The sequence below is a fragment of the Rhea pennata genome, chromosome 2 (assembly GCF_028389875.1).
Source record: "Rhea pennata isolate bPtePen1 chromosome 2, bPtePen1.pri, whole genome shotgun sequence".
Lineage (NCBI taxonomy): Eukaryota > Metazoa > Chordata > Aves > Rheiformes > Rheidae > Rhea > Rhea pennata.
In genome coordinates, this window is record NC_084664.1 from 122,440,852 (window position 1) to 122,512,940 (window position 72,089).

At 36.3% G+C, this 72,089-nt stretch overlaps 1 protein-coding gene across 1 annotated transcript; it reads right to left on the bottom strand.

The window, feature by feature from the left end:
- Positions 1-714: 714 nt before the first annotated feature.
- On the bottom strand, positions 715-36,842 carry CRISPLD1 (cysteine rich secretory protein LCCL domain containing 1). The gene is made up of 15 exons (XM_062568176.1): positions 36,787-36,842; positions 35,096-35,418; positions 15,905-16,023; positions 15,647-15,779; positions 14,482-14,597; positions 13,816-13,916; positions 12,491-12,670; positions 12,338-12,398; positions 12,138-12,204; positions 11,367-11,497; positions 10,411-10,454; positions 10,248-10,320; positions 8,045-8,120; positions 2,485-2,615; positions 715-834 (listed from the first exon to the last, which is right to left on the bottom strand). Exons 2-15 carry the CDS (start codon positions 35,351-35,353, stop codon positions 783-785), a joined length of 1,542 nt encoding a protein of 513 aa, XP_062424160.1. The 5' UTR covers positions 35,354-35,418; positions 36,787-36,842; the 3' UTR covers positions 715-782.
- Between the last annotated feature and the right edge of the window lie 35,247 nt (positions 36,843-72,089).

A 72,089-nucleotide genomic window follows, 5' to 3' on the forward strand; every position in this document is an offset into this window, starting at 1 on the left:
GAATACATGAAGAACTGGGCCTTAACGTATTGATTATATGAACTAAAAAGCTTAGCAGCATCCAATAAACATTTTATTTATTAATATATTGAAGAAATTAAAACATGAATGGCCCATTCTCTCAGAAATATTTCTGTAAAGAACACATGCTAATATGACCCAGGACTTCTCCACATTTTCCATTTTATTCAAAAATAGGTATGTGTACTTGTTATGATTAGCATGAAATTGAAAACAGTCTAACTCTTCATTTATGTTTGCATGGCTAATGCTACTTTAAATCATAAAAATTAATATATATATATTTTTACTTTAAGGCATGATTTATTATATTGAATTATTGGGATGGCTTCTTTTATGTACATTGGAAACAAAAACTCAGGCCTCCCTATGGTATAGTTTTAAGATTATTGTTAGTGGCATATATGAAGCACCATACAATAATATGTTCAGATGAAGAAAATAAAGAACATTTATGAGCTTCAAATTAATTATATAGGAGTAAATGCTAAGAAAATATAGCAATATTTAACACAGGATTCAAAATATTGTTATATACCATCATAGATTTTCAAATTACTTTTTCTCCCATGTTTACTTTTACAGATTTCTTCATTAAGATATATATGCAATTTAAACTTTTTGGTGGAAAGCAGTAGGTATCTTCTGTACAATAATGTTACACTTTTATACAAATTTTAGGAATTATAAGAAATGACCTTTATTATTCTCTTCTATGCACTCTGGTTTTGTTTGCCTGTTAAACATTTTACTTACTAGACTCAAACAACAGCGAACACTCTGAATGCCTTGCTTCCTGGAGGATTCTGTAAACTGAAACACAAAAACGTTCCTGGTGTTATTTTTAAGACCACAACACTCCAATGACAACTTTTCTGAACTGTTAAATACAACTCTAACAGTCCTGTGACTCTTGTGAGACTACACATAACTTTACCTAAGAAACTTCAAAAAGTTGTAACCAAAAGAAAAAACTATTAAAAATAAAAATTAAAAAGAAATCTTTAAAAAAGCTTTTAGGAAAAAAGGAAAACAAAAAACATACAACACATACATCTTACATTCATCATTTTAATAACTATATAGACATCTAACCTGCTGACCTAACAGATTGCTTGTGCATAGTTGTCTATATGCTGGACAAATTTCTAAAAGAGAAACAATATTTTATAAAAGCAAAGGGAATGCATTTAAAATATTGATAACTTTCTAAATTGATAAATAACTTCAAAACAAAGCAAACAGGAAAAGCAACTGTGATGAAGCATCTTGAAAAGAAGGGTGTCATGTCCTATAAACTGAACTAACATGTCACTTTTAATGGTCTCATGGTTTTCCCCCTTTCCCCTTCAGAAATCCTACATGAGGCATATCTGAGAAGGAAAGGGAAATGCAAGTGAGAGTTAGAAAGGATGCAACTTTCAATAGAGTAAGTTGGCAACTGTACTACAATGCATCACCTTCGGCTTCACACAAAACTTATGTAGGACTGCTCTCCAAACCACTGATCTTTTAAACCTCACCAAGACTGTAAAGTTTAAATATTCATTCAACACTTTTTCTGGCTACTTCCCTGCTCAGTGAGGAGATTTAGATGGAGAACAAAAGTAGCTGTAAGGAAGAATTCTTTCTGAGGGAAACTAAATCGTCATGGGGAAACTGGATGGTCATGGGGAAAAAAGCCAAAAATGTGTAAATGAAGTAATTAATGTTAGACAAATAAAAGCTGTATTTTACAAGTTTCCATTTTTTTTGTAAAGTTTGTGAGGAAAAAGGGCATCATCACACACTGTTATTAAAAATATGAAAAAAACCCTCGAACCCTCTATTCTTTTCTCACTAACAAGTTCTCTAAAGAACTGAGTATAATTTCAATGAACTTCCACAGCACCTCCATGTGTTTCAGAAAAAAGCACTGTTAAAACCAAACTATTTAAAAAACAAACAGAAGTGAAAAAAATGTGCCTAAATGTTTTGTGAACATCATGTATGAACCAGGCTCACAGGTTCAATACTATGTAAATCGATAATGAACAAACTGATGTACTTGGGACCAGTTACAAGCACTGGTCTGTTGTGGACCCTCCAACTCAGCAGAAAGAAATCACTGATGCTAGTTAAAGAAAAAAGAATCCCAAAGAAAGTAAAGGCAATTTTCTTATCAAATATTTTGTTAGTTGCAATAGAATCAGCAAAATAAACAAAGGGGTTATTTTATTTCATAAGCAGCTTTTTAGAGTAATGGTTTACAAGCTTAGAGGAGACAAGCTGCTCTGGTACCACCCTTCTCCCACGTGACTGCAGCTGTTACACAAGCTCTGTAAATCACCCATGCTGGCCTGTTTGGCCTATTTGGTTTCTAGTATTGCTCAGGTACAAACAGACACCATGTGAGACCTTTTAAAGATGGTGATCTTATTGACATGAAAAGTAAACAGTAATCTGTTAAAATGGGCTCTGTACCTTTCTGAAAATATCCCATTTTGAAAGGAAGCAATGTACACCTTTCGTTTGTCTACTGGCATAACGTCAACATAACCACCTTGGTTGCGGACTACACCAGCGTGTACTGCTGCCCGGCAGATACTGGACATCTAAGAAAGAATGAGGAGAGATTTAGTTTATATTCATCATTTTTTTTTCAAAACTGGCTAGAAGAAAACTAACAGAGATGTTTAACCCAGATTCTAGAAACTTTGTAAAATTAATCATACAATAAATATGTTATGCTTTGTAGTATTTACATCAGTTTCATAGGAATTAGGCCAGTGTATAGGAAATTCAGCCACTGTGTCTTCAGAGATCTTTTGCAGCCTGGATCAAAAATCATTTATTTCAGTTTATTTTAGTTTAAGAATCAAGAGAAAGTTCAAATTTTTGAATTTTTTTAAAACAAGAGGCTCTATCAGCTCTCAATTCTTCAGTGGCAGAAAGGCAGTGAAAGCCAAATCTAAATCCCATGAATCATTGTCCCACAGATCAGGAAATAGAGTTTATCCTCCACCGAGAGTCAAACAGTAGAGCAGTAAATGCACACTGCCATCGTACTTTTCTAGTAAGAGTCCTGCCCCAAAGGGATACCTTCTTGCAGAACAGACTGCAATAATTCCACAAAAACCCTCAAATAGCAGTGAAATGATCCATATTTGATGCAAACATCACAATTTCCTAGGTAGGCACAGGCAAATATTAAAAAGTAAGGAGGTTAAAGGTATAAACATGAGCATCAAACAGAAGAGGTCTAAAATCATTCCTTAGCTGTGACAGCTGATTAATGGCTTTAGCTCCTTAGCTCAGAGTGAGAGTTAAGAGAGTTAAGAGTCAGAGAAGGTGAAGATTCTCCAACTACTTCTAAAGAAGAACTTTTATATCAGGGCTACTTCTACAAACTTCAGATAGAACAAATTCTCCATGAGATTAACAGGAGTTTCATCTGAATAAAACCTACATTCTCCCAGCATTCATTTCTCATGAAACTATGTAGCATAAATAATATGAACAGAAGAATGGCTCAGTTACAATCTCAGTAATGTTGATTTAAATAACTGGTAGAAACTTGTGACCCTCTACCACTCTTTTAGCGTTATTAAAGCTTGCCAGAAGAATGAGACTGCTTAGATACTGCAGACTGTGGGTCCCAAACTGTTTCAGTACACAGCCCTGCAAAACGTAGCTCAGGCTACAGTGAATCTCCACTTATAACCAAGTTTTGTGGAAAAAAAAAGTCTTCACTGCAATAGGTTTCTCCTCGACCAACCTTAAAACGTAGCCAGTATAAATATCAATAGCTGGTCACACAGACCACTATTTAAACAGGAGTTGCATTTCATCCAGTTATAATTGGAACAATTTCTATCTGTAACTGTAGCTATTTTGTAATCTCAATGCTATATAAAATCAGGAATTTAAAATAGCAATTATTTTCCTACTCTTATTGCAACCACAGAAGTTGTCAGTTTCACTGTTACTGTTACATAGTCTGTATTTTAATATTACAGTATTTCTGAGAGTAAAAGTTTGAAAATATTTATGCAAAGACTTTTTAGCAAAGGCCCTTTTGAGTTTTTCCCTTCACCCTGCTGGCTACAGTTTTTGAACACGCCAGAAGGGATAAAGTTTATGCTCATCAGTACTTTTCTCCTCCTCCCCCCAAGGCTGCAAGACTTTTGCTATATTCTTAACACCAGCAGCCTCCTTATTTTTAGGGTTATAGTGACTTTTATGTATTCATATCATGGGCATACCTACAGACCAGACTGTGTGCAATTTTAAATACACAAGGAAAAAAGAGAAGGCCTCTGTAACACATGCTGTATAGTCTAAAGAAACAAAAGATAAGAGGTATAGATTATTTACAAGCAATTAACTACAGTGATGAATGAGAAGACCACTATTAATTACTATTATTATAATATAGTAGCAACTCAGTTTTTCACTAATACTGGAGAAACGAAAACAGATGCTAGAGTTACAGTTCAGGAGGAGAAGGATTATAGTTTGTCACCTCTGTAATTGTAGCCGATAGGCTACACCTACATTTTCTATAAGTCATTATAGAGACAGATACCTTCATAACTACAGCTGAGGGTAGCTAAGATATTGGTTGTTCCAATGTTATTAGGAAGCTTTTGGTTAAGTAAAAAAGAAAGCAGAAGGTTGGAGGATTTGACAGAAGAGACTGACTGCTTGTTAGAAACTTACTTCCAATAAAAGACAGACCATTTGGAAGGGTTGGTACCACAACTGGCTGTTAGACCTCCAAAGTATGATGGTGAAGCTATTGTGCAACATCTTAAAGCTAAATGCAAGAGGCTTTTATGGAATGAAATGGTAGAAGTCACAGAGGAATGGGGCTGCCAATGTCAACTCGCAGATTGTTTTCAGATGAAAAATAAACTGGCATTCTGATGCTGCTTTGTGGATAAGCATGTAGCATAAATGTGCATTCTGTTTAAATATGTGAAGAATTAAATATGAGTATAAAATAGTAAATATTAATTAACTTTTAGAAAATATTATCTGTTTTCAGTTTTCATAAACTTCTCTTAGCTTGGAGTTCTTTGTCTAAATGGAATCAGAATGCAGTAACATTGCCTGCTCCTAAGGATCTTAAAGCAGCTGCTCACAGTCCCTTGAACTAAAGTGTTATGGTGAAACTCCCATTAATTTAAGCAGAATCATAATTTCACACCTATGTCTATCTTCAATTTCAGCACAGTATTTGTAAGTTAAATTTATATTAGTAATCTTGTAATAGTCCTTGGAAGTCTTTGCCAGAGACTTGTGTTTGTTTCTTTAATTTTCATGAACACACTATGAAGGATACACAAAGCATTATTTTTTAAGTTAACATAAACATTTCATACAGCATTATATGACCCTGCTTTATTGCTGTGCTGTGAACCCTCTGAAATTTGTTACTATTTAACAGGTCATAGCATCTGAATACCAAGCTGCTTAATTATTTTCCTTCTTCAGCTACTCAGCAAAATACCAAATATCTACCATAGCATAGCATTATCTGCAAAGGCATTTTAACCACAAACCTCTCTCCCACAGTATGACTGGACCATAGAACTACTTAACAGTTCTGCTCCTATCACAATGTTTACAATTTACTACAGCAGAGAATTATGAATTAGGGAAATACCTCCATATATGGTTATTAAAACAAAGATTAGTATAGTCAAAATCCTCAGACAATACGAACTCCATCAAATTCTAGAGACAAAAGATGTAGGCTGACCTGTACGAGTCAAAAGGAGTAGTTCAATTTTTTAAAGAATTGCTCAATTAGTCCTCATAACTTAGATTCACTGTTTTTATAAGAGATTGTCTTTGTTAAAATGTCACCTACTGTGAAAACAACAAGATAAATAAAAAACTTAAACTCTCTCCAAATTTTTATAAGGTAACTGGAATGTGGTAACAAAATTCTTGTGCCATATGCACATCTAAGGTGTGTCCACTAAAATAAAACTTTTTTTTTATCAAATAATTCTATAAGTGGAAGAATTTTTAACTTATTTTTAACTTAACTTTAGCTATTCAAAAATACTCATTTTGTTATGTAAATATGTTTATTCTGGCATCTCCACAATCCAGGGACTAAGAGCAAAAACAATGAATAACATCCATATAGGCAGATTCTGCAAGATCATCTCCAAGGGAGCTCTGACAATCACATCAAATCTAATTTGATTCATTTCTCAACATTTTTTTTTACTTTATTTCAATAATGAGTTGATGCTAAAGAGTTTTAAAAATACAAATATTATTAAAATACTCATTGGCATGACATAATACTGAATTTCCAGAAATAAGATTCAGTAAGTTTTAGACAAATTGGATTAACCAAAGTTGAAAAGTGGTGCCAAATCCTCAGTACAGGAAAGCAGGAAATCTCTTTTTTTCCTTAGCCTCCCAATAGGACAAAGTATTGCCATGTGGAAACTATTAGCAGCCAGGCCAGCAGGGACACAAAGCACAGAGATGGCAATGTCTTTGGACCATAAGAAGAATGAGTAATTTGTACTTTTGTCTTCCGACAGTGACATTTACTACAGTTCTTATTTATATCATAATAATGTTATTCAAGAAAGGACCTCCTTGTACTACACACATAGAACAAGGCCATATTTTTGTTTTAAAGACCTTGCAATCTACCTCAAGTCAAGAGAAACAAAAGAGATCAACAAAAAAGACAATCTATGGGGGGAGGGGGAGGATGGGTGTTACATGAAAACTGCACACACAAACATTTATAGACACTGGCTATATGAACTACAGCTCTGATTTATCTGCCTCAGACAAAGAGACAATAGCTAAGAGACTGCAAGAACAGAGGATGAAATAACGGGGTTTTTGATTCAGTTGAGTTAGGAATACTTGCGGCAATCTCGAATAAAAAAGGAATGGGATAAAAAAAAGTAAAAATTGTGTGATGAATCAGAGGACACTGTTTTTCAGTAACATAGAGAAGACAAAAAGCAGTAAAGTATTAAATTATTTTAAGAATAAATGGCTGATCAGGCAAATAGCTAGGAAAGGAAATGTTTGACTAAAATCTCATGAATACTGCAAAAATGGTTTTGTTAACATATCTTTTTGTATCAGTTTTAAAATTTGTTAATGTTTATTTACTTTTTATGAATATTTGTGCAAGCAAATTCTTGTTCATAACATGAATGAATGTGGCCTAAACATTCGCGGAAGTAGTCATATACATATACATAATATATATCTACATACATACACATGTGTATTTAAGCCAAAAGAATTTGCAGGAAAATCACAAAAATTCTATCTGCTTTGTGGAATCATCCATTCAGGACATCAAAACAAAAGTGTCCTCTCAATAAGGAGATGACAAAAGAGAGGCATAAAAAAAAAGATCATTTAGTTATTTCCATCCACTACAGAACTAAAAATGATGTAGAAAGGACAGTAATGCAGGAAAAAAGTTGACTAAACAACAGAATGACAAAAAAGTTGGATCAGTCTGTTAAAGAAATAAGACAATGTCAGATAATTTAAACAAATATATCAAAATTCTTCTACAAATATATAACTATCTACATAGTTACTTCTACATAAGAAATAAGCATAATGAGACTACGGACGTTTATCTTCTGAGTAATTTTTTGGTTAGTTTAATCCTGAGATAAGTTATGGCTGCAACAGGGCAAGGTGAACCAAGGATTTAAGTATTGCCAATACTGAGCAACTCAGTGGGAATTTTGATCAAAAATTGAAAATATGGATCCTATTGAAGTCTACCTTGAGCTTCCAAATAAGTTTCCATATCTTCAGCAGTTGAGTATTACTAATTTAAATGAGATCCTCTAAAAATGAAGAATTTCTAAAAAGATTGTTAGTATATCTTGATTTTTGATTGATTTTTGGTTTAAAAAGTTAGTGTATGGAGAAAGATTACAGATTTATGTTACATCTTATTATCTTTATTTTATATCTTTTCATAGGATTTTGTATTTCATTATACAATGTAAATCACATTACTTACATCAGAATAAATTCGTGTTCCAATTACACGAGCATAATGTGGATTTGCCTGCATACAGTTGTGAGGACAATACACCCTGTGATATTGAAAATAAAGCACATATAGTTATGAAAAATGATTATTACAGTATTACTATATCATATTCAACACCAGCATTACTGAGTATAAATCTAATTGATGACACATACAGATGGTCCATACTGATCAGCCTTTGAGTCTTTGCTACCATGGGCAAAAAGCATTGCTGACATAAACTGAGGTTCAAGCAAGGTACATGAGAACACATCTCTGTGGGTCTGGTTGTCTTCTTTTCCTTGGAATACCAGGTGGTCTCCTTGTTCTATACATGTGAGGTCCAGTAGAAAAGTCAGTGGGAAGAGAGACTGGTCACATCGTTGTATTATCAGCTGTTTCTGCCTCATCCTATCTAACCTGTACAGATTAATACCTTTCTTAGGAAAAAAAAAATCTGGTTGAGGCCTGGCCTGTTATGATGCTGATGACCAAGCCAATGTTGATGAAGATGCTGATGCAAGCCAATTTAGTAATAATGAGGGTGAGTAGTTGATATTTGTGGCTAAAATGAAAACTTTAGGAACATCTCCTAGGTGATTCTAGGAATCTTAGCTCATTCTAGGACACCAAAGAGCTACCGAGAGGAAGACCATCTTTACTTAGGCCCTTTCTATTAACCTTCTGTGAGAAAAACTCTCTGTGGTTCATGCTGCCTCAGCTCTAAAATGCACTGCAACATCCGGAAGCTAACACTAGTATAGGTGACAAGCATCTTATTTGTTAATTATGGTACGGTACAACAAGGAAATGCCACTAAAGCACCAAATCTACTCTGAGAGTGTAAAAATGATCATGTCTTGATGGCTTTGGCACAATCCCACATGGACTGCCCTGGACAAGCATTCTTCCCTGGGACACAATTCCCCTTCTGGTTTGATATCTGGCACACCATAGCCCTCAGGCATGCTACAGTGTTATCAGATGGGCAATCAAAACAGGCTGGATGCAGCTGAGTGAGATTTTTGTCCAAAGGAAGTATGACGTCAGACAGGCCTTTGAAGAGCTGCTGATTTATGATTAGGACATGAGAAGCAAAAATGAGGTTGTACAATCAATGCCTTAACTGACTACTGCTTGTAACACTTGAGACTACACTTTCAGAATTGCAGGCAGAGCCTTGAATGGGTCACTACTGCCGTGAAGTTCTTTAATCTGATACATCAGAATTAATCAGTGTTTTTTAATGTATTTTTTCCAATTTTCTTAAAAACAGGTGCTATTTCTCTCTTAATGAAGCTAGTTCTAGTTTTTAATAATGAAATAGAAAATTAAAGGAGGCAGAAGCATGGAAATTTATCCATCCATTCCTGCATTCCACTCCTTCATTTATTTCTACACATCTTCCATCCAGAAAACCAGGAGTCATAGCCAAACACCAAACAAGTCCACGGACCCAAGTGCTACATGAAGGGATGTTTTCCTAGCAGTTCTGCTTTGTGCTTCCTTCCTGTATTGGCTGTAGGATTGCTATGAAAGTACTCCTGTGGATATCTCCAGCTTAACTTGCGGTAAATCATGCTACAGTGTATTTACCTTTGACTCATCTATGGCTTTAAGAACTGTTACTGATTTCCTTCCTCAAAATATTGAGGCACAGGCTTCTTTCGATGAGTGGAAATGTAGGCTTCAAAGAAACGGCACACACATTTAACTGAAAGCTACTAACTGACATGTAGATCACATCCTACTTTAACAATCTACTTTTATTTTTTTGGAAAAGCAAAACACCCAAACAATTTGGTTACTTCTATGACAAAAGTCTCTATCTATTCCTTTTATTACATGTGTTTTACAGATGGATAAACTGAAGTCAAGTGCATTGTACCAAAGATACATAGGTGTAGTAGTACACAATGAAACAGAAAAATGCATCTTTCTTTGCAGTCTTACTCTAACCAATGACTATTTCCCTATGATATGCCAAAGATCTTTATAGGTAGATCATCTTTATCTACTTGGCCTTCCGCTTAGATCAAAGACTTAAATGTCAGTAAAACATTTCTCGTTTAGTTTTTAAAGATCTGCGCAGGTACTAATCATCTTTGTCAACGACAGCTAGAGTTAACCAGTAACTCTGACAGAAAATATGGCAGCACTTCAAATTAATAGAATATTTAAAGAATTTTACCTTGGACAGTGTGAGGCTGGTTTTTGAAACGGGCACAATTGTTCCACTGTTGTTTCACACGTGATAGCTTGAACTGAAGACAGGAAAACAGAAACCAATAAATGTGAGCTATTTGGGAAAAAAATTCAAAGTAATACTAAAATTATAAGAAATAAACACTAACCTGTTACTTTAGAGACTGTGAAAGAATTAGCAGACTGGTATTTGCTGAGAAAAAATAAGAGAACTAGTTAATGGGCTAGAGCATAGTTTGTAGATAACAGTAATATATGAGATTTGTGAATGCTAATATTGATGTTGTCTTATCAATGGATAATTATGAATGGCAATAGTAGGTATTCTCCACTGTTATTCTTTTCTTGTTTTTCTTTTAGCCTATCAACAAGTATTTGCATCTGCTTTCATCAGCAACAGTTACAAGAGCACTTCAAGCAAGCACCTGAACACTATGATACGTCTCCAAATGAAGCTTCCAAAGTCTTTGATATTACTCCATCATCACTGGCAAATGCAGAAGTTGTGCAAAATACTTGAGTAAGACATCATACGTAAATCGTGTCTTCTAATCAAATTATCAAATGCTTATATGACCATGTGTATTTTATACTTTGTTCACATTGCTTGTATGGACAGTATGAGAGCACTTCTAAGAACATATTTGTAAGATCACTACTTTGTCATTTTATTGTCATAGATTAGTGTGTATATGGGCCAACCCTGAAAATATTATCAGCTTTGTCCAAAATAATTAAAACAACCTGATTTAATATCAGTATGCACTATTTTTATACATCTATGAATTTATAATTAACTGAATTAACGGAATTCTTAAAATACTGAGATTGTTTAACTATAAATACTAATTTACTGCCCAAGGGACTTAGCAAATTATTTCATCTCCTTTTCCTTGATTATTCTGTCACTTTTCTATATGCCATTAAACAGTGGCTAAACCTTCAAAATAGATACAATACCTGTATTTCAACATGTCTTTTCATAGTATTTTCACATTCTTTGTGATAAAAAGGGCAAAACATTCTTATTGTGATATATTTTTTGAGAAATAAAAAAGAAATGGGTGCAGAACTTTTCATATATTGTACTTTTAAAGAAACTTACCCAATTGATTGAATGCCATTTCTGTAAGATTTGATGAAGTAATTTTTCCTTCCTTGCCTAGTGACATCAACCCAACCACCTTCATTGTCCAGGATGCCGTAATGGATGGCAGCTTTACAAATACTGGATTGCTGAAAAGCAGAGGGGAAAACAATTCCATAGCAGGCAAAATACTATTTTCCATTGTAATTTAATGTGAAAAAAACAGTTTTTTACATACAGTGATAAGCTTCTGGCATTAAATCTAGTTTGATGTGGTCAGGATAGGTACTATCTCAACTGAAGAAAACATCATTCTGCCATACTCAGAGACAAAACAGACTCATTCACTGTAGCTGTTATATCTGATACTTTCTTTTAGTTCTGCATAGTGATACAACATAATATAGGTATAGAACTGTACATTTTCAGTAAGGCCTTAAGATCATACAAGCAGATCTGTCTTATTAAAGGATAAGATTAAAGGATATATGATAATATCCACAGATTGCTGTATTTCTCTTTTTACTTAAACTCTGGACATCTGGAAACACAAATTCTGTTTCTGCGCAACCATTAGAAGTATGATGTACAGCCAGATAGCATATGCAGAACAGAAGTAAACTTTGATAGTCTGATGCAACCTTAGACACTTGGTGTAAGATTTTGTTTTTGGTAAATGCTGGTTTCTTCAAAATACATTCTTAATATTATTTTAGCTAGTATTCCAATAAAAAAGATATCTCATTAAACATTCTACTGCTAAAAAAAAATGCAATTAAAAATGTTTACCATTTCATAATGTACACTTCCGATAACTTTGGCTTTGCTATCCAAACAGCCAGCAGGACATTCATACCTGGGAAAATAAAATACAACCTGGTCTTACAAAAATACAGCGCTGGATTATAAAAATGGAAAATATTTCAGCTCACATACTAATACAGCCTTTTAAAACAATCTCAAGATGACAACAGTAAAATTTACCATACCTATTGCAAGTTGTTCCTTTGCACTGATCTCTTAGCCTTACTTCACATGAAACAATCTGAGCTAAAATAAACAAAAAGCAATTTCACTGTAATGAATTTGATACTACATAATTCAAGATTTTTGACTACTTGCAAATCAGCTAAATTCCTTACACATTTGCTGTGTGCTTATTACTTCATTTTTCTCACTGTCATCAGTGCCTGTGGAGCCTGAAGGTGAATGAGCCCTCGGCCGGCTTTGTGCTGTTGCATCCTGGGCTTTGGATCGCTGCCGTTCAATCTCATTGGTCTCCTCTTCTGGTTCATGGGGAGAATAAAGCCTTTCTGAACCCTCTGTTTCAGAAAACAGGCAAAAGAATAACTTCTCAGGCAAAAGATATTTTAGTTTTGTGAAATGTAAATCCCTTGTTTTAGTATCACAGCTTTGTTCTCATAAAATAGTGGTTGAATATGCACAGGAAAGCAAGGAACTGCTTCATAAGAAGCTCTCAAACTTAATAATACATCTCATGTATCTTTCTAATGACGACCAAAGGTAGAATTTTTCTAGCACAGATAGCACCACTGAGGTACGAAAATGCTCCCAGCACTCCTGTTTTAGCATTTGCTTTACGCCATCAGAAAAATCCATAGATCAAAGCTGTTATTTCTATTAGCAGTTGAAAGAGATTTAAAAAGTTGCTAGTTAACTCATAATTAAAGGAGCCAATTTCCTAAAAACGTACATCTGAAATGAGGGTCTTTTATTCAAGCATCATGTAATTGATCTGGAAATACTCATCATTAAATCTACAGGAGATTAACCTTAAAGAAGCTACAAGGCCACAGAAGTGGGACTATTACAGTCCATATGAATAGATGAAGAAATATTAAAATAATAATCTGGTAAGTTACTTGTAAGAAAAATTAAACAATAAGAAATAGCAGCTTCATAATATGGTCCATTTCAATGCTACGAAGTAAGAAAGAATAAAACCATGAAAATTGTAGGGAATTAATAATCAGCTGATATTTTGTTTAATTAATGATGCCTTCTGGTCTTGTCTTGACTTTTATTATAGTAATGTATGTGGCTATGTCACTGAACTAACATGTTTCCCTATAAACAAATCACTGCATAGACTTCAACTATAATTTACAGAAAAGGATACAAATAGCATACCGCCAAAGTCTACACCTTTGTGTACTAAAAGCTTTCAATTACCACTAAAATCAGTAGGAGCTTAATATACTCCACTCCTTTCAGGTAGGCTCAGCCTCACGTATGACAGCACATAAATTCAGTAAATGAAGTGAAGTGCTTCATAGTAAAGCATAGTAAAGCAGTAAACTGCTTCTTAGTAAAGTAGGTTCCTACCAGTTCTTTGGGCACATAGATAATACATTCTATTCCACTCTCTTAAAGTATAATGAAGGAAGAATGCAAAAGGTTACACTTCTCTGACCACTTACAGCTGTACTGTTGAAATAGTACGTACCCCTGTAACAAAGGTTTTCTCTGCAACCTCCTCCGAAACTAGGGGGACAAGCAGAACAGGGGCGACCAGGTTTATAAGGAGCATGACCCCACCAGTTACCTCTAAAAAAAAATGCATTAGTAAACAATAAAGACATGAGTAATAAACAATATTCAATGTGAACAAATAAATGGTGCAAATGAGTGGATATTGTTTTGATAAATCAAATGCAAAAAGCTATTGAAAAGTCTTTGAAGAATAAACCTAAGTACTGCTGCTGTGAGATCTTTTTATACCAGCATTACACCACAAGACTAAATTCTTCAACTACATGAGCACAGGGCTTCACTCTCCTAAATGGAATATCCTATAGAATTTGATCTTAATTACAGGTTTCATTTTACACATTCCTTAAAATTACAATGAGGAGCTCCATTTACTATCTGGACAAACATCACACTACAATGAAGATCGCTGATGTTGAATGCTAATACAGAGTCAGGTAATAAAACAGAAGCTCTAGAAAATCACAAGAGTACTTGTGCAGCCAAAGTTGCCTTGGGAACAATACTTTACTTTATAACAGTACAAAACCCAGAAAACTCAGACCAATTCTCTTTTGGATTATTTCCTGGATTATAAAGCACTTTGTCCCCTCAAGATATTTTTGGGTGTCACCTTACTTACTTAGGAGAATAATTGCATACAAGATAGACTGCTTTTGGCCAAATCTGTCCCCAGATGTTCATGTTATGACACAAATTAATTGCACAACCTATTCTGCTACTCGTAGCCCAAACAACCTATGGAAAAGGAAAGAGAAAGACATGTGAAAACCAAAGCTGATCAACACAAAACGAAAACTGTCTAAAAACTTCAATTTATAAAACTGAGATCACAAAAGAGATGCTATATTCCCCTCTGTTATAAACATAACTGTGGTATAAGTAACATTATTTCAACTGACAACAGGCAATTAAGTTGGAAAGAAAAGAAAAGAAAAGAAAAGAAAAGAAAAGAAAAGAAAAGAAAAGAAAAGAAAAGAAAAGAAAAGAAAAGAAGAGAAAAGAAGAGAAAAGAAGAGAAAAGAAGAGAAAAGAAGAAAAATGGTAAATAAGAACATGGAATTGTTCTTAAAATTAAACGTCTTAATGAACTGTGCCTTAAAATTAGGTATAATGATAAAATACATTAGTAAAAAAAACCCAGAAAATTAAAAGGTGAAAAATAATAATTTTGAATTTTTCTAGTAATATACAAAAAGCATAGATTTTAGTATAATCTGAGAATTGTGTGCTTCCTATTTACTGAAAATATGATTGGTTGTCCTCTGAAAAAATCCAGACTACATACATCAGAGTTCAGGAGTACCAAATAAAGATGTTTTTACACAATTTCAAAATCTTCCTGAAGTTAAAGGAATATTTCGTAATTGTTGTTTGTTCTCATGAATTCACCTAAGAAAACCTTGTTTTTATGTGCTGTAATTTGTTCATCATATTCCAAAATGGAAGGTCACCTACCCACCAGCCAATATTGAAAGTAGATTGTGCAAAGGGCACTTAGTATTGGGTTCTGTGAACTTTTTCCTTAAACCTTGTTAAGGAAGTGATATTTATGAGGAAGAAATCTAAAGATTTCTATGACAACCATACTCATCGTCACCCATGTCCAATAACTGTAATTATGAAATGCAATAAACCACAAGTTCCTTTTGTGTTTTTTGCACTAAGGAATATACTATAAGATTAATGCTGTGATACTAATAAGTTCTGTGCGTCACTGAGTGACCTAACTGGAGATCTTGATTGCTCTTTCCCATAGCTAATAAAAACCAAATCCACCTACATACCTGTGTGTAATGTGTACAAACAGGACCAGAACATTTGTAAGGACAATATGGGTTGCATTCATGAGGATGTGGATAGGTGAAATCTTTCACTTCATCATACCACGCTTGGACGTGAAACGTTGGAGGCCTGTACCTACGAAAACCAGTAACAGTCTATTAGATCACTGAAAAGCTATACCTTCTATCATTTTTAAGTAATAAGCAAATTTTGTGAAATTTCAAAGAGCATATATATTATAAAACGCTATCTTAAGCTACCTTCCCCAGTGTGCCCCCAAATTTTGTCCAATTGATGGAAGGAGGTTGGCAGGCCCATGTTCCCACAGGCAGGTTTCAGCCCAAGACTCTGCAGATCTCTCCAGTTCTGTATCCCATGTCTGAAGTTTAAAAGAAAAGAAAGAGCATATCTTCTTAGAAATATTTGATTTGTATTTTTTGTATTAAAAAAACTCCACAACAACAACAACAACACACAAGATTGTCCATTTTTCAAGTTTCTGTAACTGGGGGAGGAAATAAAAAGACTTTACAATGGTATGCCCCATTTGTTTTACACAAGACATACAAATGTTTTTACTAAAGAAGAAAGTTTTAATACCCTCACAGCATTCCTTCTGGAAAACACATGCAGACATGCTGAAGTGAAAAAAGACAAATCTGAAACCGAAAGGCTTAGTTCAATTTTCCAAGCTAAATCAAGTGCATTTTCCACCCTGTAAGATTTCTTTTCAGTAACAGGCCCTTTTCTCAGCCAAAAGGGCATTATCCAACACACTTTCAATATAAGGCTTTATTTCCTCTAAATCAATAGTTTATTTGAAATGAAAGTGGTTTCCTCCCTCTTTTCTATAATCAGCTTTTGTTAGAATAACATACAGTACAAACAAAATATGTGAGGACTAGAATAAGGTTGTCTATCACTGGTTTTATGGCTAGGTTGGTAAAAAGGGAGGCACTGACCACATCATTAAAAGGAAGAGATTTCTGTTTATAAAGGCACACTTAGAACAAGTTGAACACACAAATTATGAATTATTGTTTATTGTGATATCCCTTAAGGAATATGGAAGAATAGGCAGGGCACAGGCAAATACAAGTTTCTCTCATCTTTCAAGAGCATACTTTTGCAGCATTCCTCCTATGAAATTATTATAGATGTATATATATCATTTTTACTGTTTCAAGCTAGAGTTTATTCGAAGTGGTCCTTTCTTAGGCCAAGCATCCTGCTGGTTACTTTTTAAAACTTCTAACTGAGAGTTGCAGAAATACTTCCCAGATATCTGACTGCTTTATACCAACACTCTGGTTAGGAAATTGAAATATTTCCAGGAGATAAACTAATTTTTTTGATAGAAGCACAATTATTCATCATATGTTCAGATTAAGAGCTTCTTAGAGTGAGAATGTGTTATCTAAATAAATCAGTATTTCCAAACCCAAATTCCCATGCAGACACTGGAGATTATGTCTACAAATTTCTGATACAGACTGAAGGAAAAAAACACTACTATAACCAAAGAATACAGAAATACATGAAATAATTTTCAGGTGCTTTGATTTATTTTTTGACATGCTGTTTTCATCTTTTTAATCAGATTACTCATTAACAGCCCCATATACCCTTGGTTATGCAAAATTATGAACATATAAAGACTTCAGTATCATGCAGTTTAATTCTAGAGTATCTATTTCCAGTACTACTCTTCCATTTTTTCCAATTATTATCAGTATTATCAGATAGTAAGATATTTAAAGCGTAAATTTCAACTTCAAAATTGCTATGTTTCTGTTTACAGAATTATTCTAGCAAGATAGTAATGACAAAACAAAACTTTTAATGGATCTACTTATGAATCTAAATCCCACTGACATTAGGAAACAGTAGTAATTTTCTATTCACCCCACTAGGCCAACAATCCAGTGTCATAAGCAAGAGGATTCCTTAATTTCTATAAGACAATATTCTAATCTTAAATCAGGAAGTTTTTTATCCACTTTTTGCCTACTCCACAGTAATTCCTGACAACAGACACAGAATTAGGATGTTACATGAGCCATGGTGGCAACTCTACTCTCCTTGAGAATCTGCGTATGTGCACGAGATTTTCTCAGACAGGCAACATGTAGAATTAATTAAGGATAAGAGGTCATAGCATAAAGCTCATTATGAGGCAATAACCCTGGTTTTTACTATGTTATAAAGATTAAATATGTCTCTGGTGGAAATAATCCCTAGCGCCTATTTTTATATAAGTTCCTGGTACCTCTAACCAAAAATATCCTAGGAAAATGAGCATATTGCTCAATATGGAAACAACTGTAGGACTAAGAAAACTCCAGAATCAAATTGAAATTTTGAAGTTTTCAAATAATATTTTTCAAGTTAGAATGTTTATTAGTGAAAGAAAAAGAGAATGAGCTAAATTTGAAGCCAAAAGTAAGTGTCCATGAACACAAGTCTTACAGTAACACCAGTGACCTCTAATTCACTTTAAAAATTGGTAACTTTTTAGAGTCATTTCACTTTGATGCTCAGTTCCTCTTTTTTCTCAAGGTTTTCACTTACTACTGCTTACAGAGAAGTAATCCTCATCATAATGCATTTTCCTTGGAGTCATTTCATTTATCGTTCTTCTCTGGAGTCATCTAAGAAAGTGATATCATCAGCTTTCCTTGGTCACTGCCCTTCCATGTCAATTACAATAAGTCTAAAGCCAGAAATTCCAGAGTCTTTGGTTCAGGTCAAGAGGGAAGGGTGAGAATGAAGTAATGGGAAAATGAGAACTGAGCTCATCACAATTTTGGGAGGGTATAGGAGCCTCAGGAAAATAAGATGCTCCATATAGGAAGAATTTTATGTTGATAGTACCTGCTTTCCTTAAACTGCCTGAACTTTGTATTATAAAATCAGTAATTAGAGGATTAAAAACAAGTTTTGTTTCAACTGAAAGGTTTCAAAATTCATAATTACAATGAAAAATTTAAATTAAAAGGATATTCTAACTAATCCTATCCACAGGCTTGGCAATTTTCATTTATTACTATATCAAAGAAATTTTTCAAAAGAACAAATGTTTAATTGTACAAAGAAACTCATTATTTAGCCTAATGAGTTGCACTGTTTTATTTAGCACAGTAAATTTTTAAATATAATTACTGAGTTTTGCATTATTTATTCAGTTATCAACTGTTTTTTCTAAACAGTTCTGACAATTTTATAACACTGTAGAAAGAATATGATCTTTAAAACTTCAGTAATTCATATTTTAACGTCTTTGTGAAATGTCTGAGATACTACTTCATGAGAACTGTCTCAGAAATAAAAATTTAAATAAAAATATAAATATGTGTATATATATATACATATATATATATATATATATTACCAGAAATATGCTATGGAATTTCATAGCACAGATTTCATACACTCAATTTTTATTCAGGTTGAATCACTAAAATTTTGATGAAAAGCAATCAATAAAACATTTTATGGAAAAAAAATCATCAGAATCTAACAGCAAATAGTTGCTGCTGCATAAGGATTGAATTCAGCAGAAAATGATGCCACATCTTATTTTTCTCTCCTATGCATGCATCACTCAGCAAAGTTACTTCAGAACAGTCAGCTGTTCAGGAAATTCTGTGTGTGTCATAGAAGAAAGAGCTCATTCATTTGTTTCTCAAAACTTTAACATCTAAATTTCTTACTTCCAAAGCCAGATATAAAAAATACCAGTCATGGTTATACTGCATATATAGCTAGCACAGTTTATGGTCAGAAAGGGCTGCCTATTAGATGAGAAGGAAGTCATAAAGAAATAGCCACCTACAATAGCATGATGAAACAGTGGTTCTTCTTCACCTAGACTGTGTTTGAGTTTAAATATGCTCAAATGTGCAATAATGACTACTGTTGTTACTGCATCCAGTAAAAAACCACTTCAAGTATCTTAGTGTCAAACCACAGCACATAGAATGTAGGTACATCAAGAAGATTAACGGGATATATTTTAATTACTTCTTCATTTTAATTATTTAAGTATTCAACTTTGGATGCTATGGAATAAGTCTTAGAACTATTGCACATTCATAAATAAAAAAAAAAACTGTCAGTGTAAGTTCCATGTAGGACACCAACTCTTTAATTGCAGTATTTATTGTTCATCTTTCTTATTTTTTCATCAAAGGTACTGCTTCCTGAAGTGTCTATAACAGAAGATAGAAGAGAAACCTCTTTTAAGTTACATCAGAATATAGGAAGTATTATGGAAGAAAAGAAAAAAGATCCCAGTTCCAAAGAACTTCCTAGTGATCCAAGTCACTTTCCCGATTGCTAAAGACTTTCCAAAAAAAAGGAGGGGGGGAAGGATAAAATGCTATTATTAAGGTTATATGAAGAGAAACTGAGAATATTAATTCTAAGAAATAAAAACACTAATAGTTTTAAAGGGTTTGTATTCCAATCTAGCTTGATTCGCTTTAAATGGAATTTTTTAACGGAATTTATATATACATATATATATACATTTTGTAACATTTCTTCTGTGCTAGCTCACATAGCAGACTGATAATAAACACAAATAAACTATATCAATATAGAAAACCTACCTCCTCCTTGGAATAGCAATTCTTGTATTCTTAAGAATACTTCCTTGTTTATTTACATGTCAAGCTTTTAGCTTCAAACAATGAAAGCATCTCCTTATGCAAAGAAAGATATACAAATATATTTTCAAGTTTCATTTCATTAAATTTAAAACACTTTTGTTCTCTTAGTGCTCCCTTCAACCTTAAAGCACAGGAAAAAAAAAAAAAAAAAAAAAAAAAAAAAAAAAGGGGAGGGAAAGCAAGTATGTATGGAAAGGTTTCCAAAAACACAAAAGAAGTCTATTCAGAGAAAGTTATACAATGAAAAACTTCAAACAAACATATACCTGATCAGTGAATGTTTACGTAACAAGAAACTTAGAATTCAAAAAAAAGCAAAGAATGGTGGAATAAAAACAGTCACAACAAAAAAAGTATTTTCCATCCTACTGGAAGCAGGCATTTCTCATGTTTTAGCTATAATATTACTAATATTAAATCTGGCCCCTGAAATATATAATGCACTAACATAGTTCTGATGTTTTAAAGTTCTTCGAAAAAGTTTTTCCACAACATTCTTCATATCAGCTGGTATTTTATAGATTTATACTATGGTCTCTTCTAAAACAACTTAATGCTTTGAAATAATTGGTATAGAAAAAGATTAAAAGAAACTTCCACATAGCTATAGACAGGGATTCTTAAACTTGAAGAATGGTGAATAAGACTTTTAAACACAATTACATAAAAATACCAGAAAGCTGGGTCCCCCCTGCCAAAAAAAAAAAGATGACTGGTTTGTTTGATTATATGTGTACACTGCAGTTGATTCCTCAACCACTAGTTCTTTCACTCATGTTCTAATCTGACATGTTTTTAATGAATTTGGACTATAAAATTTGGTAAAAGCAAGATACTGATGGGAGCTCAAGAAGATGCAAGTGCAACTAGGCAGCTGATTTGCAGGTCTGACAAGCATATTGACAGCAAAATCCTTTGCTGCTACACATAAGGTAATTGAACCTGCTGTATCATGAAAAAATATTTCACACATTGTAGGAAATCTATACGTGGTCTATATTTTGGACAAGAGATTATCATCAGGGTTGGCTTTACACCTTAAGAAGATCATCTAGTAATGCAAATTAAGAGATCAAAGAGCTGTTATGTAGTGAAGGGAAGATACCACAAAGATGGGCAGAAACTAAAGAGTTTTTGGCGCTCTTGTGCATAGTACTCATGATATTGTACAAAGTGCTTGCAGCTACCAAGTTTTACACCTCTCTCTACCTCCTCCCCATGCAGATCATGCATTTGCATGCATGCATTTGGAAACTGAGATGGTCCAAAATCTCTTCAATGCCATAGTTCCTGCCACAATAGTTGAACACAGGTTTATCATGACAAATACAGCTACCTGGGTCATAGTGTACGTTTTCCCAGGTCCATACAGGGGAAAATTTTCAAGATTTTTTTTTCCTCCTGTCCTTTCTAATCCACTGCATAAACAAATAATTGTGCACCAAAACTCCAGGAAACAATGAGTAGTCATCACTTAAAAACGTGAAAAATCAATCTGTAAAAAATGGATTCCACTATCTTTTCGATTTTCTACATAATACTTAAGACACGGAACTCTTACTGTTTTCAATTTTCACACATAATAACTTGTATCTAACAACAAATTAACTTCTTTATACTGCAGTCCTGAAGACTGCAATTTTATCAGCTTTTGTAATTCATGTACAGATTTTACAATTTCATGGACCTGGCTTCAGATTGAATACACACCCTTTAACAAAGACATAGAATATGTAAGACATTAATTTTTCTTTTGGTTAATACCAAAGGGCTTTGGGTACTGTTACTCTGACATCTGGGGCACAGTATGTTCCTACGCTCAATACACACACATTCCTAAGACTACAGGTGTATGCAACATAGGACATCTAGCTTCTTATGAGGGCAAAGGAAGATGTTCTCCCTTTCCCCTATATGGGCATGAAATTATTGCCTACTGGTCTAACTCCAACTGGCTGACAGATTTAAGAATCCAGACTTTCCTCTACAGAAATAAATCATATTATATTTATTCTAATGATTTTCTCTTCTATTTTGGAGGCAAAATCATAGAATCATAGAATCATAGAATCAGTAAGGTTGGAAGGGACCTCCGGAGATCATCTAGTCCAGCCTCCCTGCTCAGCAGGGTCACCTAGAGCATGTTACACAGGGTTGCATCCAGGCGGGCATTGAAGATCTCCAGAGAAGGAGACTCCACAACCTCTCTGGGCAACCTGGTCCAGGGCTCCGTCACTCTCACAGGGAAGAAATTCCCCCTCACGGTCAGGTAGAACTTCCTGTGCTTCAATTTCTGCCCATTTCGTCTTATCCTGTCACACGGGACAACTGAAAAGAGTTTGTCCCCGTCCCCTTGACACCCTCCCTTCAGGTACTTGTACACATTGATAAGATCCCCCCTCAGGCTTCTCTTCCCCAGGCTGAAGAGGCCCAGCTCTCACAGCCGTTCCTCATAGGGCAGGTGCTCCAGCCCTCTGATCATCTTTGTAGCTCTACATTGGACTCTCTCCAGCAGCTCCATGTCTCTCTTGTCCTGGGCAGCCCAGAACTGGACACAGTACTCAAGATGAGGCCTCCCCAGGGCTGAGTAGAGGGGCAGGATCACCTCCTTCGACCTGCTGGCAACACTCTTCCTAATGCACCCCAGGATACCATTGACCTTCCTGGCCACAAGGGCACATTATTGGCTCATGGTCAAAATAGACTGGACTGAGTATAGTTTGTTCATGACAGCATACCTGTGCTTTGTTGAATAAACTGAAAACCAGAAATGTATGGTAGATATTTCTGATTGGAAGGACAGTGATGATCATCCTAATTTTAGAGATGCTCTATGTGCTTCAGTTTTTCATGCAAAAATTGCAAAATTCAGAGTTAGCAATGGGGGTGAGGGGACACAACAAAACAGGCAGAGCTAATATTGAGTTTTCTGATATTCAAAATCAACATCCTGGAGGGCAGACTCCATCAGGCAAACACTTATCCAACACTTAATCAAGATGTTATCTCCTAGCCTTCAACCTTGCCAAATATACACTTCCTAAGTCACCTCTAAATGAGATAAAGTCATTCAGAGATGACTTTAAGTGCAAAAGTAAAACCTTTCCTTATGACAAACAATCTACTTTTTCTAATGAAGCATACATTTAGAACAGGAGATCCCAAATGCTGAAAACAAGTTTCTTAGCCATCCAAGAGGCTGTTTTCCGCTAAAGGAAGTTATCAGCAAAGCCACTTCACTTCTACTCTTACATCCTCCTGCGTGACAAAAAAAGTCTTCATGTACTATTGCTCCAAAGTATCTTCCTCCCATGGCTTAGCTACACACAAAAATCTCTAGTTCAGATAAATGATGATCTTGATTTGATTTCAACAGCTATTTAGAATAGTCTTCCGCTGACAAGATGGCATGATCAGATGCTTCTGCTATCCAGACCAGTATACCACATACAATGGCTATCCAAACTGACAACTCAGCTAAGATGTATGACAGGAACACTGGTTAAACCTCCAGTCCTAATATTTACTTTTCAGTGAGGGGACAAAATGTTCAATTCTTCATACTTCAGCCTTACAGTCTCATTTGGACTGCATATTTTATCCAGTGTCTCCCTCTTTCAGCTTTGGAAAACAACTTGCATATCATCTTGAATCTCATGATTATTTATGCCATTTCTGCTGCATTTCTTAGCATTCAAATACATCTACTGTCCAAAACATTCCCTTCCATGAATCTAGCAGTAAGGAAATTATGTTGATCTTTTAGACTGGGGTTGCAATACCATCGCATACACCAAGACTAAACTTATACTGGATTATGGTTTGTCTATGACAACGACTTTTATTCAGATCAGGCAAGTGCTTTGAAATGAAACTCCTGATCACTCCTACCTACTCTGCTTTAGTTAACATCACGCAGCATTCTTGGAGTACAAACTGGGTTCCTTTCAGATAAAACTAGGCCAGGAGCTGCACTCCAGAAGTGCACCTAATGCTAATACGTGTGTAGTCCATGGTACCAGATAAAACTAGTTCAAAATAAAACCATCAAAATGCATGGAGCATGAATGTCAGATCCTTAGCACCAATGCTTTTGCTCCACAGAACTTCCATTGCACCACAATACTTGTCAACACAGGCACTGACTTTGTTAATATTCTGTTAAAACCTAGACAGCACAAAATCAAAAGGCACTCACACAGAAATGGGGAACTATTCGGGCTTTGCAAAACTTCCACATATGCTAAGCTAGCTGAGGCTAAAACCAAGGTGGCAGATTGAACTGAAAGGATAATAGCAGTTACTGACTCCAGCTGCCTCCTCCTCTTCTTTTCCAGTGGTTACAAGATTTGCAGCAGGGATGTTGCATGAAATATGGATCCTGAACACCCATTATTTACAGTATATCACATTAAATAAGTCGCAACTAAAACCAGTTTAACTTTACAGACTGGACTACAAATTGTGGTATTTAACCTCTGTAAACACAGCATTCAAGTAGAGTGTAGGCTGAAACCCATGTACTGCTGATGAAGGAGCTGATGTTTCAGTGAGGATACTGCAGCTCAAATAACAGCATCAACAGTTAAACCGCCACTGAATTTATATAGACTCAAAATAGATACCTACATCTAATTATCTAAACTGCCTTTGTAGTTAAGGGTCTACAGAGGGAGACTTATCTGAGTTATGCTTCAGCCGTGGTGGAAGCACAAGCCTCCAAGGCGTTTCTTAATGCCAAGGTCATTGGTTTAATGGGCCACTTGTTTGAGGGTTGGACTAGATGATCTCCAGAGGTTCCTTCCAACCTTACCAATTCTATGATTCTATGATTTTATCTATCTACCTTTAACTGAGATAAACTATGTCTTGGATAAACTTTATCTCCATTGGCTATAAAGAAGACTGGCTCAAACACAGACATCTACACCACAGGACACCAAAAGTTTGACGACATGAATCCCACCATCTATGTTGCATGAGTGTTAAAGAGTTAATTCTTGGCTAAGGCTGGCCAGCATAAGTGAGTCTCCCAATTACATCAACTAGTGCAAGAATTAGCAAGCCTGGCAGCTCTAAACGCACTTTCCGTGAAATACAAGAAATACAGTGATAACGTTTGAACTGGCGAGATTTTCATGCACATAGGAAAGTGGAAAAAAATCATATGGAATGGGACTATATGGAAAGAAAAAAAGAGCTAGAATTTAAGCTCAGTAAAGATGGAAAAGTAAGTACAGTGGGCAACATTGAAAATAAACATTTACCATGGCATAGTATAAAAACCTCATTGCTGTATACATTCTAAATATAGGGAGAGAGTGGTAAAGTAAATACCTCTGTACAGTATGGGTATTTATTTGCTTTTTAATAGAATACAGTGTATTCTTTAAGACCAGTGATGCTGAGAAGGAAAAAAGGAAAGATGAAACATTGGATGAGAAATGTCATGATCAAGTAAGCCAAAAATACAGTTAAGAAATAGAAATCAGCTACATGGTGCCAACAGAAAATCACAAAGAGCTACAGCTGGAAAAGACCTCAAGAGACTGATCTTAACTATAGTCTAGCTTCCTCCACTGAGCCAGAATAAAATCTACATTATCCACATTTTTTATTTAATAAAGTAGAATAATTTCACAATCTTTTGGAGTTTCATCATTTTAAAAGTAAAGAGGATTTCCTTGGTATGCAACCTAAATCTCCTTCCCTGCAATGCTAGTTGATGTCTTCCTGCCAAGAAAAAAAAAAACAAATCACACTTTGAAATAATTTTTATTTCACAGACTAAATTCAGCTGCTTCATTCCTTCACCCTTATTCATAAATCACATACCCTGATCCTATAAGCAATTCTACTAATCTCCTTTACTCTCACTACAGCAGCTAGATCATTCTTAAAACATGGCCATAACTGCGCATCTCATTTTAGCCAAGGTCTTAGCAGTTTCACATACAGAAGTCCTACATATCTGATGGTTTACCTCTTTTGAAACATGATTGCTTCATGTTTGTAATCTGGTATTACTCTTGCATCTTTTTGTCTGCTGTGTTGCATATACACTTTATAGATGCCTTGTGTTCTACCTGTTTGATTTCCTCCTTTTTCTGTACCTTGCAATTAAACTTACTGCATATCATCATGTTGATTCAAGGCCATTACTTCCATTTGTCAAGTTCTTCTTCTAATTTTGTCTGCGTTCTCTAAAACAATCACAACCTATACCCAGCTAAATGTACACCGCAGTTTTCAAGTGTATTCTGTACTTATCCAAGTCATAACCAGAATGCTGAACCAAAAGGGAAAGATTCCAACAGTGCATCACCATTTTCATTGTTCTGCCATTTTGACAGGGAATATATCCTTATATACTATACTAGTTAATTTCTGGGTCAAAAATAATAGAACAGATTAGTTTGATATGATCAGTTCTTGATAGACTTCAGCAGTTTGCAACTCAGCTTTCTAAGAAAATTAGGCTTTGAAAAGGCATTTTCATCCACACCTGGGCTTCAGAGGGAAGTCCATGGGAATGATCATTAGCACAACTGAAAAAGTTACCTACAGAAAATTGAGATGCTTAGTTTCAGTCATTTGAGTTTGGAAATATCGGACTCAACACTCAGCTAAGGTCACCTAGATATTATAAAGCAGAGTGAACACAAAAACTCAGAAGTCCTGAAACGCTGGACAAATCTCTTTGAAATTATGAAAACAACCATGCTAATAAGTACTAATATATCCTCTAAACACAGACAGAGAAAGAAGATATGTAAAATTATTAAACTTTTTACTACCAAGAAAGTAGTAAAACTCCTCCATTTTCTGATGGAGGAATACAGTTTGTCTAGAAATACATGGTAAGGACCTCATATGCTACCATGTGGTAGACTGGAGTTTATAGAGCTTTAACCTGGGCAGAAATCCCTGAATAGACCTTGAGGTTTCAGTGACTCCTTTGGAAAAGATTAAAAAGCAGGAAAAACTGTGGCTTTTGCCTGGAAACAGGAAAGCAGCATGAGGCCAAAAATATTGTTCCCAAACACTGAATAAATTGAACCAATTTTTGAAGCATCTCTCTATTACAGTTTCATGTGTTTGAGGTTTTTGTGTTCAAAAAGTGAAAAACAGGAATAGGAACAAGCAGACATGACTAATCACATTTAATTTTGTGTGTACTCTAAGCACATTAAAAAAACCTTGCTGGAATATTCAGGTTTCCAAGGTGTTCTGAAACAGTACATTTACTTTGCCCCTTTTTAAAAACAGTATATAAAGACTTTCTATTAGAACATGACTTAAAATCATCTATTCATTTGTATATTCTGACAGGAAAGGAAAAGAATCAACAATGGTGTGAAAAATTGATCTTGATTTCTGCATATTGTCCATTGTAAAAGTATGAATTACACACATTCATTACAAAGAGTATTCATAAATATTTATAGCTTACTATAAATTGACCAAAGCATAGGTCCTTACTTTAAATTCTAGTGGTGATTACCACTATAAACTAGCTGTAACTACTTGCTTTCATTCAGTAGTTTTAGAGATGCTACAGAATTTCCTGGACTTTGAACAGGAATTGCCTGCAATATCTCAAAAATGCAGCAAAATGAATGTTTGCTTTTAAAAGGTGACCACTGTGATACTACTTTAGTACAATAGAAATGAATTGAAATTACTGTAAGAAATTGCTCACTGATTATAAGTGACCTGGCATTGCTGTTAGAAATACATTTAAATATAGTCTTAAAGAAAGCAGTTGGAAAATGTATTAATGCAAGAGTTCATAGCCATTCAGAGAGCCAACAGGGAGTTCAGGACAAATATATTATGCTATGTATCAGGCATCTTTCTTTCTTGAAACACATCCAGAACACTGATTTAATGAGTAAAGTAACCTCATTTTAAGTAACTGACATCTTCCCTCATACTAGAGTAAAAAAATCATGCCTCTCAATAAGGAGAGAAGATAGTCTTCTTAATCAATCATGTTTTTCTGATTATGAGTCACTTCACTTCATGCCAAACCTAAGGCTGAGCTTTAATATTTACAGGTAAGAGGTCAAATTTATATCTAGTATTTCAATTAAATTATATAAGAAATAAGTATCAATTTGTATTTTGGAATTAAAAAAATCTTTATTAAAGAAGATTCCCATTCAGATGTCATGAAGATGGCAGGCTACTTGGAGTTCTTTCTACAAATCTCAGTGATTCTGTGTGTTCCGCCTCAACTTTGTGCTTATTTCTGGTTCTGTTACTCCTGATTACCACTCAATAATCTTTTTGATATGGGAGATGAAGAAGTTCTCTGACAGCAAAATAAGAGAGGAACAATGTCTGTCCTATGTAGTTACTTATTTTTATTTTGGGAAAGCTCCCATAAACTTTGAGACAGTAAGCCTTTCTGCTACTTTCCACTTTCAGTTTCTTTACTTGGAGTTGCTTAGTTGTTTTTGGCATTGCATCAATAAAAGTCATAACGTGGACTTATCCACTTGCTTTCTTGGCTACTTTTGCATTGCACAATCCTTTGCTAAAAGTGCCAGAAAGAATAAGAGGATAAGTCAACGTCACTGTGCTCTTTGATGCAGTGTCAGTAGCCTTTGAGCGCCGGCAAAGAAGCTGAAGCACTTCCGCCATCCTTTGAAGTGGAGCAGGGAAGTGGAAAACCAGAGGGAAAGCAGACAGGTTCACTCTGAAAGAGCTGCTATGTTTTTGGCACCCTAAGTGCTCTCCAGCCACTTAAAGGATTCCACAAACCAAAGTTCTCTGCTCGAAAGGAATGGGAATTGTTTTTAACCAAGCATCCCTGCAGAGTCTTGGCAAATCTGACAGGACAAACCAAACAGAGACGTGCAAGAGTTTTGTCACAAAGTTCTAAGAATTTAAATAGTACTCTGTTGTTCAGCATAGAAAAATTCACCAAAACGTGTAAGTCCAGTATCAGGCTTTTACTGTTCCTCATGCAGTTTTAACTCTCCTCTACACACTGGAGCACAGAGACTGACTCCAGTTCAGGTTTCAATTCTGTAGCCCAGTATGCTCCACAAAAAATTTTCAGCTGGGACCTGACAGGTATGCGCAGAGACACTGCCAGATCCAGACTTATGCAGATTGTACGATATAAAGCAGCACACAATGGCTGAAAATTTATTTCAATCCCTATTCAGTCACTATGATCACATGAATAATGGTTTATTCTCATCCATGCAATAACTGTGAGTTCATACGATCAGAAGTCCACTGATCTGTATTCAAATATAGGATGAATTTCCCTGAGGAAGAATTCAAAAAACTGTAACTGAGAAACTGGACCAACACACAAGATTATTCAGACCCCCAAAGTATTTACAGTCCTTCTTTCTTATTTTTCGTCTTTTGAAGTCCTCATGAAGTTACTGAGAGTGGCAAGCCTTCTTGCCACCAAACTGTGAGGCCTCATGCAAGCCAGGAGTCAGTCACAGTTTAGAAATGAATGGTATGGTATCAGATCTCATCACTTATCACTACTAAAGTTTTCAGAAAGATAAGACCTTCAGAGGTAAAATATCAACAGAAAGTAAGAAGAAGTATATTTTTTACCCCTGTTAATAAAATACAAATGCAATACTACTGTGAGATGCACAGATATAAAATTACATAGAAACCATGCAGCTATACCAAATAAATGACTCCAGCCTGAACTTAAAGAAAAAAAAAAGCACATCTTTATAAGATTTTATTTCTTTCATAAGGTTTGCAAAATAAATCTTTTTAGAAGCAAGATAGAGGCTTTGTGATGATATCTCCAGCATATACAGGCAGGATCTGACCATAAAAAGACAAATAAAGATAAGATTTACTTGCCCTAGAGGACACTGATGTTCTCCAATTATGGTAATTACAAAACATAGTATGTGGCCAGGTGCCAAGAAATACCAGATTGAAATAGGTTGCTATTTCTCAAGTTAGGAACTTAAAACACTTTTCAGTACAGCCAAGGTACATGCATAGAATGAGAATCTCACATGAGCTATTTGACTCATTTATGCGCTTAGAAAAATATATCTTTTTCTATGAATTCAAGGAAAAAATAATAAGATTTAAAATAGAATTCATGATAAATTCAGTAATCAAAATTGCAGATTTTATTCCATGTGGATACTTTGTAATTTGCAGCGTACAGTTGTTTAAAACATAAAGGAACTAACCATTTTCCATTCCATTTTTCATATTTTTAAGAATATTTTTAAAGTGTCAATCATGACAAGAAAAAAAAAATCTCAGTTCTCATGAACTTGTTCAAATTTGTTAATGTGCAATGTTACCATTAAAATTATCATAAAACATAATGATTTTGAAAAGTTAGTCCACGATACACAAGTAATACTTACAGAAAATGAAATTAAAAAGATCAAAAGATTAGAAAGTTGTAGGATTAAGGTGCCTAAATAAAGTATTTTGAGTTTTATCAACACTTTAGAATTTAGTAATAATTTATTAATAATGCAATAATAAATAAACCTTTCTAATTGAAGAAAGTAGAATAAGGCCTTCTGTGTCAATCTAGTCTGAACAACAAACCAATGTACTTATTTTCTGATTTACCACTGTTTATTTCAGGTAAGAGTTTTTCTTATATGACACTTCATGTCTTATTTCAGGGTAATATTAATGACAGTCATGTGTGTAAGGCTCTAAGTAGTGTCTAAAATTGGTGATTTGCCAAATCAGTATTTTGATCACAGAAATACTTTCTTACATATTTCAAGACTATTACATATGTTGACAAATGTATGGCAAATCAAGGCCTTGCCTTTATGTCTTAATGGACAGGTCTTTGCCTTTCCATGATCAGCAATGCCAGGAAGAGGGGAAAAAATAAATAAAAATAAAAGTCATCTTGACATAAAGGAAAAGATCATGAAAAGACAGAAAATAACTTAAGAATATACAATTATATTTTCAAATTTCCAGAAATATACATCCTTGGTCTTCTGCTGTACACAAGAGTACAGCAGCTTCTTCATAACATCCCCACACAGGGGAATGTAAGTTGGGTGACAATGCTTATTGATAGTATTAAGTCATTTAAGGTAGCTAAAGATATGAAAATAAAGATTCTGTAATACCGGATAGGTAGACAAAATGGTAGATAACATTCCATGTTAATACATGCAAAGTAACGAGTACAGGAGATTACCGCCAACTATCATACACAGTAGGAAGCTGGAAATGACCCATCAGCACAGTAGAAAGAACACTGAAGAGCTCTTTGAAAATGTCAACTTTAGTTTATTCATGGTCACAAGCAAAAGAATGTTAAGAATTATTAGAAAGAGAACAAAAGAATATTAAAAAAATAAAACTATAAATCTACAATACACCAAACCATCAGTTGTGTTCCCTTCGAACTAACAAGAACACAGTAGAACCATAGCAGATAGAGAAGGACAACAAAATAGAAGAGCTTTTCAGACGAAACAGTTTTCAGGTTAGAAGAGCAGGTCTCCTCAGCTGAAAAAGAGGTGACTATTGACATATGCTAGAAGGCTACAAAATTGTGAAAAGTAAAAAAATATAAATATGTGAGAATTTTGCATTATTTCTCACAATAAAGAAAAACGTAGTATCAAATAAAAGAACGGCTTTAAAGGAAAAAAAAGTACCTTTTCCACATTGTTATAGAACATGGCAACTTGAATATGCAAAGAATATAAACTCATAGAAGACACATAGTATTTAGATTCATAGAAGTCCCAACTGGGACTATTCAGCACAAAAGTTCAACTGCAGATTTAGGAAGTCCTTCAATTGATTTTTCTGAAAGCTGGTAGGCCTCCCTGCAGAAGTTTCTCTGTTTGCATTCTCTAATCTTACTCTCTTACCCAGGAATCCACTACTGATTGCCGCCAGGGACAAAATATTTGGGAAGATGAACTTTTGATGCAGTAAATTCAGGCAGACAGCCACGAGAATGTTCTGTTGATCAGACATCTCTACAGTGAATCTTACTACAGTTAGTAACTTCAGGTTTCTCAACAGTAATAAGCTGCTATCTTTTCTTCTTCATGTCATAAGGGGAGGATTTACAGCAGTACAGAAAATCAGCAATTTATCTTCTTTTTTTTTTAACAGAATCAAGATCTTAAATGCTGGAGGCCAACTTCAATTAAGGGCATGCAAAGGAACCACAGAATATCTGTACTACAGTATCATCACACAGATATTATTTTGTATCACTGCATCTCCTTATGACTGAACACAAATGAAAATTTTAACATGCCATATGGCATGGAATATCATGTTATGATTTATTCTTTTCAATATCCACACAGTTCCATTTTTCTTCTGAATACTAATGTATTCATTACAGCTTAAATCGAGAATGCTGCCTCAGCCCTGTGGTTCCCTCAAAGGTAAGGCTGGAAATTGTAAGTAAGGCAATATATCCAACAGCTCCTGTCCAAAGTGTGGTTCTTCTTTCCCTACTCCTTAGCTATGTATTCCTCCCCTCTTCCTTTTATTAGCACTGGTGCTCAGAGTCAGCTATGCTGAGAGGCAGTCCCAGGACCCAAACTGGCAGAAAGTTAACTATCTCCCCTCCTCCCCCCCCCCAAAAAAATGATTCTTTAAGTACTTGAATCAATGTCATCATCAACTCAGAGAAGTGCCAGTGGTTTGAGAGGGACAGAGGCATGCAGCCAGCGGTTGAGACAGAGAAGTAGTGCCAACCTCTTCAGCCAGAGCCAGCTGTCAGATTAGCTTAGTTGTAACATACAAATAGTGTAATGAGAGACATGCAGTCCCCAGATGTTTTCTCCCGGTTCCAAGTACACTTGGAGATTTTAAACTTTTTCTTAACCTATATGATAGACTTATAAAAAGGTAAGTATATCAGTTGGGTGCCTGAACTTTGAACGCTTACACTCAGATTCAGTAAGTTTGAGAAAATTTAACTTTCACAAATAGACCTAGCTCTATTTCCAATAAATGGTTTTAGTAGCACAAAGGACAGCTTATCCTGGCAGGTCTGTGGCCATAGCACAAGGTTTTTGCCAGTATTTCTGGACTATTGAAGGTCCCACCAATGCAGTCCCTAATCCCTCAGGATACTCTTGCCAACATTCAGTCCTGCTCTCTCCTAAAAGCTGCCGGTCCCACTCTGCTGCTGTTTCCCCACTCTTTCTCCCTAAGGATATCTCATTTCCATGCTCCAGAGTACAAGTGGCAAGGGCCATTGGGGAGCAGATGGGGAAAAAAGAAAAAAAAAAGAAAGGGAAATAAATAAAGAAAGAAATAAAGAAAATCCTTGCTCCCAAATACAAACCTAGCACGGTCTAGGCCAAAGTGCATGCACTGCAGAAGAAATCTCTGAAGAATACAGCTCCTAAAAATCTAACTCTAATTAGTACTTCCAAATTCCATTTTCCGTATCTTAGGAATGGAAACAGGTATGTAACTAAAAATCAAAGTTATCCTTTTGCGGAATCTCAAGGAAAAGTTCTGCAGTATTTTAACTCAAGAAAACAACATATTCTTCCTTATTTTCATTTTACAAAAAGGTTGGAAAGCTTTGGCTCAAGTTTTCCAGAAAAAAGATCAACCTGAATAAAATACTGGGAACAAAAGTGTAGTATTACAGAAAGGTTTGAAAATGTCACAGTAGTAAGTAAAATTTAAAGATACAGCCATAACTGAAATAGTTAAAGGGGTTTAAGATATTGTTGACACTGTTTGGAGATGAGATGAGGTAACTAATTCTCTGACTGCTCTTAGCCTGATATTGTAACGTTCATTTTGGCTAATTTAAGTTAAATTGCCTTTGTTTCCAGGACACACATGCTCTGTTCAATCACACCTCCACATGGAGAGAGAAATCACTCCAAGCCAGGATAGATAGTTACATCTTCAAATGTGTTAGTAGGATCATCTGTTATCATCTTCCAATGGAAGGTATAAGGAAACCTGTACAATATTTGGTGTTACCAATCCTTCCTATAGTAATGATATTTCTCTGATATGTGGAGAAATAAACACAGTACCAACACAGGAACTAGATTTAAGCTTTTCTGCAGAAGCAAGAATGAAAAAAAAAAAAAAGATTTTCATTCTTGTCAAATCTTCCTAAAAGCCCTAATGACAAAGTTTTAGCATACCTGATTTGATCTAATTGGTAAAGAGACCTTGAACTATGGTACAAAATTGAAATTCAAGAACAGGTGAGGTTTAAACGTCCAAATAACATATCAAAAATAGAGATTTCTTAAAGTAAAAGCATAAATAGAAATTATGTATCACATTATTAGAAACATACAGGACTCCAGTCTAGTAGCACATGCCAACTTAAATAGAAGACTTTCTCACTATAGAAGCCTCTTTTTGCTCAGAAATTCCATCCAGCCTAGAAAGCTTGGGAGAGAATCTACATTATTTTGAAATTTCTTAAACGGTAACTTCTTAAAATAATAATCAACTATAATGAATAATCCACTTTTGCAAATTGGCCTCTCATACAGAAGACGACCTTTCCATTCAGGACAGCTATCACAGATAAACCCATTAATACCAGTAGAATATGACACTTGATCCACAAACAGGCAATTTTTATCTCACAGTTTACCTTGTGCTGTTAAAAAGAAAAAAAGAGGATGAGAAAGAGGCAAACAAGTAACAAGTGCTTTAAATGAGAAAACAAGCAACCTAAAACTGAAAGTATGCTGATTTATAAAATGACAATAACTACTCTATGAACATTTCTTTCTGGATGTCACTAACAATTTTCCTTACCATATATTCCATATTGGAAGCTGGTGGATACACCTGACCCCGTAATTTATTATGAAGATCCAAGATACTTTGCATATCACTGTCTGTGATAGCCCTTTTCCCTCTCTGCTTGGCGATCCACCACTCACCATCTTCATCCATGTACTTTTCCAAAAGTTCCTCTAAGAGTGTGGCATTGGGAAGAATCATTGAAGAAACTGCTTGAGCTATGAATAGCAAAGTAGTTACTCTGAGCCATTTCTGTACTACATACTTCATGATGAATGATCTCAAAATGCTCAGGAGTTAGCTCCAAGACAAAGTCTTTCTTCCAGGTCTGTTAGCTGTAAAGGCATAAGAGAGAGCAATGTAATTTTGAGGTTGAAGTACTGGCACACATGAATCTGCTGAGCAACAAAAGTCAAACTGTAGTGGGTAGAGAGTTTGCCAGTGTTTTCTTTCGGGATACAGACTAGGATGCTACACGTACTTTACACTAATAAATGTATGCTGTGGTTTTTGAAAGATAGCTTGTCTTCAGCCTCATGAACCTAGGATCATTTAAGTGGCTTTATAAAGTACATTGGCATGCCCACTTCAGTGGCTGCCTACAAGAAAGCATGCTTTTCATGTGTACTTAAAAGGAGCCGGGCATTAAGGAAGATTAGACTTTAGATATAGTTTTCCAGTACTGGTATTTATGGAAAAAAAAAAAAATCAAGCTAAAAGCCTTGCATTCAATGCCTAAATGTGAACTGAAGAACACAAGAAAGTTAGTCTGAAATATACACTCTTGGTGCATTTGAAAATATGATTTTGATTAAGAAAGTGCTTTTGTTCCATGATTTCCAAGTACCTACTAAAAGTATTCAACTCTGTCAAACAAATGGGAGGGGAGGGAGAAGAGATGGGGCTATTCCTTTTACTGAACAAAGAAAAGCACAGTGAACTCTTTTGAAAAGTAGTACCAGCAAGAGCAGACTATTCCAAGACCTACTACTACATGCCTGAGCGCTTATCGCTAGGAAAGCCTGCGGGCTTCCTCACTCCGGGTCACAACGCATTCATACCGCCACACCACCACATCCAGCCGCGCAGAGCGAAACAAAAAGACGGAAAGGGGGCAGAAAAGGACTCTGCCGGCAGCGCCGCCGGCACCAGCCGGGAGCGGGGGGCCGCGCCGCGGCCCCGGCCCAGCCGCCCTTCGGCGCGCCGGGACGCCAGCCCCGAGCGAGCGCTCCGCCGCCGGAGCCCCCGCGGGCCGGCTCCGCGGGCGCGGGATGCCGGCGGCGCCGCCAGAGCCCTTCCTTACCGTCCGCCGGCGGCGGCCGTGCTGCCGCGGGGCCCGCCGCGCTCCGCCGCCCTCCGTGCTCGCTCGGCGCGGCGCGGCGGCTGGCGCGGCGCAGCCCGGCCGCGGCCGCGGTCGTGCGGGAGGGCGGGAGGGCCCGTGCGCGGGCGCGCGGGGCCGGCCGGGCGAGGTGCCGCTGATGCGCGCTGCCGGCTGCCGCGCCGCCCCGAGCCGAGCCGAGCCGAGCCGAGCCGCTCCGTGCGCCTCCGTCCCGGCCGGCCTGCCTGCCTGCCTCCCCGGCGGGCCTTTATCGCGGGCGGCGGTGACGTGCGCGCACACCACCCCCCGGCACCCCGCCGGGGCGGGCCGCGCTCCGCTCCGCGCCCGCGCCCCGCGCCGCGCCGCCCCGAGCGCCCGTCCTCACCTCCTCACCTGGGCGAGAGGGGACAGCGGGCATCGCCGCGGTGCCGCGGGCGCCCCCACCCTGTAGCGCGGCTTCAGACCGCGGAGCATCCCGGGGGCAGCAAAACCTCAGCCAGGACTTCTGCATCCGGCCAGACTCGGGGCTCGATCCTACAAGTGCCCAAAGCGGGACAAGACGGGGCCCTACGCCCTGCCATCTCCATCTGCTGATAGCTGGGAAGGGATGCTAAGCCAGTCTGCTCCTGCTGCCGTAAAGCAAAACGGAAAGGCTGGTTGCTCACACATGTGCTCTGCAAAAGCTCAGGACACATGAATGTGGCAAGAGGTAACAGGACAGGAATTTTATTGTGGATTCAGACCAACTGCCTGAGATTTCTCTTCAAGAAGTAGAATTCAAAAACTTGTAACTGCTCATTTCTGTTTCTGACAAGACTGAGAGTCAGATATGTACTTTTGCATTATATTTGCATCAAGTCTCATAGTCTAAATCTATTTAAGCAGACTGATTGGGGGCAGGTTTAGCTCAGTTGGCTAGAGCACAGTGTCACTAATGCTCAAGGTTGCGGGTTCAATACATGTGTGGGCTATGCTGAGGGTTAGACTAGATGATCTCCAGAGATCCCTTCCAACCTCATGATTCTATGATAAGGACAATATTTCACTTATTTAGTATAATGTGGTACTAACAGGTAATACGCTCGAGCAGATTGCAGTCTTCATAGGACTGTTGTGCCAACTTTCAAATGTTTGTTATCTTTTCATTTTCAGAAACTGAGACTCAGATTAAAATTCATCAGAATTTGGCTGGGTCCAGACATAAGCTCTGTAAATACTTCAAAATGAGAAACTTCCCATAAGAAACAATGTCCTGCAAGTAACCCACTGCTTCTTTTTGTACTCCTTCTTTCTCAGTTTTGGCTATAATTTTCCTAACCGCTATGAAACAACTCTGTGTTGCAAGGTGTTATGGTTATTCACCATAATACACAGAATTGTTGGGCTCCACATAGATTCCTCTTTATGACTTTTCTTTTGCAATGCTGAGGTACAGATTTTTGCACTGAAGTATCATCAACTAAACTTTTTTTTTTTCCTAGCAAAACTGTGATATCTGAGGTTTAAGGCAAAATGCCATTGTGCAGCTTGATATGCATACTGGCTATAAGCTCTTTTGGGGTTTATGTACCAGATGCCTTAACGTCTGTCCTTTTTGGTACGGAAGGATGGACTATAACTGATTTCTGTTCTTCCAAAAGAGTTTGAGGGAAGAGGAAGGAAACCAAAAATTAGAAGAACTTGATAGACTCTACAAGCCAGATCTGTGTTTTTGTGATACTCACATCCCATTTATCTTGCTAGATGTACTTACAGCTTCGTTATACCTCTGGAGGTCAAGATGTAGCCTCTATATACACAGAGCACAACTTCATTATCACCACTTGATGAGGAGTATGTGTCATACCAAGTCATTTATTCTTTGGATTGCCCCAAGTGATTTCATTAGAAAATAGCAGGAAAAAAGGAATTATTTTTATAGTAGTTTAATGTTGCAAATTATCACAACCAACAAATTAAAAAAAATAAAGGAGTAAGGTTATTTATGGGGTTCCCATCAATCATTGTAAAGCACTTTAGCTGCCCCCCCCTTACGTCAGTACTGGGCACTCGCTAAGCTTGAAATAGAATATATAACAAACGTCTTGCATGTTTCATTTTGAGTATCATCATACTTTTTAGAAACCATTTGATCATATTTGGGCTTTGGCAAATTGAAGACCTTATCATATTATCATGCAGGTTTTAGATTCAATACTATGACAAAGACAGACAGACCTCATGCCAGCTGATTTTTTTTTTTTTTTTTTGTCAGTTAATTTATCAGCAAGTGAATAAACCCCTTACACTCTGTGACTGTGCTGTTTCTATTTCATTTATGGCTCTATGATTTGTGACCACATAAAAATGTTGTGACTTTGACAAATGAGATTTTGACCTATCCACTAATTTTGTGTATCCATAAATGTAATTGCCTGAATCTGTTGTCTTGATCAGCTTGTAAGGAAAGGGAGACCATTTTCTTGTGTTGTGTTATTCTGGATTGGCGTAAACCTCTGGCACTGAGTTTGCAACTGCCATCCATAATTTAAAATTGTTATACTAATAGTAAAGCATCATTACATCTACTGAAATGAAAGCTGAATATCCTCCCTTCCCAAAGGCACATGTGGGACATATACAGACTCACAGATTCATTATCTCTTTTCTGAGTGAGTAGCAAAAACAAAAAAGAAATGACCTGAAAGAAATCAGTAAGAGGGCACCTGCTGGACAAGCACCAGCGGTAAGGCATGGAGAAAATCCCAGAAAGTACGATTTTTAGTCTAAACTTTAGCTAAAATATGGTTCAAAGTTTGAAGGAAAGAAAGTCTTCTGCAGTTGAAGTCTTCCTGGATTTGAGAAGACAGGACTCCAGCAGTCATTGTAAATAAACAAAGGATTGAATGAAAGATATTTTACTTCATCAATTTGTTTTCCTAATAGTAATAATACACAGGGCCCCCAAGTGTGGAGAACTGTGTTAAGGAACAGTGACACCACCAAGTAGGAAAGATAAAGTCTCTAATACATATAAACACATATGTAGCAAATCTACTAAATTATAAAAGCTGAGATTTTAACTCAGAACTGGCAGAAGAAGCAAAATCCAGGCTATCTTTCTGTTGATTATAAACATACTCAGATACTATACTGACTGGTTTGGTACTTGCCATTGCAGTATCACAGCACTGCATTCACATAAAATAATGATTATAAAAATATCTGATTAACAAAGAGACTTGGTATCTAACTGCCACTTTTTTTTCCCCAAAATTCAGGCAGCAAGATCCACAAAGACACTGGTTTTTTGCCTGGTCCTGTAGGGAACTAAGATTCATAGGAACATTTTTTCACCTCAAAATCTACCAAGTACCTAAAGCATCAGGCAGACCACGTGCCTATGTCACCAGCCTGCCATCAGGTACTTAAGTTCCCGTGAATTTCTTAAAGCAGGCACCCTGTTTCACCCTATCCCTACAACACTGCAAACTGTTCCAGATTTCCACAAAGATGGCCAAGCCTGAGACTTTTCAGGACATGTGTCTGCCCTATTTCAATATTTGCCTAATGTGGCGGAGCAGGCTCCTAAATGCTCCTTTGCAGAATACCTTTCCCACCATGCTGTGGAGCAGACTGATTTGATTTTGCTTTTGGTGACCTGTTGAATCTGCTCTGTTTTATAATTAGATATACATAGGGCTAGAGAAAGCAAATATATTCATCTATAGATCGGTGGTTGAAATGAAGGCTCAAATCGTTATTTAAGCTTTTGCCCAAACTGCCTCTACAGTTTCTAGTCAGGTTCTAAAAACTGTCACAAAGGCCTCTGGCAAGACCAGTGAAAGAAGTAAAGCAAACCTGGTGGCAGTATTTGTGCTCCCATTGTGTGGTGGAAAAGCTTTGTCCAAAACAAAATTATTCCAGTGTTGCAAGATATTTTGATATATGGGTTTTTTTTCACCTGAAAATGTCTTGGCCATGTCCATTGCTGAGGACTTTGGGAGCTGTTTTATTCTGAAGGAGCACAACTGTATTGGTGATTCAGAGACAAAACTCCACAAAAATTTGATGACACATATTTTTCTACGGCCACTTTACCAGGTTAAAAAGATGTCTAAAGTTTCCACAACATGACTGTCAGAAACCACACAAGTACCTGGGCATTTTACATGTCCCAGCTGGCATTTCAAGGCATTTTCTTTTATCAACAAGCATCACTATGCATTCTCTAGTATAGTTCGCACAACCTGCTGCTCATCCAAAAGTTGGTCATCTTCAGACATTATAGCATAGTAAGGATAATTGATATATTCATTGATTTTGGTATTTCACCAGCAGAGCTCATGAATAGGATCACGATTTCTCATTGTGTCTAAGAGAAACTTGAAAAATATTTGAAAGAGCATCTCTTAACAAAAATACTCAGAACACTTCACAGTTCCTGGGCTTTGGTAAAAGGAGCCACTTTCCATTATCATGTATTATCCATCACTGTGATGCAAGAAATATTGGCAGAACTTTGCACCAACTTCATCAGCTATTTCACACAAGCTCCTGAAAAAGTATTCATAAATGTCTTTTAGAAAGTAAATGAACCAGTCAAATTTAAACTGGGTTATAAAGATATATGATACACAAGAAATGAGGTTGCAAAGTGGTTTCTAGATTAATTATTTGAACATAACTTACTATACTTAAATTATAAATAGTTATCATGAAGATTCTCCTTCCATGTTACTAGTTTAAAAAAAAGTTTAGAACTGAATGCAATGATTGCATGAGGACAGAATTACAATTTTATTACCATTGTATTTATTGTGAAAGAGTCACTCTTGCCTATTGAGAGTGACTGAAATCAATTATTTCTTCTTAGAGAAGCTTCTACTTTGCTTCTAACTGAGATTAAGAACAGCTTGGTTTTTAGTTTAATTTTGGCCAAGATCAACAATGAACAAAAGTTACCGGCAATTATATTAAATATTATGAAATCAGAGGAAGATTTTAATCAGTGGTGAAATGTCAAAGCTACAGGCCACTGGGGAACTGGAATATGCAGGAGGCAAGCTATCATTAAGAAGAAAAATGTCATGACTTAAGTTACATTAAAGATACATATTAGATGAAAGATACAGGAAATTCTCCTGATTTCTGAGAAGTTATTTATTACAAAACTGGTTAATTTGCTTAAATATATGAAGTTCTCCCCCCTCTAAAAAGATTTGAGACTAAATGTGCCTGATTAACTTCCCTACCCTGTATATTAGTCTGACACTTCTCTTTCAAAAAATAATTAAGCACTCTTTCAGCCAGGAATATGTGTAGGAATGCTTTTGAACCCAGTGATAAGCACACTTCTGGAAAAATGAAATCACACTGAGAACCCATATTTACCTTTAATGTATTTGAAATAAAGTACTAATTGGGGCAGGTATGTGGTGCCTTTAATCTTCTTGCAGATTTGGCCTTCTGTCTTTCCTCATTCCGAAGCTCACGGCCATCTGCTTCTCTCATTTTCCTCTGGTCTTTGTTATGAGCATGCTCGTTTTTTTTCTGCCTCAACACATATAACCAAACAGCTCCGACCAATTAAAGCCTTAAGCACAGTGTTTGCAGTCCTGTCTCAAAAACACTTTGTTCCAAGTCCCTTTATTGCTGATCGATTTGGAATAGGACTGAGAACTGAGGCGGTGTTTTTTATTGTATCCAGCTATCTGCACCATAAAACAATTTAACTGGATAAAATGTTGCTTTTGTGGTCATGGAGTGTTATAGAGACTGGATTGGGGCATTTTTCCCCTAATCCACTTTTACTCCAAGATAAGTAGATATTGTTATGATAACTTTTGAACAAAAGCTCATGATAAACCACATAGTTTTCTGTTTTTAACATAAAAAGTGGCTGACAGTTTAATTAAAAATTTATATGTATGAATCATTTAAACTACAGGTTGAGGAAGAAAACTAAGGGTAAATCCCTCTCTGCCAGTGAGAATAGAGCATTTAACTTTATAGTGGCTTAAAAGTATAAAAATCGTAATGGTTCTCTGCTGTTGTTTGATTTTGTGAGTGTAATTAATACCTTGCTTACTCTCTGCAAAAGAAATGTCTTGACTTAGCTGTATCACATTTTTGAGGTGAGATGAGTCAGTGCTAAAAAGTAGCATCTTTGTTAACATATGAACTACAGTAAGCAATAAGAAAAGGGGAAAAGATACTTGAAAATGGGAACCTATGGACAAGCATGTCTTTAGACTAAGACCAAAGTCCTTGTCAATGAAAATGATCTGTGGGATGAAGAGATTTTTTTTTCCCCCCAGGGAGAGGATTTCATCTGTGCAAACATCCTGATGGCTTGTCTTAGCTGTATGTCACAAAAACAGAATCACTGAGATGTTATAAAGTTTAGGTAGTTAAAAGTGTGATTTTATTTTATTTCTGAATGTTTAAGCATGGTGACTTGTTTTAATCTTTGAATTGTAGGAGTGAACTAATAGCATAAGATTTGCCCTGCTTGGTCAGATCAATGGTTCATTCAGCCCAGTGCTCTAACATCAGCAACAGAGAGGCCGTTTAGGGAGCATATGTGAGCCTGGCCACTTTCTGCAGTCTGACCTCTCTTGCAGGCTGACCTGCATGCCAGCAGTGGCCAGCCAGGAAAGAAGGAGCGGCCTTGTCCTGTCACCTGAGTTTGTCGTGGGGTATGTTGCCCCCACAATGCAGGGACCAGTGATCTCCACAGCCCCATCTGCTAGCCTCAGACTCCTCAGTTTACTCTCATTTGAAAGGAGAAGGAAAGGAAAGTGTGCATTTGTCCATAAATGTATTTGTTCAATCATGGTGATGAGAGTTTTGTAAAACTTTGTAGATTTCCAGTGTGACCGTTGCTTCTTAGAGGCAATCATATGATAGCTGAATCACATGCCTGCAAGTATCAGCCTAATATGTTTTACTAGTGACAAAGTCTGCAGTGTGTCCATCTCTCTTCCCTTTTGAAGGCATCTGGACACATAAGAGCAATGACTGGTGACAGTACATCACCTACAAAGATGAAGTGATCCTCGCTTGGTGGGGAATGATACAGTCGTCTGTGCTGAGCTCTTGCTTCACTGAGTGTGAAGATGCTTACTGTGGTCATCCAGAAGCCATTAACTCTAGACTGGAGTTGTTATATTGCCAGAAAATTTCAGACTGGCGGTTGCTGTATGTGAAATGTGCATTTTGCTGACTGAAAGGAAGGCAGAGATCATTTCATACCAGATTTGATGCCATTAACTTGTACTGATGTTTACCTGCTTTATTCGACACAGCTGCGCTAAGGCAGATGGTGGCAAAGTGAAATTTCAGGTGAACTCCTCAATGCAGCAGCACCACTACCCCTTGAACCTGGAAGGTCTTTTCTCTGCTAGAGGAAGCATCTCAGTATTGGTGTGAGTTGCACAGAAGTGGCATGGCCGGTGCTGTGAATTATGTAAAACTTGTGTCAGGTTAGCGATCCAAATCCCTCTAGTTCAGAGCTGTTACAAGTAAGCTGAGGAGAGGGAGGGGAAGTATGTGAAGTATCACTGCCATGGCCCCAGAGCTAGAAAGGAGCAAATGCAATGCCAAAGTGTTTGACAATCTTACTGACAGAAAGTCTAGGGCCAGGCTGTGTCCTCTTTATGAATGCATTTGTTTCATAAATCAAATACACACCAAACAGGACCTATAGACCTGCGTTTATATAGGCTGCTTCTACATAGGCTTCTATGTAGGCTGCTCCTTTTCTTTATTCAGTTCCCTACAGAATATCATATCAGAGAACTTCAGACATCTTGCCTGGCTTCAGAGTGATCTTGACCTAGGAAACTTTGTTTCACCCTGGGACATCCTCTTCCCTACCTGTGATTCTGTCTTGGACTCAGCTTCTGAACTGACCCACATAACACTGGGTCATAAAAACTGTGTCAAGCTGAAGTTTAGAGGTACAGAAGGAAGATCCACTTCCTCATGTATATCAAGCTTATCATGACTGGAACAGAAAAACAAACCGAGCTGACAGTGACGTTGGTAGAGCATCTTCATTTGCAAAACATACTCAGGTGCCTATACTGAACCATCTTCATCAGTATTTCCAGCATACCACACTGTTTCATGCTGCTGCTTGTGAGTAGCTCTTTCACAGCAGGCTTTTCTCTAGATATCTAGTACATCCAGCACTTCTGCACAAGTACAAATGTTAGATATTGTAATCCACAGTAGAATACAGAATGACATACATCAAAGAGTACTTAAATGTCTTGGGTCTTACTTTAACTGAACCCTATGTCGTTTTAATTTAGGCAAGACCAGACAGAGATGCCATGATCCTAATGATCCTAGTGGCATTTCCCTAGATGAAGAGGAAGCTCAGCACTGACACTTTTAAGGAATATGGGGAGCAGCTGCACCCCTAGGATCAGAAGCCAAAGGAACATCAGAGGTACTGCTGAAAGTGCCTATGAAGCAGCTACTAGGTCTAGAGCATAGATGAGTATTAGATAATCCAGTATAATTTCTGACAAAGTTAGTCCATTATTTTTCCTGAGCAAATTGAATGGCACAGGGATATAGATCAGACAGGATAATTTGTATTATGTAGCTGTTACTATTTAATTTGACTCTAGGAGTCCTTTAGCATCTCATGAAAACACAGCCTAAAGATCAGGTTATATTACCATTCCCCATATACTGATAGTCCAACTGGGACACTCAGAACACAGTACTATTCAGAAATCAGTAAGAATATTTAATTCTGATTAACATAAGTTGGCTATATTCTGTGTCAGAGCATTCTAATCTTTCTATTATATGTTGTTAGTAATTCTTTTTTCTTTTGCAGAAATTACGCATATCCTGTTATGAAAGAACAGAATTGTTATAAATTATATCAGTAAAGACAATTGTGATCAATTTATTAAGAATTAATTTCTGTCATCCTGCATACCACCTAAATTTTCAATAGTAACTCATTCTGGATAGCAAAAATCAGCACAATATTTAAAACAAAGACATTAAGATTATTACTTTTTATTATTATTATATTTCCCGTGAATTCACAGATAAATTTAATTTAATGTGTGATTCAACTACCTCATGAAAGGAATAAATGGTTTTAAAATTGATTCATAAAGGAAGATTTAATTAGAATTACAAAGGACAACTAAACCTATGAACTTTGTCAGTTGGAATATGGCCTTTTCATAAGTAGATCTTTGAAGAAGGTGCTCATTAGCATATTTCTATATTTTGCCAGCAGCACTTTGGCCAGACTTGTTCAAGTTTCATTAATATTTTAAAATTTGTGGCAAAAATGCAACTTTAATTATAGGGTTGGATAATTTGAAAATTAGAATACTGCCTTTAGCTGTTCAAAAAGAGTGCTCAGAAGAAACCTTGAGAGAATCTTATTTCTCCTTAAACCCCACAAGATTGAATCAATTTCTCTTTTAATTAATAGCTTATTTGCCAGTCATTTGCAATTCAGTGTGTAGCCTTGACTGTTAGCACCTCTAAATACGCATTCCTCACAGTGGGTAAATTGTCTTCCAGTATCAGGCAAGGGTCTCTCACGTAGTACCTTTTCTGAGGCAATGAAGGCTTTGTGAGCCTTTCCATGTGACACATTTGATTGCATCAAGGAGAGAAGAATATGATTATAAAACAGCAAAGCTGGTGATTCTGCCTGTTGTAGGGATACCAGGACAGTGGTGGACTGCCATCACCAGCCACAGCTTCCAGCTCTGTGCCTGGTTGTGTGCAATGCAGGGAGTGTTCTTCACCCCTCTTTTCTTCTTTAAACTTCAGAGCCTTAAACGTTGATTGAATGAGGTCAGCTGAGCACCAGTTTCTCCTCCCCACTTCCTCCTGTCCTAGTCTTGAACTCCCCCTTCCTCCATGCTTCTGCTGTGCCTTTCCACGGACAAGCAACCAGACCCACACATACCCACCCTCTCACAGCAAGATGAGCCCTTTATCTCAAACCTCTTTGGCTTTGTTACTGCATGTGCTTACCTGCCTCATACTGGGACCTCAGACTCATCTCCACCTCAGAACATAATCCCCTTTATAATTCTCTAACTTCCTACTTCACGTCACAAAATGATTGTATAGATATTTCCAAATAAATATACCGTTTATATACCTTTTTTAAATTATGTAGCACAGATTATGCTTGAACAAATCCTGTATTTGGCATCAGTATGGGTATCCTGGTGGTTAGAAAATATAAGAGGAGGTTTATTAGAGAAACTTTTTACCAGGACTCTCTCCCATTTTGCCAGTCTTCCATAACCTGCTGCTCTGCAGCTCTCTCCTTCCTCTAACCCACAGTAAAACAGAGATCTTCTGCCAAGAGTCAGGGAATATGCTGCATCCGTAGCTGCTATATTGCATGACAAACCCACACAGCTATAGCAACAGTAGTAGGGTATGTGAGGAGTTAAGTTGCTACTTTGAAGGAGTAATGTGTTTAAAGGAGTACATGTTATACTCATCAAAACACCAATCTGTTTTCTGAATACTTATGCTATAAAGCGTAATTAATTACTTGCAGAATGTGGGGGCCCAGAAAAAGGATGTTCAAGCAAGCAGTCTAGTAAACGTTTTGCAAAGAAGCTTTCAGATTTGCAAGGTCTATTGGCACTTGCTGAAACAGTGTCGCCAATGTCAGCCAGGTAGGTGCCATGGAAAACACCACCAGGGTAAATACTGAAAGGTCAGCTTTCCTTTTGTGCCAATTGTGTGTGCGTGTCCTTCAACGTCTTGCTTTAAACAGATTGATATCTGTATGTGCGCAAGTATTAAAATATACATTCTTACACTGGTGCCAGTGCCTGTTTTTCCTAAAGAAGCAATATTTAAATATGCAAACAAGAGAGTTTCAGAAATGTAGATCGCAATATTTTTACACGAAAGCTTTTTCTTGCCTTAGAAAGGGGGAGAAAAGAGAGAAGTCTTTGCTGATGAGGATGAGAGCTTTGGGATCTTGGCATCTTTCCAGCAGTATTGTACATGACTGAAAGAAGAATAAATTTAATAATATATATGTTTTTTTGTGACTTAGTCCTCCTGAAGATACTACGAAATTTAGTGAAGAAAGTGAAGGCTGCAAAGTTTACTCAAAGTTTGCTTTCTTTGGAAAAGGAATCTGATGTGGATTCATTTTAATCGTGTTGTGCCATGAAAGAAATACACTGACTGACTATAGGGAAACTGTGAAATGTCCAAAATGCAGCAGAGCTGTTGGAACTACAGTCTGGATCTTGCGGGGGAGGGCAGGCAACTACAAGGTTTTTACTTTTTTCTATTTTTCTTTTTTTTTTTAATGCATCAGAAAGGATGCAAAGGAGAGTGTGGAGATGTAACTTCTAGGGTCATTGAGATGAGCAGTTATGTCAGTCTCAAAATACTACATGGGAGTAGTACATGAGATCACTATCTACTTCTATTGTCGCTAATGAAAGACCTGTAACTTCCCTGTATTCCACTTCATGGCTAGAAAGGGGAGATTTTGATTTCCTCCAGTTTCCTCTGTGCAAATCTTACTGATTCAGTACTATCCCTCAATTACTAAAGAAAGCTTGTACATTGCAGTTAGCAAATCAAAATACTGTCATGTTTGTGTTCCCTGCTAGTGCTTGTTATTGCTGTAATGAAATAGCACATAATTTCTCGTCTCCTCAAAAACTAATCTAGCATTACGAAGGTAAAGTTTTGCCATCTGAATATTTGTTTTTTGTAATTTACTCTGTAATGGATCTGATAAGAACACATTGGCTTAAATAAAACATATCAACATAGCACTCTGAAAAATAATTAATAAAATAGGAATATACTGCCACTTATACAAAGCTACCAGGGTGCATACTAGGGATGTATTATTAAACGGTGCTTATGCCTGGGGTAAATATTTCTCAGTGAGAATTTTTCTGAGGTTAAAATATTTTTTGGAGAAGATTGTGAAACATAATCCTTGTGGTTTTGGTGAAAACCTGTGGATGACATATATTATCCATGTATTGTGGCATTTTTCTACTAAATATTACATATACATGAATTTACAACTGAATTCTGTGCCTAAATGATAGCATATCATATATTCAGAATTATAATAATAGAAATCACACAACATTAATGTGGTGACCTACCTGACACTGGGCACATTTTTACCATACATACCTTTTCCCCTCAGCCACATTTCCCCTTCACAATCACTTCCTGATATTAGGACCACCCATTCAGTGACATACGATAAGGTTTTGAAAAATGACCTATTAGTAAGAATCACATCTATAATTAACTAATCGTGATAACGGAAATTTCTCAGATTCCCCAAACATATGTTAGAAAAAAATGCTCTAAGAAAGCTATATAATGCATTATTTCCAGATGTATAATAAATAATATGTTTCTTTAAAAAATGCTAGGAAAGCATTTTTTTTTCCAACTTTTAAGACAGCCTAAGGGACAATGACACATAAAGGAGGCAAGATTAATTACAGAAAAGATGGCTTGGGATCTGTAAGGTTTGTAATGATCTCCCCAAGGGGACTAAAGGGCAAAGTCCATCACATTTTAAAGCTTTTTTTTCTAGTAAGAATCTTAAAACATAATGAAAATTTTTCCATGTGAAGAAGAGTAATCCAGAACATCCAAGTGAAAATATTTCTGCTCTATTTCATAATTCCTGTATCCAGCTGATTATCCAGTTGCCATATACCTCACCAGGTTGCTGTTTTCAAGGCAGTATCTCTGTCAGTTCTCGGAAATACCTCCATGCCTTCGAAATATCTTCCAGGCCTTAGACATGTGGCCATTCAGCATTTCCATAATCTGATGCTACATTTGATAACACAAGTCAAGGCAAGATGCACATGCCTGCTTCTGAGTGGAGGCTATCCTGTTGTCCAGGGGGAAATCTCAAGAAGGTCAGCTGACATTTCAGATCTGGTAAACAACCACTTATTCTTGATGGTGCCTAAAACAGTTCGTAACCAAGACTGCTACATTTAGGAGCAGTTCTAGAAGGCTCATTCAAATAATCCATGAACAGTTACATATCAGTGACTGAATATTAGGAATTCACTAAATTTACCTGGAATTTATTCAACTTTTTTTTTTTTTTTTTTTTTTTTTTTTGTGCAGGACTTAATACTATGCTCTGTATTTTGTGCACTAACAACCATCCTTTATCAAATTCATGATTTTTTTCCAGTTAGCTGTTTAAAAACTTTTTCCACAATTTGTTTGTCACAAGATTGTCCCTGCTGTTCATTGCCTGACAGAATGATTTTTCTCAATCTCTTTTCTACACTCTTTTCCGTTGTCCCGTGTGACAGGACAAGAGGCAATGGGCAGAAATTGAAGCACAGGAAGTTCTGCCTGAACGTGAGGGGGAATTTCTTCCCCGTGAGAGTGATGGAGCACTGGACTAGGTTGCCCTGAGAGGTGGTGGAGTCTCCTTCTCTGGAGATCTTCAAGGCCTGCCTGGACGCAACCCTGTCTAACATATGCTGTAGGTGACCCTGCTGATCAGGGAGGCTGGACTAGATGATCTCCAGAGGTCCCTTCCAAACTTACTGATTCTATGATTCTATGATTCATAGCTTTCTCTTCCTCTTTTGATCTTGAACCCTTCTTTCCTGTGGTCTTTTTACCTACATTGTTCTTTTCCTTTCATTCTTGGAACAGGAACTGTATTTGCTTCAGTATCTCACTTTCTTCAACGCTTCGCTATTTCTCTTTATTTTCCTTGCTTTTATCGTCTTCCCTCCACTGTCTCACCCTCTTGCTCCACTAACCTGAGATGGTAGTTAAGGCTAATGCCAGTGCACTAGACTCAGGAAAACTTGTCCTCTCTGGCTATAAATACCATATTATAGTAAGAGTAGAACACAATTAAGTCCTGTTAGATGGATTTTTTTACAAAAGGTTTGATTTTAAATGACAAGGGTCAGTATTTTCTTACTTCTATGTATTTCTCTCTTCACTCTTCAAAATGTACTGCAGTATGATACCAATTAAATATCACTGTTAAAAATAATTAATAGAACAGAAATAAAAGTTTCATAGTATGCAGGGGGGGATAGAGATATTCTGACAGATAATACTGTATCTCACAACAGCAATCACTTCCCGATGTCATGATAATTGTCTTCTCTATCGAGTCCCTGTTCCTCAGTTTCTCATCTGGCTGCAGAAAAGACAATATAAGCTGAATTCTGTGTTTGAAACACTGGATGTTGTGTTTAACAGACTTTGTCTGTCTGTCTGTCCGTCTCTCTCTTCTTCTTCCTTAAAGTTTGACCGTGTCTAAGAGTGGAAGAGGAATTTTGTTCCTGGATCTTTCATCTAGAATCACTCTCAAGCTATATAATATCAAATCATCTTGTGAATCTTGCAAAAAACTTGTTTTTGAAAACAGTAACAAGATGACAGAATTTTCTGTTATGAAACAAGCTTAGCTTGTTATCTGACCATGGAATCATCACTGTGTTTTTCCCATATATTTGTGATTATTTTCACACTCTTTTGCAAATCTATTTTTTGATAATTCATTGAAATTATCTGAAAACAATGTTTATAGATTCTGGTTATGCATTTTGGCATTTTTAAGTAATTTAACATAGAATTCTGATTTTGCATCATCTTCCCTTCACAAATAAAATAAGAATATTGTTCTCCAGGTAATAACTATATTTTAGTTTGTGGTTCACAATAAGTAACACACTCTTGTGTCTGCATGTCACTGTTCCTTCTTGGAGTGATAAATAACACATTTCATTCTCATTTATTAGTTAGTGCTGCTTGTCTTTTTTTTATATTGTCCTTCTGTCTTCTTTTTAGTTAAACTGTATTATATCCTTTCATTACTTATTAATGTGTTCATTGAGGAAGCATAATTTTCACTATCCACACAAAAGCATAATTTCTTTCAATAATCTTTTTTAGTCTTAGTTATCAGTAATACAATAAATGATCCATTTGTAATTATGTAATTATGTAATTAAAATGACAGCCTCAGAATAGACATTTCTAACATAATATCAAATGGTCAAACCTGGAATTTGGATTTTCTTTCATGAACAAATGTGTTTTCTTTCATGAACAAAAGTATTTACAGAGGTACTTTAATCGTAGTTCTTGTTTTAGCCACATTTGCATTGAGCAGTTTCCTGGTGCCACCCCGACTTCTGTTATCTACAAACTATGCACTTCCATCCACACTTCTCCTGGTTGCTACATTTCTTGTAAAGGTGCCTTCACCAAGTAATAGTTTAAAGCGAACACAAAGTGAACACTAGCTTTTTTATTTTATTTTATTTTATTTGTAATTTGGCATGGAATTTCTCACTGCCAGTTGACAAATTTTGCATGCTTTTGGGCCTGTCATCATAAGCAATAGTAGAGGATTTTAATTTCTACAATTTCCTTCAGACAATACTTCACGAGTGAAATGTGAAAGCACCTCATTCCATGTACTTCCTTCAGTTTTCTGAGTAATTCAAGCAACATGATTTCTTCCAGACAGAGTTGATAAAATTTAGTTTATTTCTGATTCTTCATAAAGCCATAATACAAAAGAGTACTGGCAAGGGTTTGCTACATTTTTTCTTGACTTGAATCATATGACCTAGAACAGGGGTATAAGAAGACTTAATAGTAAGACATCTGTTGCATAGCTACTGATAATCTACTGACTCCAGTGGCTACCAGATTCCCTGTGGCTTACTGGCACATCAGTCAAAAAAGAAAGAGCACACACAAGGTAATTTCCAAGTAAAAATCTCTCGTTTTCAGAAAAGCTGCAATATAACCTTAGGAGACATATTTGGAACAGGGAGTATGCCTTTTTGCCACCTAGACATTTAACACAAGTTCTATCAGCAGCTTTGTAACTCTAATTCAAAACAAAATAGGCTGTAGAGTGAAACATAAAAGTAGCTCATGCTAGTAGAAAGTTGTTGAATATTGTTGAAATATACTAGCAAATTGGCATAGATGGGAAAAAATGATTTACAAAATAGAAGTTTTCAGTGCCTGCATGAAGGGATAGATGAACTTTTTCAGAAAGGTTATTGAAATTGTGAACTATCTTTTCCATCTGACTCAATGCTCTGTTTCAAGCTTCTCCTCTTCCTTAGTTTATTGGCTCTTGACTAATTATAGGTTAATATGTTAAGAAGCAGTTGCACAGAATTGCCTTCTGTATTTGGGATTTTAAATGCTAGCCTTTGGCTGCTAGCCCCACCACAACATCAGGCTGCTTGTATAAGTGGTAAAAAAGACACTCTTGGCAGTGAAGACAAACAGTAACCACCACTGCAGCCACAGTCCCACAGTGGCACAACCACAAAACTAGCATTCATGAAATAAGGACTCACATACAAAAAACTTTCTACATTGAAAAAATAGACTTTTCAGATGCTAAAAGTGTTAAATATAAGCATGAACATATTTTCACCAGCGTTCCACAAAAAGTAGCAGTGATATCTCAATGGCTAAAATATTGTAATGTTGCATTGTAAGATGACCCTTTCAGTTTATTGAGATTAGCTCCAAACTAGTGCCAAAAAGTGAATATTAAGATGATACATTTCATTTAGTTGCAATATGTAAGAAAACAGTTTCCTGGGAAGTAGTTGCCCTTATTGATGCTACACCCAATGTCCCGGAAGCCCTGTGTATAAAGCTGCACACACTAGGTCATATATCGGTACAATCAGGTGAACACAGTGCCCAAAGTGGTAAATCCTTTGGCTGTATATAGCATCACACATGGTATAGCATTACATCATCCCTCGTACTGAGGGACTATATCTCAGATGAAATTATTGCTAGATGACAGAGCAGGCCAGACAGCATTTTTGGATGTGCTACTATGGAGCATGACAGAAGATCTATTGATCTCTCACTGACACTACACAGAGTCTGATGAGATAGACATCACAGAAGGCAAATGCAAGGAGAAAATCGGATAAATGAGTCTCAAACAACTTTGAAGGTTTTTAAGAGCATACTCGGTGGCCTCTTTTTCTGTCTAATGCAGCCTATGCATATTTTCTTTTTATTCAAGGGTTTTATTCAGGGGTCTATTTTCAAATTTGCATTACTATCTGTTGGTACCAGTAAAGAGTAGCAAGTTTACAAGCCTATGACTATTGTTTTCTCACCTTTTCTCCACTGCAGCTTTCAGTATGTAAAGGCACTCTGCACGAATGGATTTTGTTCATTTTTGTTACTATTTTGTCCATTTACAGTTCATGATATGCTTTTCAGGGAAGTACTATAAGCCACATTTCAATACCAAAAAAAAAAAAAAAAAAAAAAAAAAGATTTCTTACTACATCCTTGTCCTATCCACATGAAGAACTTTTGGGCCAGGAGAAGAGGAAAGTACATTTAAGAAAGAGCTCACTAGCTTGATAAAGGCTTTGGTCATTATTTCTCTTCTTCTGTTGTTTTTATTTATGATTATAAAAATAACTGTTTCATGTATTATTTTGGTGTTTGATTCCCTTATTCTGCTAATTTGAAAAGCTATTTTGTTGTATAAGGGAAAACTTAGAAATTTCAAAAACTAAAGAAGGAATATATAGGTAGATATTACATTTCACTTGTTATTTCACATTGTTATCTATCACTAATAAAGCACACAGGAAAATATTACTTTTTCTGTCTTTGCAAGGAGGCAATGCACTACACTAAAATAAACCATTGAGCTATTATTTACAAAAGGTTCAATGGTGCAAGACTATAACAGTGCCAGTAAACTTCATACAGATTATCAACCTATTTGTTAATTTCTTAATAAAACTGCAAGTACAAATTCAAGATTGTATAAGTTTTGAAAATATTTTTTGCTTGCCTTTAGCAGAACTATCAGACAACAGGCTCGGTGGCATTCCTTAAACAAATTTCCTCATTTGCTGTTGCAACTAGGATTTTTTAATCCGTGTATAAACAAACTAATTACTTTTTAATATTCTGTTACATTCATGGAGACATACCTCACTGATTTTACATGTTTTTTTTTTCTCAACCTGTAAAGATCCCACTCACTCTGAATTTGTGCATAGCTAGATTCTCTAAAATTAGAAGAAAATGTTAGAATTCACTCATGAAAAAAACACAAAAACACACCACCAAAACCACCACCAACAACAAAAAACAGCTCAAAGACCTTTATAGCCAGCAGCAGTTATGGTACCTGGGCCAATAGTCAGATATCTTTCTGTTTTCTAGCAACACCAAGAATCTGTAACATGTATTTAAAATAATACTGATACAGCATTCAACTTACGTAGCTATATACATCATTTGCATATTGATCATCTACTAAATGAATAGGGTTATTTCCATCTCTCTTTTTGTTTGAGCTCCAGCTGATTCATCGTCACGTAGTATAAAAGTGAAGCCTGAACAAAGTTCTTCCCCACAGCTTCAAACAGAGATAATAAGCATATCCTGTAAGTACCAGTCATCACTCCAGCGTGATCCTGAAATTTCTACCTGATCCAGCTTCAGTCTGCAGCAATTTAGGCATCAACTAAGATCCAAGGTTTTTCCCCTAGTGCTTTTAATGTGCTCCTAGGCATTCAAAAAAGTGCAAGCACATACTTTCACTGCTGTGAATGAAGTCAGTGAACCTAAGAGAACACGTTAGCTCTTTTATAATGCTTGAACTTATCAACTGATAAATTAAAAAAAATAAAAAATAGAGGTACTTATTAACAAAGTTTAAACTATGAAACTCATCACCATGTGACAGTTTAGATGACAAGAGTTGTTGTATGTTCAAAAAGTAAATTGCCAAATTCATAGAAGAAAAAATATAAAAAGATATCAAGCACGAAGATATCTCCTATACCTTAGGAAGTCCATGGGCCACAGATTGCTGAAAGCTAGGAGATTGTACCTGGAAGTACCACAGTGTAGTTGCTTTTTTCTTTTGTTCTTGCTAAAGCACCTATGCTGTCTGTTTACGGAGCTGCAGTAATGGACCAGACATACATTTCAGTTCTTTATGTTCTATGTGATACACTAAAGTTTAGATACGCAAAATATGAGATAAAAATAGAGAAAGTAATTGTATCATAAAAATATAATGTAATGTTAATTTCTGGAAAGCACTCCAGGTTTTATACAATGAGGCAATGAGGCATATGATACTCACTGTTTGAGATCAAAACTCATTCCCTGCAAATGCTAAAAGCTAATCATTTATATTATTTACTGTTGACTCTTGATGGGGATTTGGCATTTGACCAGTGAGTAAAACACAGTTCAGGAGGAAGGTTTGCTTCCTGATTAGACGGATAACAAACATTTTAAGCAGATACTCAAAATGAATACAAAGCAATAATAATGCACTTCCACTGTGAACTTTTGCAATTTATGGACAATTTCACAAATATCGGACAGCAGCACAAACACTTACCAACAGTAACTAATTATACCTCATAGAAAATGGAATAGCCATTCTACTTTTAGTTTATAGAGTATATACATATCCTTTTCATTGCCAGGATCTGCATTAGACTCTCCCTGCTCTCTAAGTATCTAGTAATCTTTAGCAGAAGGCATAGACATAAACCTAGCACCTGAGTGATTCTCACCATTTTTCTAGATTCTAATTGTCTAATAATCTTTCCAATTTGTCTTCCAAAGAGTATAACTTGGTATCTGAAAAAGTTCATAAAGAAATTCCCTCCAAATGGAGATAGTCAATGTCTCTCTTGCTCTGCCAGCATTTTAGAATTTGTCTTGGTTTATGAAAGATTATCCCTGGGGTTTAAGCTTGTGAGCTTGTAGCAGAGAAACCAAGCTACATAATCTAAGAATTCACTCTAAAAAAAAAAAAAATCTGCTTTAAATCTCATATAATTAATATTTCTCTCACAATTAATTGAATCTGACTACAGAATTTTGGAAGTTCAATGAAGAAAGAAAGTGAGGTAGCAAAATTGTGAAAGACACAGATTTCACAGATTAATATGAGTAGTGTTTCAGAAACTAACATATGTGAGTAACCAGACAACCCAGAGATAGGTTAATTTTTGGACAGAAAGGTGAGGGCCAGTAGTACTGGAAGGGATGATTTCAAGTATTCAGAGATGCTGATAGCTTCTACTTTGAATATAGCCACTCAGATAAAGTTCTATGACTCTTTTGGGCAAGCATTGTAAACATACACTCATTTTGCAGTGGTGTTCAGAGAAAGAAATACGATTCATTGCAAAGGTGAAACAGCTAATAATGCTGCATTTAATTGTTATAACTTTAATGTTTACTTATAATGCTGTGTTACTTTTGGTCACATGTTAAAAAGATAGAGCAGAAGGCAGTTACAATGATTAGACTAGAAAAGATCTTTATATGAAAGAATAAGTAAGATATGACAAGATAAGCATTTACAAAATTAATATTTTAGAAAGAAATTGTTTGAATGTGTATTTTCTTTTTCACATCAAAAGGTCAAAGGACCATCCAAAAGATTTTTAGACATTACATTTAAAAATAACAAAAAGAAGAATGTGTTTACATGGTTTGGGACCATTAAATGACGTTAAGTCTTTAGGAATTTTTCACAGATAACCCCACCACTATATAATCACCTCTCATAGATCATAGATATGACTGCAGCAGGGTCTGTGGATGACAGTTTGGGAACCACTAGTTTACACAGTAAATGCTTAAACTGTGGAGCTCACTGGCACAAGATATTACAAAGTAGAGTAGGGCTTAAAAAGGATTCAGCATTTTTACAACTGATAAGAATGTCTGCAACTCAGTCCAATAAAATACGTATCATGTAACAAAAAGACCATTGATTTGATATGCTGTGGCAATTCATATTTTACTTGGTGGATGTTTTCTCAGATGAAAGAAATGCTAGTGTTTTGGCTGCCCAGGCATAACTATTGTGGCTAAGGTAACAGAGGGAACATTCAGTGTTGGAAAAACATCATAAAATGAGGACTGGAAGAATGAAAAGCATGTATCACAGGGGATTAAAATGTCTAAAACCACCTGGGAAACAATAGCAGACAAGGAAAATGTTCAGGAAGCAAAGAATGTTTTTTCCTTCATGGATAGTCAGCATTTCATGAGGTATTCTAGATCTAACATCTAGTAATGAGTCAGCTACTGAAGAGAAATTTGAATGACCTGGGAACTCAGCCATTCTGATAAACTCAAAATGATGATTTAAAAAGGTGTAGGGAGGACATCAGTGCAGAACCGCTGAGCTTTCAAAATGGAAGCTTTAAATTTAACATGATTGTTAAATACCAGCAAAAGTAAAAGTATTCAACTGTGGAGGTAAAAGTGAAAATTTATTGGAAAAAAAAATATAAGGGAGAGAATATAGTTATTAGAGTATTGTTTAATAGTCTATTGTGTTATTGTTGAAATCATTTAAAAATAAAAATAATGGAATATTAAGCAATAAGGAATAAAACTGAGAGTAACAAAGGCAAATAAATTTCTGAAAATATTTCAAATAATTTATAGGAAAAATGGGAATAATAGGTATTTTTATGTACTAGTCAAGAAAGTGGTTGGAATGGTGAACAAATGGGATGCATTCGTAGAACAAGAAATCTCGTCTACAAAAGCACTAGGCGAATGGGCCTCCTAGTATCAAGAATAGAACTGTTGATGGAAAATATCTTTAAAAAAGAAAGAATAACTTGGAAGAAAGTTATATAAATTCACACCTAGGCTTAGCAGACAGTTGGAGGAAGATCATATGAACAGAGATGCAGCAATAGATAAAGGAATAATAAATAGTCAGAGGGCAGACAGCATGATGAAAGAATATTGATGAGAACAGGAGCAACTCATTTACTGAGAGAGTTGTGTCTTACCTAGCTAGAAACAGATCAGATTGGGGGGGGGGGGGGGGAGTTTTTTTTTTAATATAGAATTGCAATCAGCCTAGGCTATAAAATGAGTACTATAAAGTACTCATATAGAATGTGAAACTGGGTACAACAGGAATAACAAACTGTTGTACACTGCCTTAAATGCCTTACTTTTTGCAGTGCTAAGGGCCTTTTGCTGTGTAGCCTGTCTTTCACTTGCAGCTTTTCAACCTTCGCTCAAACTGCCTTAGCAGTGTGTTCCAGGGCCTCTGTGGCAGTATTTTTCCCTTGCCCTTGTGCTGTTTGTGCAATTCCCAGAACCGTTGTTACGGCAGGATCACGTGGCGATATGTGATTATCACAAAGCAATAATCATCCCCTTTTTATTTCCTCCCCCTTTCCTACCACTTTGTTGTAGCTTTTAGTTTACATTAGGGGCAAACAAGAGGTAGTTCATGCCAAAGCAAGTAGCTTATTTAAATATCCAATAAGCATTGCTCAGGAATGCATGCACAAAGTCAGTATTCAACACCTGCTCCTGATCAAAGTATTCTCCAACCAGTACTGATAGTATCATAACCAGGAAAAAAAAAGGCGGGGGGCGAGAGATGAACTGGTCATGATGAAAACTATGTGGATATAATGACAAAAGTGTTATCAGGGACCACTTACTTCATGGAATATCACTCATCTGGGAGGTCCTGTTGCTTCTCTTCACAGTTAGCCACTGGGAAATTCTTCCTTTTCCCATTTCCTTTCACTTTTTTTCTCTGTCTCTTCCTACTTCTGTTCTGTATTTTCCCCAAACCCAGAAAACTGTTAGAGTTGAAGTAGGTCAGCTACCGACCCCACAAACTTATCTTTATGCATATAATCATATCTCAACATCTTGGGCTCTTATGACTCTCAAGAAGGTTTCTCCAAGCATAGTAGTCAGGCTGCCATGGCTTTTATCAGCGTGAGAGTGTGTTGAACTGAGAAGCAAAGGGAACTGAATGGTGAAAAGCATTCAAAGTTTTGTGTTTGACTGCATAAAAGCTCTCTGGAGCTTTCAGGTAAGCAAAAAGTTGAGGAAGAGTCTCCAAGAAGTGTCTAAAAGGTCGAGATATACTTAGACAAATTGAAAATTTCCAAAAGCCAAACCAAGCGGATATTTGAAAAAAAAATCCTAAAATCAATAGAAAAAGATTTTCCAGATACAAATCTGCATGGGAAAAGAGCTCAAGGAATAAAGAATCAATATGCCATCCAGTGATGATTGGGTGCAATTTAAAGACAATCAAAATATAGACTCAGGCCAGATGAATATTTTGCTTTATTTCTTAGTAAGAGTACTTGTACTGAAGATAAGGAGAAAGACAGAATGGCTAACCATGGAAATAAGACCATGGAAAAGAATAGAACTTAAAGGTATAATCGAAGTTCAGACCAGCTCACTGTGTTCCAGCCAGATGTGAGTGTAAGGATGATTACAATCCTTTTGGGCTCCATAATAATCAGCATGTGAGAAATCAGGTCTGATAACAAGAGTTTTAAAAAATCTGTACAATTGGGTGATGAGCCAAAGAACTAGACGTTGATCAATGTAGTACTTATTCTTAAGGGCAGAAAAGTGTTGGAGTCAACAAGGGACCATTTATTTGACTTCAGTAATATCTGGAATCTTAAGAATACATTTTGAAAGAAACAGAAAGTGGGATAAAACCCATGGTATTTACCGAAATTAGGTAATGCTAGACTAACTCCATATCTTTCTTGATAAGATAATGATCTAGACAAAGGAAGTACTGTACATTTCTTCTGTCCAAACTTCAACCAAAACATTTAATAAAGTGCCACATGGGCAATTAGTATTTGAGCAGAATAAAGAGGGGATTAGTACAAAAGTTGGATGACCTTGAGTACCCAAGTAGTAGAAATGGAATAGAATTCAAGAGTGCAAAGTATAAAGTCATGCACTTAGGGACTAATAACAAGAATCTCTGCTATAAACTTGGGTTAAAAATGACAGAGGTGGAGGAAAACTTGGTTATGTTGGTCAGTCACATGAAAGCTATGTGACGTGTTGATGAAAAAGGCAAGGAAGGATCCCTCCATTAAGAGGGAGAGAAATAATAGTGTCATTGTATGAATCATTGGTAAAATCCCATGTATAAGAATAGTTCATGTCCAGAGAAGATGGATAAAGAAGCAGACAAAGACAAAACAAGTCTGCTAGGAAGATCACAGAAGTGAATGCCTTTTATAAGAAAAGTGACAGTAAGTAGATTTTTTTTTTAACAAATCAAAGATTGAGATGTTCTCTGTAAAAATGTATTGAGGGTATTTCTGCTTCCAATACCAAGAAGCCAATATAGCTATTTAAACTAAAGGAGAGCAAATACAAAGCCATAAATTGTCTATGACAATATTGTGGTTGGAAATCAGAAGAAGGTTTTTTAACCACAAAAATGACACTATCAAGCAGGCTTTTGGTAAAATATCGGGGGGGGGGGAGGGGAGAAGTCTAAGTATTTTAAGGTAAGGTTTCAGCAATTTATAAAAGGGATTATATGACTTCATATTATTCTGTGGATTTGGACTATATCAGCCTGGAGGTCCCTTTCAGCCTTTTTTAGATAAGATGCCCATTATCTCCTCAAAGGGCAAGAATATCACTAACCCTTGTTACCTTCTGTGAAAGCTTACAGCTAATCCCTATCATCAGAGAAGTTCTGTGCAAACAGAAAATGTGCGTGTATAAATATTCTGCAAATTCTGATGATTATTTCTTGAGAAACTATCGTGAGACTGAAGATAATAGCTCTGACTTCAAAAGAAAGATTAATTATAGTGTGTTTCTCAAAGTATATCTTCCCTCCAAAACAGCTGCACTCATTCACTCTTTAGAACAAAGTAGGAAGGTGTTGAGGTGTTGGACTAGATCCCATAAAGGAAGTCTATTAGCAACAGAAATAGCTCAGTTAGCAAGTCATGGTGCAGATTTCTCAGTTCCACCATACGATGGAGGGGGAGGATGTTGTTTGTACTTGTTTGCTTGCTTGCTTGTTTTTTAGAAGGAGGAATTCCTTTACCTGTGTGTCTATGTATCTACCAAAATATTTTAGCGTTCCATTTTCCACATGCCCAGGACTATAGTAAACACTGAATAAACACTGAATGGCATCCTAATGAAATTGTACTTCCAGGTCATGGACAGATAATAGTTGAAAAACCATAGAGGACTTTTACACAGTCATGTGCATACAGACATACATCCCCACACATCCTAAACTGTCCGCCTATCACCAGGTTGTTCAATCTGAGGGTTTAATCACGTACTTTCCCCTTGGCCCCCAGATAGCAAAGTCATGTTCTGTGGGTGTACCAGTATTATATTACTTAAAGGACTAAGAAGATAGGAAGACACAGGGAACCAATAAAAGTATGTTTATTAATTTTCTGGTTTTAACCGAAAATGCATACAAACCCCTCTTATTTATGTATACTTTTTATTTGTACTAAAAAATCTCCCTTATGTTTTTTATGTTGAAAAATACAACTGCAAGTCAATTCCCTTTCCCTTGGTGAATCTCTTATTTATTTATTTATTTATTTTCTGATATGCTCTTTGTTCCAGCTGCCTGAAGTGCAAAGTGCAGTGGGAAAGCAAAATGACAGACATTCACTCAGGTTCAGCTGACAAATAAGGCATCTTAGTTATGTCTGAGTACAGTTACAGCTTGATTTTAACCTGATTCCTGCTCTCATGTCTGAAATCTGTTGTATTTGGCTTGGTTATGCAGAACAACATCCAGCAATTCCTTACATTCTCAAAGTGCTGATTTTCAAAGCATTTAAGCATCTTCTAATTTTATATGAGTGACTCAAATGACTGATAGTGGGGCTCTTCTAGTCCAATCCATGCGCAAGTATCTAGCTGAATCAGAGCCAAAGTGCCTATGCAGGAATTCTTGCCAAGAAGGGCCATTTTTCCTGTGTCTTCCCAAACCTGTCCATGCCAAGATCAAAGGGAGCTTACAGATTCCTTATCTTCTACCTTTGTTAATGTCTTTGAACCACTTTATTCCTTTGGGTCACCAAGTCTATGACGTGTTCTTTATGATCTTTAAGGTAAGTAGCTGGCAAAGATGCTTCCTGAAAGGGTAATTCTAGCGCAGCCGGGAACACTCCTTTTAAAATCATGGCTGATATTCGGGAACATCTGGCACCTAAATGATGTGGAAAGGCTGTAGGCAGCAATCAGCTATTCCAAGTCATACCTCCACAATTAGATTAAAAAAAAAAAAAAAAAAAAAAAAAAAAAGTCAATACAGAAAGTGTTTTCCTGGGGGTTAATGGATGTCCTGGGAGAAAATGAACAGGAAGCAAAGCATATGCTCTCTTAATATATGTATCCTTAAAGTGCACTTTGGGGGGAAAAGATAATATCTTTTTGTATATTAAGATATACTAGGACACTTTTTTTCCAAATTTCAGCTACTATTTCCTACAATAAATGTAACATTCCTTGGTTAGTTCATTAACTGACCTTATTTGCTTGTATAGTCTCCCATTTGGAGCTCAGGTTTTTGTCTGTCTTTGGTCTTTGTGATTCACCCACCACCATCTGTCTTCACATTCCACTTTCCAGTTCCTAACTTTGCGTTTGCCATATCCAGCAGATACATTGCTATCTTTGGAAAAAAAAGCATGGGGAGAGGTTGGGGAGGATGTGCACATACTTTCTTTCCAGGGAACAAAGCTCCCTCTGCAGAAGTTAGCATTCCCTGCTGCTTGTGGTCTCCGTTGTCTGGTGTTTCCATGCCAGGCGGGAAGCTCTCCGACAGCAGCAGGCACCTGCACACGCTCAGCACTCAGCACCGTTTGACCCTTCTGGCAGGGCGTAAATCCATTGTGGTAGCAGCCTGACATAAGAATTTAGAACAAGGGGGAATTACTGCTCTCCTGATTTGAGTGTCATAGTGTTTTCTCTTTAGGGAGACAGTTCTCTAGTGCAGCAAGATGTCTACTTTCAGCTCTGGTTAGTAGTCCATCACATTTAAGTAACTGTTTCCAAATAAGAGACTAATTATGATCAGTGCTGAGCTCCTTCAGCTTTCAGGGATGAGAAAGGAGTGTTCAGCACCTCAGAGGTCTTATTTTATGAAAGTATCAGCTGTCACATGTGCACTGATTATGATTAATTAAGATCCATTGAGGATAAAATCTAAACACTTTTCAAATAGTCCCTCTGCTAAGTAATGGCTATTTTCCTGGATAAAGTTTGCCAAAGCTGGAACTTTCGTAAAGTGTTTAGGATTCTAAAAGGCAGCATTTACTCATATGAATTATACCATTTTATAAAAAAACTTTCCAGAGTCCTACTCATGTAAGTAAGAATTGTAGTCTATTCATCATTAGGCAAACTGTCAATAAAAAATATTAAAATGTGAATATGTAGACATATTCTTAATGCTGCAAGGCAGAATTTTTTTTAAACTCTACTAATAATTCAGCCTGCCAATAAATGTGCTTAATGAAAGCCTTCAGACTAGTGTTGGAAGAATTTTACTTGAAACAAGTGGAAAAGTTGTGCATATTAACGTGATGGAGGAAGATGTCACTCAAGGCAATGTGCTTGCATTTTGAGACACTCTTTATATAAAGGAGAAATATTCCACAATAGTAAAATTCAAATATCACTTACAATGTGAAGAAATACAGCTAAGGAGAGACCTTTAAAATTTCAACAGGAAATTTAACAAATTATGTTTACATTATTATTTTGAAGCAATTCTTCTTTTGACTGAAGAGTGGCATTTGTTTTAGGAGAACACAGAGTCTGTATGACATGGTGAATATACTTAAAATGTTTTTGAGTTTAATATCCAGATGTGTTAAACACATCCAAATACAAAATAAAATGCCCATTATTTTTTCATGCTCTCAAATTTTAACACAGTGCTACCTTTGTTCTCATGAGTCCAATTTTTCTACTCACATACATAAAAACCTAGTGACATAGGCAAGAAATACTTGCCCCTAAAAGATACCCTTTGCTTATGTTTAGAATAACTTCAAAACCTGGGTTGTCAAATGTTTAGAGAATTCCCTACAAAGAACCATGAGACTTTTCTCCCACTCACTGATTTCAACTTTAATTTCTAGGTCTCCCATCCTTCAAGTGTTCAGCTGCTGCAAGCTTTCCTTCAGAATATATTTTAAATGAAAGATTAATTTAGGAACACTTTTCTTCACTCACTCAGATATTTTCTCTCTCTCACCATTCTGTTTTGCTGTTCTTAGGAATAAAGGAGGTTGTGACAAATGCCAGATTTCTAAAGAGAAGAGTAGAATTCCCATTCTTTCCTCAGTCCTTTGAATTTGGATTTTTTTTTACTTTGTCAAATGTTGAGTCTGTAGGTAGATTGCTCCCTCTTCTGGCAAATCTGCAAGTTGCAAGACTATTTTTTAATCTAGAAAAATTTATGTGTGTTAATAATATCTTGAACTACCCACAATTATTTACTAGATCACTTATTATAAAAATACCTATAAATATTTAGGAATGCACTCTATTTTGCAAGAATGTACTATACTGGCTAAAATAAAAAGAAAGTATCTCTATATAGAAAGAGCATCTCTAAACACCCATAATAAACGGACCCAGTGGTATAACTGCTTTTTCAAGATCTGGCTCCTCTTGAACCTTTTATCTTGTGTTAAGAAGGTTGTGAAGCAGTTACATAAAAGCATTAGCATAGTTACACAGAAAAGAAGATAGGAAGCTTATCTGGGCTCTACATATACTGAAGCATCACTTCCCCAGGACATCTATAACTATGTACTCCCTTTTATAGTCTCAACTAATCTAAGGTCATCCTTGGGCCTGACCTGTGCCCAGTTGAGTTTGAGGCTTGTCGCAGTTGAATTTGATGTTGACCTAAAAGTAGTTGAAGCCTGTTCTGTAAATCTCCCTGTCTTGATGCATCAGTCACAAAATGGATACAGGCACTATTATCAATATTGTCAGTGCTCAAAGACTGTATTACAAAGCTCAAAAGATTTGATCTTTTTCCCTAAAACTACAGCTTATAAAGGCAAGTGTTCATCAAGAACCTAAATCTTCATTTTGAGATGTTCTGGATGTTGCTGGTGTAAAATATCAGAAATAAAGTCTCTAAGAGTTCAGAAACTAGGAAGCAAAAATTCCAAATATGTGGGTAATTTTTTTAAGTTAATATCCATGTTTGAAGTTTTGATTTGCACAAGTTTGTTTGATTCCCAAAATCTGAGAATGACATTATTACTTGAAATTTTTTACTATTGATAGTAGCTATTTTTAGCCAGTTGTGAAAATTTAATAATGCCAACCAAGAAATGACAAAAAAATCATGAGTCAGTTTGCCCCTTTAGAACTATGTGAGCTAGAGGCATTCTATTCTTTGTGGATAAAAAGATGAGATCTTAGTGTAAATTGTAATGTTCCAAGTTTAGGGCTATGAGTAAAAAATAATGTAATAAACATTATCCCAAATTTACTGTGCTCAGAAGACCTGTCCTTACTTTCTTCTCGAGTATCCTCTGTCTGAAGCACCCTCTCCACATAAGTAGAAAGTGAGCACCACTTTTCCCCTCTTTACTAACATCTGTATCTTTGAATGGCACAAACATGCCCCACATTTAGCTAATACTAAAATACTAAATTTGGGAGCATATTGTAGCCTTTCATCATCAGGCCTGAACTTTGTCCCTGTGAGAAGAGCCCATGGAGGGAAGGGACATAGGCAGATAGAAGAATGGTAAAAATGCATCTTTCACTGCCGATGTGATGATGGATAGCTGGATCAGCCCGATGGTGACCCCAAACTCATGTAGCTGTAACAGGCTTCACTGCAGCAAAGAGGCTCTGCTGCTTTCCAGGCCTGAGCACTCACCTTTGCGCAGTGCCTCAGGACACCACATAGACATTTCAGCTTCACTGTCTCCCCAGTCCTGCCCTCCACAGTCTAATGTGAACATTGTGAACATACCCAGAAATAGAAAGTATTATAATGAATTTGCTAATGAGCAAAGGTCATAAGGAAATTTCAGTTAATTTTAATGACAGAAACGTATTATTTTTTAAAAACGTTTTGTTTATTTGTCTTAACAAATAAATAGATCCTGAAGAGGTACTTTCTGTCTTTAACTCAATGTTGGTAATCACAATTCATGTGAGAGTTCAATTCTCTCAAGTAAATGAGAATGGTTGAACCTTAGGCCTACTCTTTTTAGTTAGACTCCTTCGCACCTCCCGTAACTGGCACTTTTTCCAGAGGAGACAGGCAATATCTGTAGTAATATCATTACTGTTGGCATCATGGAGGAAATTCACCATGGTTTGTTAGAAAATATGACAGTGTTTCCTACGACAACTGCGTGACTCACCAGCACCAAATTGGATGCTCCCCATTAGAGTCTCCAGCCTCCAATAGCCTAACTTAAACAGACTCCAATCAGCAGGCATTTCCTTTGAATAATGGAAAAGATTCCTACAAATATTTTCATATCTGTTACTAATACTGCATAATACTGCATAAAAATACAAAGCCTCCTTTTCTTCAGAGCTTGGAAATGAGGAGCAGTCTTAGAGGGTCCAAGACAGAGAGAGACCTTGTGCCAAAAGCTGGTTCTGGCACATGGTCTCCAGTCTCCTTTCTCCCTCCAATTATATAGTTAAAGTCAGTCATTTCTGGTACACAACTAAACATCCCTTGACACCATTAGCTAGTAAGTATTCAGAGAAGAGAAACCAAAAAACAGTTTTTGAGTGAGAAAAAGAACAAGAAAAATGAAGCAATCAATAATCGTTGGAGATGTAATATCCATTGTGAGCAGGTCTTGGCAATTCAGATTCAGGTAAGAATTTGGTCTTAGAATCTGGTTCTAGGAAAGTATCTCACCTGAAACCGTCTTTAAAAGTATGGAACCAAATCAGGCTAAGAAAACAAGCTATGAAGCTGCAGTTTAGAAGTCTGAGGAGCAAAGCGAAGCCTGAAAGAAGCAGATTTGTTAACATTTGTAACAGCTGACACCAGCTGAGGTTTTTTTCCAAATAGTCTTAAACAAACAAGTCACTCTTGATTATAGATCACGTACTTAAGCCAATTTTGTTGTATGAGACCACAAAGTAGTCAGAGAAAAAGATTCAAAGACAAAAAATGTGTTGGAAGATGCAAATTTGGCTTTGCAGAAGGATCTGTCAAGTTGTATATCTCTCTCAAGACAGTATGAGAGAAAGTAAGAGGGAAAAATGACAACAGGCAGCTACACCTAACAGGTTAAAAGGAAAGAAAATTACAAAGAAAATAATAAAATAAAGAATTTAGAAGAGTCTCTAGAGAGGAAAATATTGCAAAGCACACATTTACATGAAATAACAGCACAAGGTAATCCCAAACTATGACCAGCATCTGGCAAACACTACAACATCTGAGAAGTGCTTCTCAAAACAACCAGAACATGCAGTTTCTGAATGCCTTGCTGAAAACTGTTATGTAACTATATGCAACCTCTCTTAAGTATTATATTTAAAGTTACAATATTAGATACCTTTCTGTTGTAAAAAAAGGGAGAGATAAGGAAAGTGGCATAGCTTTCAAAATCTGACTAGTAGTACCACTCTGTGACAAAAATCTAATGCAATCTTGTTGAAGGTGTCCTTCTTATGAAAACTACACGTGACAAGATGGAACGGTCAAAATTCAACAGATTCACACTGGGAGGAAAACTGACTCTTTTTTACTGCAAATATTGTTTCGAGGGTACCATTGGGAAAGCTGGTATAGTTTCTTTGTTTCAAAAATAGTCAAGTGAGCAAAACTGCACAGCTGAATCTTATGTCTGCAAGACAGTGACACTTCCTGTCAGGAACTAGCACACAACTCCCGTGGGCACCTATGGAAACTCAGAGCAGTATCTTAGGAGGAAAAAATCAGCGTCTTCCACCTCACGCCCCTTTTGTTGTACAAGGAAAAGTCTTGATGACGGGAAAGATTTCAGTTTGACATATGATGCCGTTAAGAGAGCATCAAAGTTAATAACTTTTAAAACTAGATGAAATGTTAAAAGCAAAAGTACTTTAGATAAGCATACACTTTCTTTGGTACCTGAATCTCATTGCTGTGAGTCAGTTAGGCCCAGATTTATTTCATTTTTGTGGTTTTAAGGGTTTTTTATTTCACTTTCAGGGGTCCTCCAAGCTAAAACCAAAGCAGAACTTGCTGTCTTTTATAGTTAGATTTAAATAGCTTAAGCTGGATATTTATTTTGTGCAGGTTGTTGAAAATAATTAGCATCAAAATGATCAGAGGTAGTCTTTAAAGTTCACACCACTTAAGTTGAAGAGATGGAATTTCACGCTGATGTTGGTACTACTGGTTCTCTGTGCAGAGCAGCAACTGCAGAATGTGCAGAATACAATCTCTGGCAGATTTAGCTTAACACTGATTAAGACAGGGAGCACTAGAAAGTAAGAGGATCAAAATACATTCAAATAAAAACATAACACCTAGCAAACACAATGAAATCCTGGCCATCAGTGTTTTTTGATACACTAATAAGGTGTCTTTATCTTAGATGCATTTGAAGGAGAAACCCAGTGGTTTTCCTTTTTCTTTTTTATTTTCCTTCTTTCTCTTTCTTTCTTTTTTCCTCTTTCTTTTTTTTCTTTCCTCCTTTCTGTATTTCTTTCCTTCTTTTTTCCTTTCTTTATTTGCCATAGCACAACAGTTGCATCTTCATAGAATCAGTAAGGTTGGAAAGGACCTCTGGAGATCACCTAATCCAGCCTCCCTACTCAGCAGGGTCACCTAGAGCATGTTAGACAGGGTTGCATCCAGGCAGGCCTTGAAGATCTCCAGAGAAGGAGACTCCACAACCTCTCTGGGCAACCTGTGCCAGGGCTCCGTCACTCTCACAGGAAAGAAGTTTTTCCTTATATTCAGGTGGAACTTCCTGTGTTTCAGCTTGTGCCCATTGCCTCTTGTCCTGTCACACGGGACAACTGAAAAGAGTTTGTCCCCATCCCCTTGACACCCTCCCTTCAGGTACTTGTACACATTGATAAGATCCCCCCTCAGTCTTCTCTTCCCCAGGCTGAAGAGGCCCAGCTCTTGCTGCCGTTCCTCATAGGGCAGGTGCTCCAGCCCTCTGATCATCTTTGTAGCCCTACGCTGGACTCTCTGCAGTACTTCATTGCTAATATAAGTGGAATTCTTTTTAAAATTTATAAAATACATTCAGTTCCTATAAAGAAGGAATGGCAGAAGACAGGGATACAAACAGCTATTTTCTACAAAAATTGTGTGATTCACCATCAGCAGTTTTGGATGCTGCCTCCCAACAGACCTACCATCCTTTTTTGGCCTAATTTAAACAGACTCAAATCAATAGGCACTTTGAATCGTGGAAAAGATTACTACACATATTTTCACAACTCTTAGTAAGGTTGTATAAAAATAGATACCTATTAAGTACCTAATCTGTTTTATGTGCATAGCCATTTAACAAACCAATGCAGCATCTGCATGTAGAAAATGTATCAATGGGGTCTCAATTTTTCCTTTATAAAAAAGATGAATTGTTTAAGAAAAGTAACCGCATGAAAAATTACCAGATTATTTCTCAGGTTTATTCATTTAGTGAGCAATGAACAATCCTGTCATGAATTACATAAGCAGTAATTGGGGTTTACTTTGGTTTATTTATATTCTTGTATCAGATCAAAATTTTCCGGTTGTTCTTGACTACCAAACATTTTTTCCAGAGCTTTTCCTACCACAGTCTGTAATAATCCCTGCTCTTTTAGTCTCATCTCATTTCTTTTGTTTCTGAGTGTATGATACATGGAGCATATAATGCATAAATCACTCATCGAAGCACCTGCCCCACATTAATAGCCATGAGCCTGATCTGTCCCACACCGTTGTCAGTGATCAGGCTTTCACTGCTGTCGCTGTTAACCACTCTTGTTCCTAATCCTCAGAATTTAAATATTATTCATCAAAATGAAAAAGTAGTCAGTGTTGTAGGAAACCTTTATGGTTACTGTTCTAATTCAATTCAATAGAGTTTTACTTTAGTAAAAATTCAAACACCTTTTATACAAATATTTCAAAAAAAATTTTTTTGAAATTAAAATAAAAAATTCCAAATGCATAATATTACGGTATTACAACTATTTGAAAATTGTTGAAATTTTCAACATTCTTCAATGATTTTTCAAAATACCAAAACAAATCCTCTTAGGCTTTTGTTACCCAGATAGAAATTCCAGTCATCTTAACTATTTTACTTAAATGTTTAATTGCTATTAGTTGTCATTTTTACACTGAAAATTGTTGTGCTGGAAGATTTACAGCTAGTTCTTATAGAGGACAAATTAAGAAAAAACTTTTCGTGTATTTTGAAGAGAATACTTAGCACAGAAATTGGCTGTTGGATAATTTTAGTGTGTTGACTTCCTCAAAATCCAAGGGAATTCATCAGTAAGATGGAAACTAATGAACAGCCATTCTTCAGATCAAACCTGCTTGGAGCACCAGAGAATATTTGGTAAAATTTATAGTCACATTCAGTGTGTATCTCTGTATTTGTTATTCTCTGTACAACCATAGCTCTAAAGTGGCAAGCTTCTTACATTTACAAATACAATGGAGATAAAGTTATGTAGGATACGCTGGAAACATCCTTTTGTTAGGAAGCGGAGTAAATTCAAATTTATTTTCTATGTCAACCTGTTCTGGATTAAATTTTTAATTTTTTATACGATTATTATTATTGTCTAGCTTAGTATCTTTTACATATATTAATTTCTTTTCTCTTTTTGATAGCAGTACTTATGTAAATACTAGGTAAATAAATTTTCTCATTTTCCATCCACTGTTTCTCAGCTCTACTTGCTATTCCTTTCTACATCTGAAAATGAAAAAAAAAATTCTTTGAAATAAAGATCACTTATAATTACTTATTCTTTTCCAGAAAAATGGTGAAATATGTATTTTAAAATTCTGAAAAGCACTTGAGTATCTCAGTAACTTCTCTTTTTTTCCTCCCAGAAGAGTTTAGATATCTGTCAGATTAATTCAGTAAAAATAATATTCAAAAATATTTATTCAGAATGTACCTAAATGCACATTTAGTACAGCTGCATAATCCTGTAAGCCAAAAAAGGAAATCTCTCAATCGTTAACTCTTTTATTCTGAACTGCCCTCGGCAATTGAGCTACTAACTTCAGAGCAAGATCCTGAAGACTACAGTAAAGTTATCTCAACAGAGGTTCAAATACTGAATGAAACTTTCCCTTTTCTCTGAATTCCTGTCAATTGCCTCATTTCACCAAATAATTCCTGTCTTCTACTGATGCTACTGGAGGTTACCTATTTTAAAAGGTAGGTAACAGGCTTATTTACTGTTTATAAACCACAAAGAAAAATTGCAATAAGAACATTTTAAGATTGTTTATAGCATTTTAGTATTTGGGGGTATTTTTTCTATGCTTTTTGTAGCAGATACATCCACAGAGATCCAGAATGCATTAAAGTAATGGTTACACAGAGGTTGTTATGACAATCTAAGGATAAAAATCTAAGGATAAATTTTGGCTTTGTGTTTCCTTTACGGAATTCAAAAAGAAAAAAGGAAAAAAAATGCCACCACCAACACAAATGCTTACTGCCTACGTTTTCTTGGTTTAATATGTTAATGTGTCATGTGTTACCTCTCTTTTCGCAAAGAAAATGATATCTAAAGATGCCCCACTTTTACATTCTCCCCGGGCTTTATGAGCTCTCCCAA

Bases quoted from the DNA above. Each gene is read 5' to 3' on its own strand.
- CRISPLD1 (XM_062568176.1), bottom strand. From the start codon at position 35,353: ATGAAGTATGTAGTACAGAAATGGCTCAGAGTAACTACTTTGCTATTC. The intron at 16,024-35,095 runs GTAAGGAAAATT...TTTAAACTTCAG, and splicing joins CTTCCAATATGGAATATATG to ACATGGGATACAGAACTGGA. The intron at 8,121-10,247 runs GTAAAATTCTTT...TCAATATCACAG, and splicing joins CCAGCCTCACACTGTCCAAG to GGTGTATTGTCCTCACAACT.